The 64,259-nt window shown below is 40.5% G+C and overlaps 1 protein-coding gene and 1 long non-coding RNA gene across 2 annotated transcripts; both read left to right on the forward strand.

Annotated features, from left to right (window-relative positions):
- Positions 1-17,530: 17,530 nt before the first annotated feature.
- On the forward strand, positions 17,531-18,448 carry LOC148904420 (uncharacterized). Its single transcript, XR_016118875.1, has 3 exons — positions 17,531-17,642; positions 17,929-18,252; positions 18,361-18,448. It is a non-coding gene; the product is annotated as an uncharacterized LOC148904420 (long non-coding RNA).
- Positions 18,449-24,049: 5,601 nt separating this feature from the next.
- LOC116292075 (uncharacterized) lies at positions 24,050-60,094 on the forward strand. The gene is made up of 57 exons (XM_089024955.1): positions 24,050-24,271; positions 24,753-24,853; positions 25,204-25,308; positions 25,860-26,440; positions 27,070-27,288; positions 27,896-28,222; positions 28,451-28,705; positions 29,013-29,212; positions 29,580-29,904; positions 30,155-30,274; positions 30,963-31,085; positions 31,376-31,498; positions 32,028-32,144; positions 32,282-32,407; positions 32,633-32,917; positions 33,440-33,613; positions 34,634-34,747; positions 35,030-35,149; positions 35,586-35,737; positions 35,973-36,190; positions 36,490-36,724; positions 37,207-37,307; positions 37,666-37,770; positions 38,026-38,606; positions 39,077-39,295; positions 39,910-40,236; positions 40,465-40,719; positions 41,027-41,226; positions 41,593-41,917; positions 42,161-42,280; positions 42,994-43,116; positions 43,400-43,522; positions 44,027-44,143; positions 44,281-44,406; positions 44,665-44,805; positions 45,449-45,562; positions 45,842-45,961; positions 46,407-46,558; positions 46,771-46,988; positions 47,265-47,499; positions 47,989-48,089; positions 48,751-48,855; positions 49,673-50,250; positions 50,622-50,840; positions 51,463-51,789; positions 52,017-52,271; positions 52,964-53,163; positions 53,531-53,855; positions 54,108-54,227; positions 54,937-55,059; positions 55,340-55,462; positions 55,887-56,003; positions 56,139-56,264; positions 56,915-57,027; positions 57,219-57,334; positions 57,788-58,135; positions 58,901-60,094. The coding sequence occupies exons 1-57, from the start codon at positions 24,050-24,052 to the stop codon at positions 58,953-58,955; spliced, it is 11,295 nt and encodes a 3,764-aa protein (XP_088881081.1). The 3' UTR covers positions 58,956-60,094.
- Positions 60,095-64,259: the final 4,165 nt, after the last annotated feature.

A 64,259-nucleotide genomic window follows, 5' to 3' on the forward strand; every position in this document is an offset into this window, starting at 1 on the left:
AAAGGCGCATCACTGATCTGGAACCCGACTCTAACATTATGCGCATGTGAAAATGGGGCAAACTGCTCTCAACCAAACAATCTCAACGGTGATAAGTTCCTAGTGATGTCATGCAAATGTGAAAGTGGTTACACTGGCAAGTTTTGTGAAAGCGACCTCAACGCCTGTGATTTCAATAGTAGACCTTGCTATCCTGGAGCTATTTGTACTGATCATCCTCCTCCTAGCGGCAAGCAGGGCTATACATGCGGGCCTTGTCCCGCGGGACACTCGGGCGATGGTGCCAATTGCACAGGTAGACGAGGCACTCTTACTAGAATTAGGTCAAGCGTTGAACTACATGAGCCGAACCTAATGACATCAGAGAAGACCGCCTTGTTTTCCATTGATTTAATTAAGTTCGGCTCATGTGAAGTTCGACGTTTGACTTGATCCTAACGCAATTCTTAACCAAACTTCGATAATCAAAAAATCACTCCATTATTTCATTGCAATTTGTTATTTAGTTTTCCATTAAACTTTCTTATTGACATTCTTTTACCCAGATATCGATGAATGCCTCGATTCTATAACGTGTTCACAGCTGTGCATAAATACTCCGGGCTCATACTTATGTCAGTGCAATGATGGATACATACTCAACGAAGACGGGGAAAATTGTGGTGGTAAGTCTTCATCGGTTACGTCAGAACAAAATTATTCTAATTCGATTCTAATTATTCCTTGATTCTGTTAGAACCAATATGCACCTGGAAATAAAAATCTTATTTCTAAATTGTGTCGCCATGGCCGCTTTGTTGGTTGAGGTCGAAATGATTCTCTTTGGGAAGTCGGTTTTTATCTATGGTTTCAATAGAGGACTACCTCCCTTAAAACGAGCATTTTCGCCAAAATAAAAGAACAGAAATGAAAAGAGCATCTCGGCAATAGTAGGGAGGCGGAGTTGAAATTAAACGTTTCATAAGGATTTGTATGGTAAAATGCGCTGGATGGCAAACGCTTACCAGGCAACACTGTTCCCATTTGATTTTATATTTAATGTCATTTCTTCTATAGTCAACATTTCAAGCCGAGACTTCGCACTCTTTTCATTTCTGGAGCTCATTTTGACTCATTTGCTATTTTTATGGGGGATTGGGTCACGTGACCTGTTAGTACAAGTCGTCTATTTGACTACATTTTCCACACAAACTAAAATCCTTTTTTATCCTCCCATCCTTATCCCCAAAGTCTTCTGAGGTTCCCAAGCGAGAAGAATTACAAAAACTAAACGTAATGGTGCAATATTCTTTTTCCCTCCTATTTTAGACATCGACGAATGTCAAAGACCAGGGACATGCATGCAAAGATGTACCAATTCTCCTGGGAGTTATATCTGCACGTGTGACCCCGCCTTCAAGGTGGATCCAGCCGATCCAAGCAAATGTGTTCGTAAGTATCAAGAAATTGAATGGATGGATGAGAAATGAAATTCAAAATGCAAGAAAGAGAAGAATTGATTAACTGACTGAATGATGGAAAATGATTTAACTTTCTTCCAAACTAACATGTGTTTTTCCGAAAACCGGAGCCAGAATTACAACCTGGCTATAAAATGTTGTTCCTATGCATTCATGGGCTTATTATGTTTACACTCTGAAAAAACAAACATAAAGCGTAACACTGAAAAAAAAATTCTCACCTTTTTGGTTTTTTTCTTGATGTCCTTAGCGAAGTCTCCGTGTTCTCCAAGCGATAATGGCTGCCAGCATGTCTGTTACATGGAAAACAATCAAAAGAAATGCTCTTGTAATGAGGGATACAAACTACAGGACGACGGAAAGAGTTGCAAAGGTACTTTTTAAAGTCAATATCTAAATAGATATTAACATCATCACTAAGAATTGGCATTATTATCAGCATCACCACAATGAGCACCATTGCCATTGGATGGAACAACATCATCAGTACCATAATCATCATAATCTAATTACCATCATCATCTTCATGAACATCATCATTACCAAATTCATGACCACCACCACCATCATCATTATCAACATCTTCATCACCACCACCATCATCATTATCAACATTTTCATTACCAACAACATTTGATCATCATCATGATCATCTTCATCGTCGCCATCATTATCATCATGATCATCATCATCACCAACTCGATGACCAATAACATCTGATCATCATCATGATCATCTTCATCACCACCACCATCATCATTATCAACATCTTCATCACCAACAACATTTGATCATCATCACGATCATCTTCATCATCGCCATCATCATCAGCATCATCATCATCATCATCAGCACCATGAGCAGCAGAAACATCACCTTTATTAATCATCATCATCAATCATCGTTGTCATTATTTTTTTCCATTTTGTACCACTATCAACAAACAACATTTTTTGCAACACTAACTTCCTTCCTTCTCCCATGAACAGACATCGATGAATGCCTGGAGAAACCTTGTACTCAGAACTGTGAGAACACCGACGGCGGATTTAAGTGTATCTGCAAACAGGGATATAATCTCAAAGGAGACAACTATACTTGTGAAGGTAAAGTGAAATTTTTCCATTTTATTCTTTTTCTTTGATTTTTCTACCTTTAAGTAGCATAATTACACGCAACCCAAAAGTTGAGCTGTTTAATAAAGAGCATTTTGTGTGGTTTGTTTTAGATATCAACGAATGTGCTCAAGGCAATTACAACTGCAGTGACCCCTTCCAGCAATGTATCAATATCGACGGTGGATACAAGTGTGAATGTGAACAAGGTTCTTACTGGTCTGGTAGCTCTTGCAAAGGTAAAAACGAATTTCAGAAAAAAGAATTTCTATGAAATCTAGAACGAGAGCAAGGCCGTTTATCATGCGTCACCACGCTCATTCATATGAGAAATAAAATCGTTTGTCCTGAACACATGCAAACTCGGCCTGAAGCGCTTGAATGTGATTGAGTCACAGACTTAATGTCAATTTCCCAATACTAAAACCTCGAAAATATTTCCTTGTTTCTAAATTAAATATTCTCACACAACTTCCTTCTACAGCTCCTCAATCTCTAACATCAGAAATTCAAAAATTAATATACCACACTATTTTCACAGAAATTCCTACCGCAGGTTCTGGTTCTCAAACTACCACAAGTCCTGGTTCTCAAACTACCGCAGGTCCTGGTTCTCAAACTACAGCAAATCCTGGTTCTCAAACTACCGCAGGTCCAGGTTCTCAAACCACCGTACGTCCTGGTTCTCAAACTACCGCAGGTCCTGGTTCTCAAACTACCACAGGTCCTGGTTCTCAAACAACTGCAGGTGCTGGTTCTCAAACTACCGCAAGTTCTGGTTCTCAAACCACCTCAGGTCAACTTTCTCGAACAACTGCAGGTCTTGGTTCTCAAACTACCGCAGGTCCTGGTTCTCAAACTACCGCAGGTCCTGGTTCTCAAAGTACTGCAAGTCCTGGTTCTCAAACTACCGCAAGTCCTGGTTCTCAAACCACCGCACGTCCTCCTTCTCAAACTACAGCAGGTCCTGGTTCTCAAACTACCGCAGGTCCTGCTTCTCAAACCACCGCAAATTCTGGTTCTCAAACTACCGCAGGTCCTGGTTCTCAAACTACCGCAGGTCCTGGTTCTCAAACCACCGCAGGTCCTGCTTCTCAAACAACTGCAGGTCCTGGTCCTAGAACTACCACAAGTCCTGTATCTCAAACCACTGCGGGTCCTGGTTCTCAAACCACCGTACGTCCTGGTTCTCAAACAACTGCAGGTCCTGGTTCTCAAACTACCGCAGGTTCTGGTTCTCAAACTACTGCAGGTCCTGGTTCTCAAACTACTGCGGGTCATGGTTCTCAAACCACCGTACGTCCTGGTTCTCAAACTACCGCAGTTTATAGTTCTCAAACAACTGCAGGTCCTTGTTCTCAAACAACTGCAGGTCCTGGTTCTCAAACTACCGCAGGTCCTGGTTCTCAAACAACTGCAGGTGCTGGTTCTCAAACTACCGCAAGTTCTGGTTCTCAAACCACCTCAGGTCAACTTTCTCGAACAACTGCAGGTCTTGGTTCTCAAACTACCGCAGGTCCTGGTTCTCAAACTACCGCAGGTCCTGGTTCTCAAAGTACTGCAAGTCCTGGTTCTCAAACTACCGAAAGTCCTGGTTCTCAATCCACCGCACGTCCTCCTTCTCAAACTACAGCAGGTCCTGGTTCTCAAACTACCGCAGCTCCTGGTTCTCAAACCACCGCAAGTTCTGGTTGTCAAACTACCGCAGGTCCTGGTTCTCAAACTACCGCAGGTCCTGGTTCTCAAACCACCGCAGGCCCTGCTTCTCAAACAACTGCAGGTCCTGGTCCTAGAACTACCACAAGTCCTGTATCTCAAACCACTGCGGGTCCTGGTTTTCAAACCACCGTACGTCCTGGTTCTCAAACAACTGCAGGTCCTGGTTCTCAAACTACCACAGGTTCTGTTTCTCAAACCACTGCTGGTCCTGGTTCTCAAACCACTGCTGGTCCTGGTTCTCAAACCACCGCAGGTCCTGGTTCTCAAACTACCGCAGTTTATAGTTCTCAAACAACTGCAGGTCCTGGTTCTCAAACAACTGCAGGTCCAGGTTCTCAAACCACCGCAGGTCCTGGTTCTCAAACTACCGCAGGTTCTAGTTCTCAAAGTACTGCAGGTCCTGGTTCTCAAACAACTGCAGGTCCTGGTTCTCAAACTACGGCAAGTCCTGGATCTCAAACCACTGCGGGTCCTCGTTCTCAAACTACCGCAGGTCCTGGATCTCAAACAACTGCTGGTCCTGGTTCTCAAAACAGTGCAGGTCCTGGTTCTCAAACAACTGCTGGTCCTGGTTCTCAAACCACTGCGGGTCCTGGTTCTCAATCCACCGCACGTCCTGGTTCTCAAACTACCTTAGGTCCTGGATCTCAAACAACTGCAGGTCCTGGTTCTCAAACCACCGTATATCCTAGTTCTCAAACAACTGCAGGTCCTGCTTCTCAAACAACTGCAGGTCCTGGTTCTCAAACTACCGCAGGTCCAGGTTCTCAAACTACTACAAGTTCTGGTTCTCAATCCACCTTAGCTCAAGTTTCTCAAACAACTGCAGCTCCTGGTTCTCAAACTACCGCAAGTCCTGGATCTCAAACCACTGCGGGTCCTGGTTATCAAACCACCATACGTCCTCGTTCTCAAACAACTGCAGGTCCTGGTTATCAAACTACCGCAGGTTCTGGTTCTCAATCTACCGCAGGTCCTGGTTCTCAAACTACTGCGGGTCCTGGTTCTCAAACAACTACGGGTCCTGGTTCTCAAACTACCGCACGTCCTGGTTCTCAAACCACTGCAGGTCCTGGTTCTCAAACTACCGCAGGTTCTGTTTCTCAAACCACTGGAGGTCCTGGTTCTCAAACAACAGCAGGTCCTAGTTCTCAAACCACCGCAACTCCTAGATCTCAAACCACTGCGGGTCTTGGTTCTCAAACCACCGTACGTCCTGGTTCTCAAACAACTGCATCTCCTGGTTCTCAAACTACCGCAGGTTCTAGTTCTCAAACTACTGCAGGTCCTGGTTCTCAAACAACTGCAGGTCCTGGTTCTCAAACTACCGCAGGTTCTGGTTCTCAAACTACTGCAGGTCCTGGTTCTCAGACTACGGCAAGTCCTGGATCTCAAACCACTGCGGGTCCTGGTTCTCAAACCACCTCAGCTCATGTTTCTCAAAAAACTACGGGTCCTGGTTCTCAAACTACCGCAGTTCCGGGTTCTCAAACTACTGCAGTTCCTGGTTCTCAAACTACCGCAGGTCCTGGTTCTCAAACAAGAGCAGGTCCTGGTCCTCAAACAACTACAGGTCCTGGTTCTCAAACAACTGCAGGTCCTGGTCCTCAAAGACCTGCAGTTCCTGGTTCTCAAACAACTGCAGATCCTGGTTCTCAAACCACCTCAGCTCATGTTTCTCACACTACCGCAGGTCCTGGTCCTCAAACAACTGCTGGTCCTGGTTCTCAAACAACTGCAGGTCCTTATTCTGAAACCACTGCAGGTCCTGGTTCTCAAACTACCTTAGGTCCTGGATCTCAAACAACTGCAGGTCCTGGTTCTCAAACCACCGTATATCCTAGTTCTCAAACAACTGCAGGTCCTGGTTCTCAAACAACTGCAGGTCCTGGTTCTCAAACTACCGCAGGTCCAGGTTCTCAAACTACTACAAGTTCTGGTTCTCAATCCACCTTAGCTCAAGTTTCTCAAACAACTGCAGCTCCTGGTTCTCAAACTACCGCAGGTCCCGGTTCTCAAACTACTGCAGGTCCTGGTTATCAAACTACCGCAGGTTCTAGTTCACAAACCACCGTACGTCCTGGATCTCAAACTACTGCGGGTCATGGTTCTCAAACCACCGTACTTCCTGGTTCTCAAACAACTGCAGGTCCTGGTTCTCAAACTAGCGCAAGTCCTAGTTCTCAAACTACCACAGGTCCTGGTTCTCAAACCACCTCTGCTCATGTTTCTCAAACTACCGCAGATCCTGGTTCTCAAACTAAAGCAGGTCCTGGTTCTCAAACTACTGCAGTTCCTGGTTCTCAAACTACCGTAGGTCCTGGATCTCAAACCACTGCAGGTCCTGGTTCTCAAACAACTGCAGGTCCTGGTTCTCAAACTACCGCAAGTCCTGGATCTCAAACCACTGCGGGTCCTGGTTATCAAACCACCGTACGTCCTCGTTCTCAAACAACTGCAGGTCCTGGTTATCAAACTACCGCAGGTTCTGGTTCTCAATCTACCGCAGGTCCTGGTTCTCAAACTACTGCCGGTCCTGGTTCTCAAACAACTACGGGTCCTGGTTCTCAAACTACCGCAGGTCCTGGTTCTCAAACAACTGCAGGTCCTGGTTCTCAAACTACCGCAGGTTCTGTTTCTCAAACCACTGGAGGTCCTGGTTCTCAAACAACAGCAGGTCCTAGTTCTCAAACCACCGCAACTCCTGGATCTCAAACCACTGCGGGTCCTGGTTCTCAAACCACCGTACGTCCTGGTTCTCAAACAACTGCATCTCCTGGTTCTCAAACTACCGCAGGTTCTAGTTCTCAAACTACTGCAGGTCCTGGATCTCAAACAACTGCTGGTCCTGGTTCTCAAAACAGTGCAGGTCCTGGTCCTCAAACAACTGCTGGTCCTGGTTCTCAAACAACTGCAGGTCCTGGTTCTCAAACTACCGCAGGTTCTAGTTCTCAAACTACTGCAGGTCCTGGTTCTCAAACTACCGCAGGTTCTGTTTCTCAAACCACTGGAGGTCCTGGTTCTCAAACAACAGCAGGTCCTAGTTCTCAAACCACCGCAACTCCTGGATCTCAAACCACTGCGGGTCCTGGTTCTCAAACCACCGTACGTCCTGGTTCTCAAACAACTGCATCTCCTGGTTCTCAAACTACCGCAGGTTCTAGTTCTCAATCCACCGCACGTCCTGGTTTTCAAACTACTGCAGGTCCTGGTTCTCAGACTACGGCAAGTCCTGGATCTCAAACCACTGCGGGTCCTGGTTCTCAAACCACCTCAGCTCATGTTTCTCAAACAACTACGGGTCCTGGTTCTCAAACTACCGCAGTTCCGGGTTCTCAAACTACTGCAGTTCCTGGTTTTCAAACTACCGCAGGTCCTGGTTCTCAAACAACAGCTGGTCCTGATCCTCAAACAACTACAGGTCCTGGTTCTCAAACAACTGCAGGTCCTGGTCCTCAAACAACTGCAGTTCCTGGTTCTCAAACAACTGCAGATCCTCGTTCTCAAACCACCTCAGCTCATGTTTCTCACACTACCACAGGTCCTGGTCCTCAAACAACTGCTGGTCCTGGTTCTCAAACAACTGCAGGTCCTGGTTCTGAAACCACTGCAGGTCCTGGTTCTCAAACTACCTTAGGTCCTGGTTCTCAAACAACTGCAGGTCCTGGTTCTCAAACCACCGTATATCCTAGTTCTCAAACAACTGCAGGTCCTGGTTCTCAAACAACTGCAGGTCCTGGTTCTCAAACTACCGCAGGTCCAGGTTCTCAAACTACTACAAGTTCTGGTTCTCAATCCACCTTAGCTCAAGTTTCTCAAACAACTGCAGCTCCTGGTTCTCAAACTACCGCAGGTCCCGGTTCTCAAACTACTGCAGGTCCTGGTTATCAAACTACCGCAGGTTCTAGTTCACAAACCACCGTACGTCCTGGATCTCAAACTACTGCGGGTCATGGTTCTCAAACCACCGTACTTCCTGGTTCTCAAACAACTGCAGGTCCTGGTTCTCAAACTAGCGCAACTCCTAGTTCTCAAACTACCACAGGTCCTGGTTCTCAAACCACCTCTGCTCATGTTTCTCAAACTACCGCAGATCCTGGTTCTCAAACTAAAGCAGGTCCTGGTTCTCAAACTACTGCAGTTCCTGGTTCTCAAACTACCGCAGGTCCTGGATCTCAAACCACTGCAGGTCCTGGTTCTCAAACAACTGCAGGTCCTGGTCCTCAAGCTACCGCAAATCCTGGATCTCAAACCACTGCGGGTCCTGGTTATCAAACCACCGTACGTCCTCGTTCTCAAACAACTGCAAGTCCTGGTTATCAAACTACCGCAGGTTCTGGTTCTCAATCTACCGCAGGTCCTGGTTCTCAAACTACTGCGGGTCCTGGTTCTCAAACAACCGCAGGTCCTGGTTCTCAAACAACTGCGGGTCCTGGTTCTCAAACCACCTCAGCTCATGTTTCTCAAACAACTACGGGTCCTGGTTCTCAAACTACCGCAGTTCCGGGTTCTCAAACTACTGCAGTTCCTGGTTCTCAAACTACCGCAGGATCTGGTTCTCAAACAACAGCAGGTCCTGATCCTCAAACAACAACAGGTCCTGGTTCTCAAACAACTGCAGGTTCTAGTTCTCAAACTACTGCAGGTCCTGGTTCTCAGACTACGGCAAGTCCTGGTTCTCAAACTACAGCAGGTTCACAAACTACCACCACTGGTTCGCCAATTTTAACCTCTGGACCTCCTCTTGCAGGTAGGAGTAGGGATTGTTAACTTGGGGTTCTGCATGATATTTTAGAACATCGAGACCAAGGTCCGTGTCCTTACCATCACACATGTCTTGATAATTTCTGTTCAACCGATAAATCGTACTAAAGATACATGAGTACGGTACTTTCCGATGAAAACTGTAATTTATATCTGGAGGGAAGTTGAAACATATGTCTGCACTCTAACAATAGAACACATTACAATCAACTGAATGCACTTTACATTCATGACAAGTAGAGGACTTTCACGGGCTGGATATTAAGGCGCTGTTGACTGCCGTCCAGTTTACAATCATCACTAAATGATATCCTTACCTTTATCTTTTGCTCAGCTTGTTCAGAGAATGATCCCTGCCTCAATTACGGTACTTGTTTGAGCAATAATGGAACAAGCTTCTGTCAATGCCAACCAGGATTTACGGGCCGTCGCTGTGAAACAAGTAAGAAATATAATAATATTAGTAGAGACTTTCCACCATCACGTGATGGCAGCCATATTGGAAGGCAACAATAGACCCTAACCCTTAAAACGTTTCATATCTATTGTTCTCGTCAATCGAACATGGCATTTTGGGGGCCTAGGATCGAGAGGAGGGACTCTAGCACCAAAGATTGGGTAGTGCATTACAGCAAACGATTATTATTTAGGCCATAAACTTACTTGTTACTTCAGAATTAACTTTCTTTAAATATATCAAGATTTTTTAATACTCGTTCTTTTTCAAGAAATACCGGGGAACGTCGTTTGTGGCAATTACACAAAAACTCATTCTTCCCTGAGTGGGGAAACAGTGGAACCGCTGAAGATCATTACTTGTCACTACGATCAAAGATGCATCAATCTGACATACGAGGGAGTATCATCATCTCCAAGCTACAGCATTAACGTAGCTACACGAAGATGCGTCAACGTATCATATTGCAGTCAGCTGTGTGCTCACTGGAAAGAACAGGAACAGACACAGCATGGCGTGAATATAACTGCATGTGACGGTGCTTGCTGCGATGGTGATTTCTGCAACGTTGGGGATTTGTTGAACATTTCATTAGGTACGTCTACTTAGTGTTAACGTATTGATGCGCCATCAAGTTAAGCCCAAGTAAAAATTCGAAGTTTGTGCCCAAGTTCAACGCACTAACGACTTCGTTTTCTTGCAGTTGTGAACCCATGCGACTCCAATCCATGTCAAAACAATGGAGAGTGTAGCTACACCAACAGAAACTACGTCTGCTCCTGTACAGCACAATACACGGGAAGCAACTGTGAAACAAGTAAGTCACAGACCCATTGTCAATTTCCCAACATTAAAACCACGAAAATATTCCCTTCCTTCAGTCCTAAATATTCTCACACAACCTCCTTCTGCAGCTACTCAATCTCTAACACCACAAATTCAACTATTAGTATACGACATTATTTTCACAGACATTCCTACCGCAGCTCCTGGCTCTCAAACTACTGCACTTCCTGGTTCTCAAACTACCGTAGGTCCTGGATCTCAAACCACTGCAGGTCCTGCTTCTCAAACAACTGCAGGTCCTGGTCCTCACACTACCGCAAGTCCTGGATCTCAAACCACTGCGGGTCCTGGTACTCACACCACCGTACGTCCTGGTTCTCAAACAACTGCAGGTCCTGGTTCTCAAACTACCGCAGTTTCTGGTTCTCAAACTACCGCAGGTCCTGGTTCTCAAACTACTGCGGGTCCTGGTTCTCAAACAACTGACGGTCCTGGTTCTCAAACTACGGGAAGTCCTGTATCTCAAACCACTGCGGTTACTGGTTCTCAAACCACCGCACGTCCTGGTTCTCAAACTACCGAAGATCCTGGTTCTCAAACAACCGTACGTCCTGGTTCTCAAACTACCGCAGGTCCTGGATCTCAAACTACTGCGGGTCCTGGTTCTCAAACAACCGCAGGTCCTGGTTCTCAAACTACCGCAACTCCTGGATCTCAAACCACTGCGGGTCCTGGTTCTCAAACCACCGTACGTCCTGGTTCTCAAACAACTGCAAGTCCTGCATCTCAAACTACCGCAGGTTCTGTTTCTCAAACCACTGAAGGTCCTGGTTCTCAAACAACAGCAGGTCCTAGTTCTCAAACTACCGCAAGTCCTGGATCTCAAACCACTGCGGGTCCTGCTTCTCAAACCACCGTACGTCCTGTTTCTCAAACAACTGCATCTCCTGGTTCTCAAACTATCGCAGGTTCTAGTTCTCAAACTACTGCAGGTCCTGCATCTCTAACAACTGCAGGTCCTGGTCCTCAAACTACCGCAGGTTCTAGTTCTCAAACTACTGCAGGTCCTGGTTCTCAAACAACTGCGGGTCCTGGTTCTCAAACTACGGCAAGTCCTGGATCTCAAACCACTGCGGGTCCTGGTTCTCAAACCACCGCACGTCCTGGTTCTCAAACTACCGCAGGTCCTGGTTCTCAAACTACAGTAGGTTCACAAACTACCACCACTGGTTCGCCAATTTCAACCTCTGGACCTCCTCTTGCAGGTAGGAGTAGGGATTGTTAATTTGGGGTTCTGCATGATATTTTAGAACATCGAGACCAAGGTCCGTGTCCTTACCATCACACATGTCTTGATAATTTCTGTTCAACCGATAAATCGTACTAAAGCTACATGAGTACGGTTCTTTCAGATGAAAACTGTAATTTATATCTGGAGGGAAGTTGAAACATATGTCTGCACTCTAAACATAGAACACATTACAATCAACTGAATGCACTTTACATTCATGACAAGTAGAGGACTTTCACGGGCTGGATATTAAGGCGCTGTTGACTGCCGTCCAGTTTACAATCATCACTAAATGATATCCTTACCTTTATCTTTTGCTCAGCTTGTTCAGAGAATGATCCCTGCCTCAATTACGGTACTTGTTTGAGCAATAATGGAACAAGCTTCTGTCAATGCCAACCAGGATTTACAGGCCGTCGCTGTGAAACAAGTAAGAAATATAATAATATTAGTAGAGACTTTCCACCATCACGTGATGGCAGCCATATTGGAAGGCAACAATAGACCCTAACCCTTAAAACGTTTCATATCTATTGTTCTCGCCAATCAAACATGGCATTTTGGGGGCCTAGGATCGAGAGGAGGGACTCTAGCACCAAAGATTGGGTAGTGCATTACAGCAAACGATTATTATTTAGGCCATAAACTTACTTGTAACTTCAGAAATAACTTTCTTTAAATATATCAGGGTTTTTTAATACTCGTTCTTTTTCAAGAAATACCGGGGAACGTCGTTTGTGGCAATTACACAAAAACTCATTCTTCCCTGAGTGGGGAAACAGTGGAACCGCTGAAGATCATTACTTGTCACTACGATCAAAGATGCATCAATCTGACATACGAGGGAGTATCATCATCTCCAAGCTACAGCATTAACGTAGCTACACGACGATGCGTCAATGTATCATATTGCAGTCAGCTGTGTGCTCATTGGAAAGAACAGGAACAGACACAGCATGGCGTGAATATAACTGCATGTGACGGTGCTTGCTGCGATGGTGATTTCTGCAACATTGGGGATTTGTTGAACATTTCATTAGGTACGTCTACTTAGTAATAACGTATTGATGCGCCATCAAGTTAAGCCCAAGTAAAAATTCGAAGTTTGTGCCCAAGTTCAACGCACTAACGACTTCGTTTTCTTGCAGTTGTGAACCCATGCGACTCCAATCCATGTCAAAACAATGGAGCGTGTAGCTACACCAACAGAAACTACGTCTGCTCCTGTACAGCACAATACACGGGAAGCAACTGTGAAACAAGTAAGTCACAGACCCATTGTCAATTTCCCAACGTTAAAACCACGAAAATTTTCCCTTGCTTCCGTCCTAAATATTCTCACACAACCTCCTTCTGCAGCTACTCAATCTCTAACACCACAAATTCAACTATTAACATACGACATTATTTTCACAGACATTCCTACCGCAGCTCCTGGTTCTCAAACTACCGCGGGTCCTGGTTCTCAAACTACCGCAAGTCCTGGATCTCAAACCACTGCGGGTCCTGGTTCTCAAACCACCGTACGTCCTGGTTCTCAAACAACTGCAAGTCCTGCATCTCAAACTACCGCAGGTTCTGTTTCTCAAACCACTGAAGGTCCTGGTTCTCAAACAACAGCAGGTCCTAGTTCTCAAACTACCGCAAGTCCTGGATCTCAAACCACTGCGGGTCCTGCTTCTCAAACCACCGTACGTCCTGTTTCTCAAACAACTGCATCTCCTGGTTCTCAAACTATCGCAGGTTCTAGTTCTCAAACTACTGCAGGTCCTGCATCTCTAACAACTGCAGGTCCTGGTCCTCAAACTACCGCAGGTTCTAGTTCTCAAACTACTGCAGGTCCTGGTTCTCAAACAACTGCGGGTCCTGGTTCTCAAACTACGGCAAGTCCTGGATCTCAAACCACTGCGGGTCCTGGTTCTCAAACCACCGCACGTCCTGGTTCTCAAACTACCGCAGGTCCTGGTTCTCAAACAACAGTAGGTTCACAAACTACCACCACTGGTTCGCCAATTTCAACCTCTGGACCTCCTCTTGCAGGTAGGAGTAGGGATTGTTAATTTGGGGTTCTGCATGATATTTTAGAACATCGAGACCAAGGTCCGTGTCCTTACAATCACACATGTCTTGATAATTTCTGTTCAACCAATAAATCGTACTAAAGCTACATGAGTACGGTTCTTTCAGATGAAAACTGTAATTTATATCTGGAGGGAAGTTGAAACATATGTCTGCACTCTAAACATAGAACACATTACAATCAACTGAATGCACTTTACATTCATGACAAGTAGAGGACTTTCACGGGCTGGATATTAAGGCGCTGTTGACTGCCGTCCAGTTTACAATCATCACTAAATGATATCCTTACCTTTATCTTTTGCTCAGCTTGTTCAGAGAATGATCCCTGCCTCAATTACGGTACTTGTTTGAGCAATAATGGAACAAGCTTCTGTCAATGCCAACCAGGATTTACAGGCCGTCGCTGTGAAACAAGTAAGAAATATAATAATATTAGTAGAGACTTTCCACCATCACGTGATGGCAGCCATATTGGAAGGCAACAATAGACCCTAACCCTTAAAACGTTTCATATCTATTGTTCTCGCCAATCAAACATGGCATTTTGGGGGCCTAGGATCGAGAGGAGGGACTCTAGCACCAAAGATTGGGTAGTGCATTACAGCAAACGATTATTATTTAGGCCATAAACTTACTTGTAACTTCAGAAATAACTTTCTTTAAATATATCAGGGTTTTTTAATACTCGTTCTTTTTCAAGAAATACCGGGGAACGTCGTTTGTGGCAATTACACAAAAACTCATTCTTCCCTGAGTGGGGAAACAGTGGAACCGCTGAAGATCATTACTTGTCACTACGATCAAAGATGCATCAATCTGACATACGAGGGAGTATCATCATCTCCAAGCTACAGCATTAACGTAGCTACACGACGATGCGTCAATGTATCATATTGCAGTCAGCTGTGTGCTCATTGGAAAGAACAGGAACAGACACAGCATGGCGTGAATATAACTGCATGTGACGGTGCTTGCTGCGATGGTGATTTCTGCAACATTGGGGATTTGTTGAACATTTCATTAGGTACGTCTACTTAGTGTTAACGTATTGATGCGCCATCAAGTTAAGCCCAAGTAAAAATTCGAAGTTTGTGCCCAAGTTCAACGCACTAACGACTTCGTTTTCTTGCAGTTGTGAACCCATGCGACTCCAATCCATGTCAAAACAATGGAGCGTGTAGCTACACCAACAGAAACTACGTCTGCTCCTGTACAGCACAATACACGGGAAGCAACTGTGAAACAAGTAAGTCACAGACCCATTGTCAATTTCCCAACGTTAAAACCACGAAAATATTCCCTTGCTTCAGTCCTAAATATTCTCACACAACCTCCTTCTGCAGCTACTCAATCTCTAACACCACAAATTCAACTATTAATATACGACATTATTTTCACAGACATTCCTAGCGCAGCTCCTGGCTCTCAAACTACTGCAGTTCCTGGTTCTCAAACTACCGTAGGTCCTGGATCTCAAACCACTGCAGGTCCTGCTTCTCAAACAACTGCAGGTCCTGGTCCTCAAACCACAGCAAGTCCTGGATCTCAAACCACTGCGAGTCCCGGTTCTCACACCACCGTACGTCCTGGTCCTCAAACTACCGCAAGTCCTGGATCTCAAACCACTGCGAGTCCCGGTTCTCACACCACCATACGTCCTAGTTCTCAAACAACTGCAGGTTCTGTTTCTCAAACCACTGGAGGTCCTGGTTCTCAAACAACAGCACGTCCTAGTTCTCAAACTACCGCAAGTCCTGGATCTCAAACCACTGCGGGTCCTGGTTCTCAAACCACCGTACTTTCTGGTTCTCAAACAACTGCATCTCCTGGTTCTGAAACTACCGCAGGTTCTAGTTCTCAAACTACTACAGGTCTTGGTTCTCAAACAACTGCAGGTCCTGGTTCTCAAACTACCGCAAGTCCTGGATCTGAAACCACTGCGGGTCCTTGTTCTCAAACCACCGCACGTCCTGGTTCTCAAAATACTGCAGGTCCTGCTTCTCAAGCTACCGCAGCTTCTGTTTCTCAAACTACCGCAGGTCCTGGTTCTCAAACTACTGCGGGTCCTGGTTCTCAAACAACTGCAGGTCCTGGTTCTCAAACTACTGCGGTTCCTGGATCTCAAACCACTGCGGGTCCTGGTTCTCAAACAACTGCAGGTCCTGGTTCTCAAACAACCGCAGGTCCTGGTTCTCAAACTACCGCAAGTCCTGGATCTCAAACCACTGCGGGTCCTGGTTCTCAAACCACCGTACGTCCTGCTTCTCAAACAACTGCAGGTCCTGGTTCTCAAACCACCGCAGGTCCTGGTTCTCAAACCACCGCAGGTCCTGGATCTCAAACCACTGCGGGTCCTGGTTCTCAAACTACCGCAAGTCCTGTGTCTCAAACCACTGCGGGTCCTGGTTCTCAATCCACCGTACGTCCTGGTTCTCAAATAACTGCAGGTCCTGCTTCTCAAACCACTGCACCTCCTGCTTCTCAAACTACCGCAGGTCCTGGATCTCAAACTACTGCAGCTCCTGCTTCTCAAACTACCGCAAGTCCTGTGTCTCAAACCACTGCGGGTCCTAGTTCTCAATCCACCGTACGTCCTGGTTCTCAAACAACTGCAGGTCCTGGTTCTCAAACAACCGCAGGTCCTGGTTCTCAAACTACCGCAAGTCCTGGATCTCAAACCACTGCGGGTCCTGGTTCTCAAACCACCGTACGTCCTGGATCTCAAACCACTGCGGGTCCTGGTTCTCAAACCACCGTACGTCCTGATTCTCAAACAACTGCAGGTCCTGGTTCTCAAACTACAGCAGGTTCTGGTTCACAAACTACCGCAGTTCCTGGTTCTCAAACTACTGCGGGTCCTGGTTCTCAGACAACTGAGGGTCCTGGTTCTCAAACTACTGCAAGTCCAGGATCTCAAACCAGTGTGGGTCCTGGTTCTCAAACCACCGCAGGTCCTGGTTCTCAAACAACCGCAGGTCCTGGATCTCAAACCACTGCGGGTCCTGGTTCTCAAACCACCGTACGTCCTGGATCTCAAACCACTGCGGGTCCTGGTTCTCAAACCACCGTACGTCCTGATTCTCAAACAACTGCAGGTCCTGGTTCTCAAACTACAGCAGGTTCTGGTTCTCAAACTACCGCAGTTCCTGGTTCTCAAACTACTGCGGGTCCTGGTTCTCAGACAACTGAGGGTCCTGGTTCTCAAACTACTGCAAGTCCAGGATCTCAAACCACTGTGGGTCCTGGTTCTCAAACCACCGCAGGTCCTGGTTCTCAAACAACCGCAGGTCCTGGATCTCAAACCACTGCGGGTCCTGGTTCTCAAACTACCGCAGGTCCTGCTTCTCAAACTACAGCAAGTCCTGGTTCTCAATCCATTGCGGGTCCTGGTTTTCAAACCACCGCACGTCCTGGTTCTCAAATTACCGCAGGTTCTGGTTCCCAAACTGCAGCAGGTTTGCAAACTACCACCACTGGTTCGCCAATTTCAACCTCTGGACCTCCTCTTGCAGGTAGGAGTAGGGATTGTTAACTTGGGGTTCTGCATGATATTTTAGAACATCGAGACCATGGTCTGGGTCCTTACCATCACACATGTCTTGATAATTTCCGTTTAACCGATAAATCGTACTAAAGCTACATGAGTACGGTTCTTTCAGATGAAAACTGTAATTTATATCTGGAGGGAAGTTGAAACATATGTCTGCACTCTAACAATAGAACACATTACAATCAACTGAATGCACTTTACATTCATGACAAGTAGAGGACTTTCACGGGCTGGATATTAAGGCGCTGTTGACTGCCGTCCAGTTTACAATCATCACTAAATGATATCCTTACCTTTATCTTTTGCTCAGCTTGTTCAGAGAATGATCCCTGCCTCAATTACGGTACTTGTTTGAGCAATAATGGAACAAGCTTCTGTCAATGCCAACCAGGATTCACAGGCCGTCGCTGTGAAACAAGTAAGAAATATAATAATATTAGTAGAGACTTTCCACCATCACGTGATGGCAGCCATATTGGAAGGCAACAATAGACCCTAACCCTTAAAACGTTTCATATCTATTGTTCTCGCCAATCGAACATGGCATTTTGGGGGCCTAGGATCGAGAGGAGGGACTCTAGCACGAAAGATTGCGTAGTGCATTACAGCAAACGATTCTTATTTGGGCGATAAACGTACTTGTAACTTCAGAAATAAATTTCTTTAAATATATCAGGGTTTTTTAATACTCGTTCTTTTTCAAGAAATACCGGGGAACGTCGTTTGTGGCAATTACACAAAAACTCATTCCTCCCTGAGTGGGGAAACAGTGGAACCGCTGAAGATCATTACTTGTCACTACGATCAAAGATGCATCAATCTGACATACGAGGGAGTATCATCATCTCCAAGCTACAGCATTAACGTAGCTACACGACGATGCGTCAACGTATCATATTGCAGTCAGCTGTGTGCTCACTGGAAAGAACAGGAACAGACACAGCATGGCGTGAATATAACTACATGTGACGGTGCTTGCTGCGATGGTGATTTCTGCAACGCTGGGGATTTGTTGAACATTTCATTAGGTACGTCTACTTAGTGTTAACGTATTGATGCGCCATCAAGTTAAGCCCAAGTAAAAATTCGAAGTTTGTGCCCAAGTTCAACGCACTAACGACTTCGTTTTCTTGCAGTTGTGAACCCATGCGACTCCAATCCATGTCAAAACAATGGAGCGTGTAGCTACACCAACAGAAACTACGTCTGCTCCTGTACAGCACAATACACGGGAAGCAACTGTGAAACAAGTAAGTCACAGACCCACTGTCGATTTCCCAACATTAAAACCACGAAAATTTTCCCTTGCTTCCGTCCTAAATATTCTCACACAACCTCCTTCTGCAGCTACTCAATCTCTAACACCACAAATTCAACTATTAACATACGACATTATTTTCACAGACATTCCTAGCGCAGCTCCTGGTTCTCAAACTACCGCGGGTCCTGGTTCTCAAACTACCGCAAGTCCTGGATCTCAAACCACTGCGGGTCCTGGTTCTCAAACCACCGTACGTGCTGGTTCTCAATCAACTGCAGGTCCTGGTTCTAAAACTACCGCAGGTCCTGGTTCTCAAACTACCGCAGCTCCTGGTTCTCAAACTACCGCAGGTCCTGGTTCTCAAACTACCGTACGTCCTGGTTCTCAAACAACGGCAGGTCCTAGTTCTGAAAGTACCGCAGGTCCTGGTTCTCAAACTACCGCAAGTCCTGGATCTCAAACCACTGCGGGTCCTGGTTCTCAAACCACCGTACGTCCTGGTTCTCAAACAACTGCAGGTCCTGGTTCTCAAACTACCGCAGGTCCTGGTTTTCAAACTACCGCAAGTCCTGGATCTCAAACCACTGCGGGTCCTGGTTCTCAAACCACTGTACGTCCTGGTTCTCAAACAACTGCAGGTCCTGGTTCTCAAACCACCGTACGTCCTGGTTCTCAAACTACCGCAGGTCCTGGTTCTCAAACCACCGTACGTCCTGGTTCTCAAACAACTGCAGGTCCTGCTTCTCAAAGCACTACACCTCCTGCTTTTCAAACTACCGCAGGTCGTGGTTCTCAAACCACCGTACGTCCTGGTTCTCAAACTACTTCAGGTCCTGCTTCTGAAACCACCGTACGTCCTGGTTCTCAAACTACCGCAGTTCCTGGTTCTCAAACTACCGCAGGTCCTGGTTCTCAAACTACTCCAGGTCCTGGTTCTCAAACTACCGTACGTCCTGTTTCTCAAACAACTGCAGGCCCTGGTTCTCAAACTATCGCAAGTCCTGGTTCTCAAACTACTGCGGGTCCTGGTTCTCAAACCACCGCAAGTCCTGGTATGTTTATTGCTCATATTTGTCTTAACTTGATATATTTCTAATGTCACGTGTATTGATGTATTTGTTTTTAAAGTTGACATTAGAAATTGAATATGAAGTTTTTGATTGTTGTTATTGATAATTATTTTTAATTTTTTTTTTTCTGTCTTCTCGTTTGTACGTTCTGGGTGTTTTGTTTTTGGTTGTTTTCTCACTATAGTGTTTTTGTTGTATGTCCGTCTTGCAATTGCTTGTTTTCTTTCAGCTTTTATCTCACTATAGTGTTTGTTGCATGTCTGTCTTGCAATTGCTCGTTTTCCTTTTTTCCGAAATGGTTGTCGATTTGTGTGGAAAATATATTGCCTTTTTGGATCATCTCTAAATGTATAACAAAATGCTTAATATTTTATGAAAAAATGAAAAGCGTTCCATTCAAATCATTTCTGGTCTTTTTCAGAGGTCAACGAGTGCATCAGCAGCCCATGTGATAACGGAGGGACGTGTATTGATAGAGTGGTTGGTTTTTATTGTCAGTGTCATCAAGCTTTCTTTGGCAGCACATGTCAGCATAGTAAGTATCGATTATATCCTTAAGAAACATAATAAGTACTACATCAATCGTATTCTTAATAATAAGAAATCTCGGAAAACAATTTGGTAGCAGGACTGCCTCTCACTTCTGGGGTGAATCCGTGAACCCTGAGAAGAGTACACCGGTCCCAGAGGTTTCTCGTAGTTTTTCTTGTTTTTCTTTCTCCGAGTTCTTTTCTGGGTCCCAACACATGTTATTTGGGCAATAGGTTTATTTCTTAGCTCAGCTAGATCTTACTGGACTGAGGTGGCTGGACCCCCTCACGCTTGACCGCTACCTTCCACTTTTGGAACGCTGGTGCATTAACGTGTTTTATCCGATTGCAAATCTTTTTTGCACATAAGTCACATAAAAATTGAATTAATGTTTGATGCAGTTTTTAGTGAGATCGGACGTCATAACACGTGATTATGATGAAATATTTGTTTTCGTTTAGAAAATGTTTTTAGCCTTAATGCTTCATACCACATAATTATATACTGGATGCCTCCATTTGTGGGGATTTTTGAAAAAATGTATCTAGCTAATTATGAGATATTTGAGATTATTTAAATATAATGCATACTCTACTTCAAAACTAAACAATGGATTTCATACGGCCGAAATTAATATTTCAGAGCTATATATTCACAAAAGTCATTGCTCATTTAGTTTTACTCTGTATCTAGTTTTAAAAGGAACATTTTGAAGGTAATCGACTTATGCGATTTTGTGAAAACGTATAGTGCAGTAGACGGGGTAAACATTTGATGCGCACTTTTCATCGCAGTTTTCTAGTCAATCTTACTAGATCTTCCATTATTCTAAAATTCGCTGATCATTTCTCTCAAAACTACGTCAGTATACAAATTAGAACTTAAACTAATATTACACAAAATTGCAAGACTATTGAACTCATTTAAAGCTGTCTAAAGGGAACGAGAAATACAGAAAACATTGATCGTTTCCCAACGATTTGATGCTCTGGGAATTCTATTGTTTGCTAATGACCATAACACCAAATTCTTTCGCACCATGCACGGTCTGATCTCGCTTGGCCGCTTTCCGATTTACTCCCGAAGTTTGGTAATAAACAGTTGTTTTTTTTATTCAAACGTGGGACGTTTGTCATGATGTACTTTGTCAGTGTGAGTGAATAGAATCGGCGAACATGCCTCAAATAAAAACTTCAAGAAGGAAGCGAGCCAGACTTTTGAGTTTAATAAAGAACCAAACTTCGGGAGTTCTATATTTAAATAATCTTAAAAATCTCATAATCAGCTAGATAGATTTTTTCAAAAATCCCCACAAATGGAGGCATCTAGTATACAATTATGTGGTACGAAGCATTTTAGTGTTGAACGCTCTGCAAGGCTAAAATTGCTTTCTAAACGAAAACAAATATTTCATCATAATCATGTGTTATGAAGTCCGATTTCATTAAAAACTGCATCAAACACTAATTCAATCTTTATGTGACTTATGTGCAAAAAAGATTTGCAATCGGATAAAACACGTTTATGCGCCAGCGTTCCAAACGTGGAAGGTAGCGGTCAAGCGTGAGGGGGTCCAGCCACCTTAAAACAAGCGCAATCTATGTATTTCGAAATGGGGAACACACTTATTTTCATGGACCCATCATCGTATAGGCGGTTGCTTGTTAGTTGCTTTTTGTTTTTTTCCTGTGCTTAAAGAATTTGTATCGAAGAATCTTTCTGCTTTGTATTTTATATGTAACCATAGCATCGTACTATGACATTTTTTCTAGAAATAGCCCTGAAAAAAAAACAATGTGAAAGATGACTTACTCATTTTTGTTTTTTATTTTCTTTTCGAACCCCATTTAGTTTCTATGGGAATAACTGAAAAAAGTTTTTTGTTTGATTTACGTCTATATTAACTTAAGTTCTGAAGTTTTAAAGTTCAACAAAGAAAAAATGCTCAAGAGAATGTCAAATGATCTAAAATGCGGGGAAAACAAAGAGAAATAGGTCTGGACTTCAAAAAGAAGATAGAGTGGGGTTTCTTATGCCCCATAAAAACTCGTTGAAAAGTACGTTCTACTCGGTATAAATAACTCAGACTTTTCACACCCTCTTTTTCTAGTCAATCCTTGCTTTTTCAATCCTTGCGAAAACAACGCAAAATGTGAGCCAAATGTCAACCGCCCAGAGGAGTACAATTGTGCCTGTCTGCCTGGTTACAGAGGAGATCGATGCGAACAAGGTAGGTAAACATGACTAACAGAAGGATTTTCTTTTACCACGACACTAAACCTAACGAAACGGTTAAGGGATCTGTATAAAACTATTTCAAAAAAGCTACTACTCTTCCCAGTAGACCGAGGTAGTTGCGATTTTTTAATCGCCTTCGTAGCGTCTGTTTTGTTATCCGCAAGTACATTTCAAATCGACAACGTGATGCCAATGTCGTACCACGAGGACAAGTTTTTTACACCACGTGATCAAAATTCAGTCAAGTTTTAATCACGTGGTGTAAAAAACTTGTCCTCGTGGTACAACATTGGCATCACGTGGTCGATTTGAAAAAGTACTTGCGGATAACATAACAGACGCTACGAAGGCGATTTAAAAATCACAACTACCTCGGTCTACTGGGAAGAGTAGTAGCTTTTTTGAAATAGTTTTATACAGATCCCTTAACCGTTTCGTTAGGTTTAGTGTCGTGGTAAAAGAAAATCCTACTGGAAAGAGTAGTATTGGAGGCAAAGGAGATGGGGCAAACAAAGGGACAAGTGGCAGATAGGCATTGCAAGATCTAAAAACCTCCAAGAAGCCAATGGTTTTTTTTTGCCTCAGACGAATTGTCAAACGACGTTGAAAAATATATTGCTGTGATGGCGAAGACGGGGACTGAGGGCTCCCTCTTTAGGAGAGTGACATATTATTATAGTCTTAGTTAGAGTTCCGTTATGCAGAAAAACCAGAGCCCCTACTTTAAGAAACATCCTTCTTAGCCCCTCGCGGGTTTTCTAGTAAACTTAGTTACCTTTACGTAAAAGCTGTCAGTGAGACACAGGTTACCAATTATTATTTATTTCCGCAGACGCTTCCTTTATGAATAACATGTATCCATTCGGAACGGGTGCAGGCGATATGTTGATGCAGGAGGACTTGACGTACAGCTATAGATGTCTGGAGCTTGGCATGCCTGGACTAGGACTGGAATTCTTAGGAAAAAGATATGAAACATTTTGGGTTAGTCATATAGAACAATTTGATCTGGGATTGAAAAAGGGAATACCTTTGCATTCTGGGGTTAGTTGGCATTGCAGTGCATTATTGGACTGCTTTAGGGGACGCAATTGACGCCATCTTGGAAACTTGTCCCCCTAAGAGTCCTACAATGCATTGTGATGCGAACTCCAAGGTGGTTCAATCACAAAGGGCCACGCTTTAACCTCTTTATTCAACTATTTACTTCTGGTTTAGATTTGCAGGAATGGCATGATAGAGTTCAATAGAGACTACACGCGTTATTGGCCGCGCAAATTCGGTCTCCGCTACTGGGATCGTTTTCTGCCAACTATAGCACCGTACTGGTCTTTAGTTGAACACCAACTCTTTGACTCAACAACAGTGTTTCAATTCGAGGGGACTGTTATTGATGAAATAATAAATAATGGAAACAGAAGTTTGGCTCATTCAGGGTAAGTACTTCAAACATACGGGAAGCTTGGGTAGCGCGAGTGAATGAGTTCCCTCGCTCCCTTCTTACCATTGCGGCCTGACATCAATAGCGAAATTGGAGGTCGTATGTGAGTTGAGCTGCTTGTTCTTAGTTTCATCCGGGACATTGAAAAAACAACTTCTACATTTTAATAGACCCCTTCCTTGAGACACCGCAAGATTTGCTACAGATCCATGTCAGTTCTAGTATCTAGACGGGCGACACTCATGCAAATTTATTGTACTTTGATATTCAGAAAGAGATACAGCATGCGTATTGATCCTAAGAGACAGTCCAAGGTATATTACCAACTGTACAGCAGATGGAATTACACCAACGATGCTGCAGCTATGTTGAACAAGTCTTCTGATGACGTCAGAAAGTACACCAAAAACAGCTTGTACAACGATTTTAGAGCTAGCTTTGTCGCTGTGGTAACGTGGGTCAATGTTTATCCTGAACGCTTACGAAACTTTCCGTACTTTGGATTGGTAAGTTCTTACTTCTGAATTTTATTTATTTAAAGTATCCCTTCGGGTATCACATTGGCATAGGACAATTCAAGTCTCCTTTATATTTTTTATCGAGACTTTGAAACAGCCTCTGGGCTGATCAAAATCACAGCTAACTCAAAGATCAAATTAGAATCCGAAACACCATTCTATCGAGTGTTGAGATGATATCTTACGAGTGAGCACAGCAAGTATGATATTCTCAACACGATAAGATAGAATCCGTATCTCCAAGCGCCCATGTAATATTGTTTAATATATAATTATCGAAAAAAAACAATTTGAGTGGATTTTTACTGTTTCATTCGATTACCACCAATAATATTATCTTCATATGTGAAGTTAATTTTTTTTAGGAATAGAAAAAAATACATATTTCATCGATAATTATATATTAGTAAAAACATTTATTATCAATTATTTTTTGTTTATTTATATATTGTCCCTTTATTATCATTAGAGCAATACTTTCCAAACGGTCATCATTACGGATGGAGTCTATACATTCACCATGTTTAATTATCCCAGTGGAGGAATACAGTGGGCCGCACCAGTAGATAGGTAAGTTGGGTACTCATCATGGTTAATAGGTCATTATAACGTCATTTACTACCACTACCGACTCCCTTGCGCATTTTCTTTTCTTCAGTTTATTATCACCTATTATCTTACTATTCTCATGAGGAAATACAAATTAATAAGAAAACAAGGAGTCGAGGAAAAAACTGGGTCAAAACACAAATCCCACGTGACGAATTTAATGCAAATGAATTTCAACGATAGGTTTTGCTCATTTGCGTTAATTTTGACACGTGAAATTCGACGTTCAAAAACTCAAATAATTGTTCTTGCTCTATTTTTTATTCGTTCTGAAATTTGATATCCATTCTTTCTGCTAAATTACTTTACAGCTCTCAGTCATCGTGGGTTAACTATTGGTATCGTAAATATCGTTTGCCTGTGGCGGGATGGAACTCTGGCACCGATGACAAAAACCGCTACTTCAACATCAAGCAGTAAGTGCAATTGTCTTTTTGGTCTCTGTCAAGAAACGAATGCCTCAATACTATACTCAAAATCAATATTTTGGCGGCGTCTACGTTTCTTCGAAGATACCAAAAAGAGCGCGGTTCCGCCTGGGAACGAGAATGCGTATAACTTCAAAATATTGGACTGCGTATGCGTGCGAATTGTCTATCGATGCATTATCAGTGTTTAAATATTCACAAATACCAACAGAAAAGTAAAGAATGCACAACTTCAACAATACAAACATTTTGAAACTCGACGGACCTTGACTGGAACACGTGAAAATTCTGCACAAACTCGAGGCTAACCCTGTGCAAATGAGTCTATAATCAAGAAACACAGCGGTAATTTGGAACTCGAAAAGGGTCTATTGCTTTACAAGAGCAAGAGCAAAGGAATTTTATTGTTCTGCCATCTAACCACAGGCAACCCAAGCTGTATTATGGGTGCCTGCACGTTATGGTGCAAAACCTTTATTGCGCAGTTTGCATCGAACCAAATATAAAGTAGAGGCTAAATTACCTAACATTTTATTAAGGTCTTCAACATTGGTCATGGCGCAGCTGAGTCGGTTGCCAGGAAACACCCAAGAAACCGGCCGATGGTTCTTCCAAGTAGACGAGTCTACCATGGTGCGGAAAGCAGAGAGAAAGTGCTACACCTGGTATCTACAGCAACCCACATTACCCGTTTCATTTCTGCCACCATGTCCATGTTGGAGGGGCCAAGCGCTCTTTGACAGAAGATTCCGGCTCGACAGTACACTCGTGAATCGTCAATTCTCCGCATCATCTCGTGGGGTGTGCTACATATCGAGATGGAGTTCCCAAAGAATACAGTACAATATTATTGATGAGAACACCAACTTGAGAAGACCTGTTGACAGAAGATGGTCGGCACAGCGTTGTTGCTATGGCACTGACGTTTTGGACTTCGGTTCCCTATTAAAAGGCCCAGAGAGAGGTGGTTATGCACGGCAGCAATTTTTCCCTCCTATTCAGGGTTTTCTGAGCGATGAAGAGGCTTACAGAACCTGTTGCTTGGAATCCGAACTCTGTCGTCTTTTCTACGAAAAAAGATCTTCTGACGATTGCAGATCCTATCGTCCACCAAGAAGGAGTAGGTTGAATTCTTGTATAGATTTCTTAGGTTCCTTTTCCTTTTGGATCAGAGCTTTTAGCTTGCGAATGAGTGTTTTTTTAATAATGTTGTCTGCCATTAAGTCTATTATAACATTCATACAAACCTCTCTTGTTGATAGCGCATGACGGGCAGCGTTTCCCATGATATTCCTTAAGATGTTTAGTACCATACACATGACGAGCAGTGTTTACCCATGAAATTCATTAAGATGATTGATACCTTGCACATGACAGGCAGTGTTTACCCAAGAGATTCATTAAGATGATTGATACCATGCACATGACAGGCAGTGTTTACCCATGAGTTTCATTAAGAAGATTGATACCATGCACATGACGGGCAGTGTTTACCCATGAGATTCATTAAGATGATTGATACCATGCAAATGACGGGCAGTGTTTACCCATGAGATTCATTAAGATGATTGATACCATGCAAATGACGGGCAGTGTTTACCCATGAGATTCATTAAGATGATTGACACCAAGTAATAAAAAACTCTCTGGATGATAGCAGCACGACTCCCAGAAAATGTTTGCTTGTTATTGTGGGCTGTCATTGTAACGAAATTCATAACTCAAAATTTCTTGTCATTTTTCTTTCAGCATGGTTCTGGGGTTATTCTCACATTTTCACAATGGACAACAAGAACTACACTTTCAACGGTCTCGGTGAATATATTATGGCTGATGTTCAGAACGGGTTTTTCCAGCTGCAAGCCAGAACTGCAAAAGCATTAGGAGGCACAGCAACGGTCTATTCGGCAGCTGTTGCTCAGGAGCAGAGTACAAGTAAAATTGAAGCTCGATTGAAGAGTTCAGGAGGTAAAAGACTATGGTTGTATCAAAGGGGCCCAGAATATTTAGCCCATATCCGAAGGCCTTTTTCCGCGAAGATATCCGAGTGGATCCTACAACCTCTTTATAATTTATCTATACAAAACCTGATCGCTTCGACACTAGAGAAAAACGTTTGCGCATGCCTGCATTTCAGCACGTTTTCTAAGAATTTGAAGAGTTTGAGTGAGAAAATAAATATTTGTTTTCTCAAAGCATACAAAACATTTCACGGATATACATTTGCCAGACCACGATACTGTATTAACAAACAAAATATGAAAGAGTTAGCCTTAAGTTTCAAGCATAATCACTAAGTTTTAGCATTTTATGAAGTCCAATTTATCAGGCATGTTTGAAAGTCAAATTTACATATGATTTGACTAATTTGCATACGGATTCAGAGCATGCGCAGATTTTATTCACTCCTGTCGGTCGCTTTAGCATTAGAGGAACACTCCAGCACACATTTTATCATCATCATTATCATCATCATCCTCATTATTATTTTTATACAACACGACACGGATTTGAACTACATGCTTTCATAGTAATGAGAAGTTTGCCTTAATTCTGTACTTTATTATTCTTGTAGATGGTCTAGACTTTTTTATCGATGGTTCAGCCTTCGATTACAGCCGCATTACAAATGGCTCAATAGATATCGGGAATTTGTCCATCTCTCGCGACGAAAACGATGGAGTAACAGCCACCTTCCCATCAGGCATCTCTGTCTCGTTCAGCCAAGTTAAAGGGATGATGGCAATCGTATTCGCGGCACCTGAATCGTTTAAGAACAAGACGAGAGGACTTCTTGGGGTCTGGAATGATGATTCTAGTGATGACTTTACTCTTCCTAATGGCACGATTATTCCCGAGTCCTCTAGCGACAGAGACACCCATTATAAGTTTGGTCTTAAATGTATGTATCGATAAAACTGAAGGTTATCCAAACCTTTCGATGTGAATGAAACCAGAATTAAGCCCCTCATTTCGATTAGTTTTTTCTGACTGATTTCAGCACAACAATGTCACGCTATAACATTTTATTGTCTTGACAGTTTAAAAACTCTAACGCTCGGAAAAGACACTGAGTACTAGTAAATCTCGTACTTCATTGACGCCTTTTCATGTTGTATTTTAAAAATAGGGCAAATCACTGCTGCTCAGTCGTTATTTACCTACGCGGCTGGCCAAGGTGTAGACACGTTCAAGAACACTTCATACACACCCCTATTTGCTGATGAGCTCAAATTCAATGACTCGGCACTTGAAGCCAAAGCAAGAGAAACATGTGGTTCTAACCTGGCCTGTCTGTTCGATATTGCTGTTACGAAAGATCTCTCTGTTGGACAAGCCACCTTGAAGACATTCCAGAAGCTTGTTAATGAGTCAAATCAACTTGGTGAGTGCATGTCAATGTGCGGAATAGATCTTATTCGTCTTGGTGCAATGTTTTCCATTACTGAACACGTGTCATCCCCTAGAGTATCATTTCTTGTGCATGAAAAGGATAAATACCTATACCTGGATCTATAATTCAAAACCAAATGGAACTTTTAATCTTCAGGACATAATTATTTTTCAACGTTTCGAGTCATTTCACAGCTGATCTGGAGCTGACTGACCCTCGAGTTCGACTGTTTGATCGCCTTTTTCTTCTTTTATTCTCATGGACTCAATACATGAATTTTTTTTACAATCTCTTTCAGAAAATTTCCCTCCAACATTGGTGAATCCTAGCTCTACGATCATGCTGAAACTCGGAGAGACAAAGGAATTTGACCTGGTTGCTAATGACACAAATGGAGATCCAATTGTTTTCCTGCCGCCATCTTTTCCTGGATTACAAACCTCCTTAGTGTCTGAAAACACCTTGAATATCAAACTGAAATTATCCACTACAAATAAGGTACGGTGGATTTGGCTATGTTTGCGATTACCGAAAAAAACTATCTTCCATCATTTTGTCTTCGTTCATTGATTCTTGTCGATCATGTGTCCAAATAGACACAAGAGAAAACAATGGAATTAGGGAGTACCAATGTGCATTTATTTAGTCTAATGTATATTTCACGGGTTTAGTGACTTCACTCTATGACATTTTAATTAAACTATTTAATTTCTAACTACCTAAAAAACACAAACAATACAATGAAGAAGAAAGCTACACACGAATCAAACCTACTCGAGTCAGTGCTGTTTTAAAAGTACTCAAATAGGAGCTTCTATGTTATTTTACTCAATAATTTTTCCTCTCTACAATCCTGACTCCTTAGGTTAATTTCACCATCGTGGTCAGGGACTCGAAAGGCGCATCACTGATCTGGAACCCGACTCTAACATTATGCGCATGTGAAAATGGGGCAAACTGCTCTCAACCAAACAATCTCAACGGTGATAAGTTCCTAGTGATGTCATGCAAATGTGAAAGTGGTTACACTGGCAAGTTTTGTGAAAGCGACCTCAACGCCTGTGATTTCAATAGTGGACCTTGCTATCCTGGAGCTATTTGTACTGATCATCCTCCTCCTAGCGGCAAGCAGGGCTATACATGCGGGCCTTGTCCCACGGGACACTCGGGCGGTGGTGCCAATTGCACAGGTAGACGAGGCACTCTTACTAGAATTAGGTCAAGCGTTGAACCACATAAGCCGAACCTAATGACATCAGAGAAGACCGCCTTGCTATCCATTGATTTAATTAGGTTCGGCTCATGTGAAGTTCGACGTTTGACTTCATCCTAAAGCAATTCTTAATTAAACTTCGATAATCAAAGAATCACTCCATTTTATCATTGCAATTTGTTATTTAGTTTTCCATTAAACTTTCTTATTGACATTCTTTTACCCAGATATCGATGAATGTCTCGACTCTATAACGTGTTCACAACTGTGCATAAATACTCCGGGCTCATACTTATGTCAGTGCAATGATGGATACATACTCAACAAAGACGGGGAAAATTGTGATGGTAAGTCTTCATCTGTTACCTCAGAACAAAATTATTCTAATTCGATTCTAATTATTCCTTGATTCGGTAAGAACCAATAAGCACGTGGAATTAAAAATCTTATTTTTAAATTGTGTCGCCATGGCCACTATCTTAGCTGAGGTCGAAATGATTCCCTTTGGGATGTCGGTTTTTATCTATGGTTTCAATAGACGACTACCTCCCTTCAAACAAGAAGTTTAGCCAAAATAAGAACCAGAAATGAAAAGAGCATCTCGGCATTAGTAGGGAGGCGGAGTTTCCGCTCATAATAAGCGAAACGGGACAAATGGCATTAGATATGAAATTAAATGTTTCATAAGGATTTGTATGGTAAAATGCGATGGATGGCAAACGCTTACCACGCAACACTTTTATCCCATTTGATTTTATATTTGTCATTTCTTCTATAGTCAACATTTCGAGGTGAGACTAAATTTGAGGTTCTTTTCATTTCTGGAGTTCATTTTGATTCATTGGCTATTTTTATGGGGGATTGGGTCACGTGACCTGTTAGTACAAGTCGTCTATTTGACTACATTTTCCACACAAACTAAAATCCTTTTTTATCCTCCTATCCTTATCCCCAAAGTCTTCTGAGGTTCCCAAGCGAGAAGAATTACAAACACTAAACGTAATGGTGCAATATTCTTTTTCCCTCCTATTTTAGACATCGACGAATGTCAAAGACCAGGGACATGCATGCAAAGATGTACCAATTCTCCTGGGAGTTATATCTGCACTTGTGACCCTGCCTTCAAGGTGGATCCAGCCGATCCAAGCAAATGTGTTCGTGAGTATAAAAGAAATTGAATGGATGGATGAGAAATGAAATTCAAAAATGCAAGAAAGAAAAGAATTGATTAACTGACTAAATGATGGAAAATGATTTAACTTCCAAACTAACATGTGTTTTTCCAAAAATCGTAGCCAGAATTACAACCTGACTATACAATTGTGATTCCTATGCATTTGTGGGCTTATTATGTTTACACTCTGAAAGAACACACATAAAACGTACATATAAAGCGTAACACTGAAAAAACATTCTCACCTTTTTGTTTTTTTTCTTGATGTCCTTAGCGAAGTCTCCGTGTTCTGCAAGCAATAATGGCTGCCAGCATGTCTGTTACATGGAAAACAATCAAAAGAAATGCTCTTGTAATGAGGGATACAAACTACAGGACGACGGAAAGAGTTGCAAAGGTACTTTTTAAAGTCAATATCTAAATAGATATTAACATCATCACTAAGAATTGGCATTATTATCAGCATCACCACAATGAGCACCATTGCCATTGGATGGAACAACATCATCAGTACCATAATTATCATCATCTAATTACCATCATCATCTTCTTGAACATCATCATTACCAAATTCATGACCACCACCACCATCATCATTATCAACATCTTCATCACCACCACCATCATCATTATCAACATCTTCATCACCAACAACGTTTGATCATCATCACGATCATCTTCATCATCTCCATCATTATCATCATCATCATCATCACCAACTCGATGACCAATAACATCTGATCATCATCACGATCATCCTCATAATCGCCATCATCATCATCATTATCGCACCATGAGCAGCAGAAACATCATCACCTTTATTAATCATCATCAATTATCGTTGTCATCACCAATCTTTTTCACTTTGCACCACTATCAACAACCATCCTTTAGCAACACTAACATCCTTTCTTCTCCTATAACAGACATCGATGAATGCCTGGAGAAATCTTGTACTCAGAACTGTGAGAACACCGACGGCGGATTTAAGTGTATCTGCAAACAGGGATATAATCTCAAAGGAGACAACTATACTTGTGAAGGTAAGGTGAAATGGAAAAATTCCATTTCATTCTTTTTCTTTCATTTTTCACGAGTTTTCTACCTTTAAGTAGCATAATTACACACAACCCAAAAGTTGAGCTGTTTAATAAAGAGCATTTTGTGTGGTTTGTTTTAGATATTAACGAATGTGCTCAAGGCAATTACAATTGCAGTGACCCCTTCCAGCAATGTATCAATATCGACGGTGGATACAAGTGTGAATGTGAACAAGGTTCTTACTGGTCTGGTAGCTCTTGCAAAGGTAAAAACGAATTTCATTAGCACCTTATGAAATCTAGAACGAGGGCAAGGCCATGTAAATTCATCCTGAAACGCTGGAATGTGAGCAAGTCGCAGATCTCTTGTCAATTTCCCACCACTAAAACTACGAAAAGATTTCCTTGTTTCTGTCCTAAATATCCTTCTACACATACTCAATCTCTAACACCACCAATTCCAATATTAATATACGACATCATTTTTACAGAAAATTCTACCACAGCTCCTGGTCCTCAAACTACTGCAAGTCCTGGTTCTCAAACAACTGCAAGTCCTGGTTCTCATACAACTGCGGGTCCTGGTTCTCAAACAACTGCAAGTCCTGGTTCTCAAACAACTGCAGGTCCTGGATCTCAAACAACTACAGGTCCTGGTTCTCAAACAACTGCAGGTCCTGGTTCTAAAACAACTGCAAGTCCTGGCTCTCAAACATCTGCAAGTCCTGGTTCTCAAACAACTGCAAGTCCTGGCTCTCAAACAACTGCAAGTCCTGGTTCTCAAACTACCGCAAGTCCTGGTTCTCAAACAACCACAAGTCCTGGTTCTCAATCAACTGCAGGTCCTGGTTCTCAAACTACCGCAAGTCCTGGTTCTCAAACAACTGCAAGTCCTGGTTCTCAAACAACTGCAAGTCCTGGTTCTCAAACAACTGCAGGTCCTGGTTCTCAAACAACTGCAAGTCCTGGTTCTCAAACAACTGCAGGTCCTAGTTCTCAAATAACTGCAGGTCCTGGTTCTCAAACAACAGCAGGTCCTGGTTCTCAATCAACTGCAGGTCCTGGTTCTCAAACTACCGCAAGTCCTGGCTCTCAAACAACTGCAGGTCCTGGTTCTCAAACAACTGCAAGTCCTGGTTCTCAAACAACTGCAAGTCCTGGTTCTCAAACAACTGCAGGTCCTGGTTCTCAAACCACCGCAGGTCCTGGTTCTCAATCAACTGCAGGTCCTGGTTCTCAAACAACTGCAGGTCCTGGTTCTCAAACCACCGCAGGTCCTGGTTCTCAAACCACCGCAGGTCCTGGTTCTCAAACCACCGCAAGTCCTGGTTCTCAAACAACTGCAGGTCCTGGTTCTCAAACAACTGCAAGTCCTGGTTCTCAAACAACTGCAGGTTCTGGTTCTCAAACCACTGTTGGTCCTGGTTCTCAAACTACCGCAGGTCCTGGTTCTCATACAACTGCGGGTCCTGGTATGTTTATTGCTTATATATATCTTAATTTTATATATTTCTAATGGCAAGTGTTTTGATGTATTCTTTTTTTAAACTTTAGATTAGAAATTTAATATGGAATTTTGATTGTTGATATTGATGATTTTTAAATTTGTTGTTCTCGTTTGTGCGTTCTGAGTGTTCTGTTTTTCTTGTTTTCTTTTAGTTGTTTTCTCACTATAGTGTGTTTGTTGCATGTCCTTCCTGCAATAGCTTGTTTTCTTTTAGCTCTTTTCTCACTATAGTGTGTTTGTTGCATGTCTGTCTTGCAATTGCTTGTTTTCTTTTAGCTGTTTTCTCACTATAGTGTGTTTGTTGCATGTCTGTCTTGGAATTGCTTGTTTTCTTTTAGTTGTTTTCTCACTATAGTGTGTTTGTTGCATGTCTGTCCTGCAATAGCTTGTTTTCTTTTAGCTGTTTTCTCACTATAGTGTGTTTGTTGCATGTCTGTCTTGCAATTGCTTGTTTTCTTTTAGCTGTTTTCTCACTATAGTGTGTTTGTTGCATGTCTGTCTTGCAATTGCTTGTTTTCTTTTAGCTGTTTTCTCACTATAGTGTGTTTGTTGCATGTCTGTCTTGAAATTGCTTGTTTTCTTTTAGTTGTTTTCTCACTATAGTGTGTTTGTTGCATGTCTGTCCTGCAATAGCTTGTTTTCTTTTAGCTGTTTTCTCACTATAGTGTGTTTGTTGCATGTCTGTCTTGCAATTGCTTGTTTTCTTTTAGCTGTTTTCTCACTATAGTGTGTTTGTTGCATGTCTGTCTTGGAATTGCTTGTTTTCTTTTAGTTGTTTTCTCACTATAGTGTGTTTGTTGCATGTCTGTCTTGCAATTGCTTGTTTTCCTTTTTTCCGAAATGGTTGTCGATTTGTGTGGAAAAATTATTGACTTCTTGGATCATCTCTAAATGTATAACAAAATACTTTTAAGTATTTTAATATTAAAATATTTTATGAAAAAATGAAAAGCGTTCCATTCAAATCATTTCTGGTCTTTTTCAGAGGTCAAAGAGTGCATCAGCAGCCCATGTGATAACGGAGGGACGTGTATTGATAGAGTGGTTGGTTTTTATTGTCAATGTCATCAAGCTTTCTTTGGCAGCACATGTCAGCATAGTAAGTATCGATTATATCCTTAATAAGCATAGTAAGTACTACATCAATTGTATTCTTAATAAGAAGAAATCTCGGAAAACATTTTGGTAGCAAGAGTGCCTCTCACTGCTGAGGTGAATCAGTGAACCCTGAGAAGAGTACCCTGCTCCCACACGACTTACCGCCTCATCTCTCCTGAAAAGAGAAGATAGAAAGAAGTTTCTCCTGCTCCATAAAAACTCGTTGAAAAGTACGTTCTACTCGGTATAAATAACTCAGACTTTTCACGTACTCTTTTTCTAGTCAATCCTTGCTTTTTCAATCCATGCGAAAACAACGCAAAATGTGAGCCAAATGTCAACCGTCCAGAGGAGTACAATTGTGCCTGTCTGCCTGGTTACATAGGAGATCGATGCGAACAAGGTATGTAAACATGACTAACAGAAGGATTTTCCTTTACCACGATACTAAACCTAACGATACGGTTAAGGGATCTGTATAAAACTATTTCAAAAAAAGCTATTGGAGGCAAAGGAGATGGAGCAAACAAAGGGACAATTGGCAGATAGGTATTGCAAGATCTAAAAACCTCCAGGAAGCCAATGGTCTTTTTTGCCTCAGACGAATTGTCAAACGACGTTGAAAAATGTTGCTGTGATGGCGAAGACGAGGACTGAGGGCTCCCTCTTTAGGAGAGTGACATATTATTATAGTCTTAGTTAGAGTTCCGTTATGAAGAAAAACCAGACTTTAAGAAAAATTCTTCTTAGCCCCTCGCGGGTTTTCTAGAAAACTTAGTTACCTTTACGTAAAAGCTGTCAGTGAGGCACAGGTTACCAATTGTCATTTATTTCCGCAGACGCTTCCTTTATGAACAACATGTATCCATTCGGAACGGGTGCAGGGGATGTGTTGATGCAGGAGGACTTGACGTACAGCTATAGATGTCTGGAGCTTGGCATGCCTGGACTAGGACTGGAATTCTTAGGAAAAAGACATGAAACATTTTGGGTTAGTCATATAGAACAATTTGGTCTGGGATTGAAAAAGGGAATACCTTCGCATTCTGGGATTAGTTGGCATTGCAGTGCATTATTGGACTGTTTTAGGGGACGCAATTGACGCCATCTTGGAAACTTGGCCCCTAAGAGTCCCACAGTGCACTGTGATGCGAACCTTCAAAATGGTTCGGTCACAAGGAGCCAACGCCTTAACTTCTTTATTCAACTATTTACTTCTGGTTTAGATTTGCAGGAATGGCATGATAGAGTTCAATAGAGACTACACGCGTTATTGGCCGCGCAAATTCGGTCTCCGCTACTGGGATCGTTTTCTGCCAACTATAGCACCGTACTGGTCTTTAGTTGAACACCAACTCTTTGACTCAACGACAGTGTTTCAATTCGAGGGAACTGTTATTGATGAAATGATGAACAACGGAAACAGAAGTTTAGCTCATTCAGGGTAAGTACTTCAAACATACGGGAAGCTTGGGTAGCGTGAGTGAATGAGTTCGCTCGCTACCTTCCTTCTTACCATTGCGACCTGGCATCAATAGCGAAATTGGAGGTCGTATGCGAGTTGAGCTGCTTGTTCTTAGTTTCATCCGGGACATCGAAAAATAACCTTCCGCGCAAAAAAAAAAAAAACTTCTACATTTTAATAGACCCCTTCCTTGAGACACCAAAAGATTTACTAGAGATCCCGGTCAGTTCTAGTCTCTACACGGGCGACGCTCATGCAAATTGTACTTTGATATTCAGAAAGAGATACAGCATGCGTATTGATCCTAAGAGACAGTCCAAGGTATATTATCAACTGTACAGCAGATGGAATTACACCAACGCTGCTGCAGCTATGTTGAACAAGTCTTCTGATGACGTCAGAAAGTACACCAAAAACAGCTTGTACAACGATTTTAGAGCTAGCTTTGTCGCTGTGGTAACGTGGGTCAATGTTTATCCTGAACGCTTACGAAACTTTCCGTACTTCGGATTGGTAAGTTCTTACTTCTGAATTTTATTTATTTAAAGTATCCCTTTGGTAACACATCGGCATAGGACAATTCAGATCTCCTTTATATTTTTTATCGAGACTCTGAAACAGCCTCTGAGCTGATCAAAATTACAGCTAATTCAAAGATCAAATTAGAATCTGAGACACCATTCTATCGAGAGTTGAGGTGATATCTTACGAGTGAGCACAGCGAGTAAGATATTCTCAGCACGATAAGATAGAATCCTTATCTCCAATCGCACATGTAATATTCTGTTTAAAATATAATTATCGATGAAATACAATTTTAGTGGATTTGTACTACTTCATTCGATTACTACCAATAATGTTATCTTCATATGTGAAGTTAACTTTTTTTAGGAATAGAAAAAAATACATATTTCATCGATAATTATATATTAATAATAACATTTATTATCACTTATTTTTTGTTTATTTATATATTGTCCCTTTATTATTATTAGAGCAATACTTTCCAAACGGTCATCATTACGGATGGAGTCTATACATTCACCATGTTTAATTATCCCAGTGGAGGAATACAGTGGGCCGCACCAGTAGATAGGTAAGTTGGGTACTCATCATGGTTAATAGGTCATTATAACGTCATTTACTACCACTACCGACTCCCTTGCGCACTTTCTTTTCTTCAGTTTATTATCACCTATTATCTTACTATTCTCATAAGGAAATACAAATTAATAAGAAAAAAAAGAGTCGAGGAAAAAACTGGGTCAAAACACAAATCCCACGTGACGAATTTAATGCAAATGAATTTCAACGATGGGTTTTGCTCATTTGCGTTAATTTTGGCACATGTGAAATTCGACGTTCAAAAACTGGGCCTCAAATAATTGTTCTTGCTCTATTTTTTATTCGTTCTAACATTTCATATCCATTCTTTCTGCTAAATTACTTTACAGCTCTCAGCCATCGTGGGTTAACTATTGGTATCGTAAATATCGTTTGCCTGTGGCGGGATGGAACTCTGGCACCGATGACAAAAACCGCTACTTCAACATCAAGCAGTAAGTGCAATTGTCTTTTTGGTCTCTGTCAAGAAACGAATGCCTCAGGACCAATACTATACTCAAAATCAATATTTTAGCGGCGTCTACGTTTCTTCGAAGATACCAAAAGGGATTTTATTGTTCTGCCATCTAACCACAGGCAGCCCAAGCTGTATTATGGGTGCCTACACGTGATGGTGCAAAACCTTTATTGCACAGTTTGCATCGAACCAAATATAAAGTAGAGGCTAAATTACCTAACATTTTATTAAGGTCTTCAACATTGGTCATGGCGCAGCTGAGTCGGTTGCCAGGAAACACCCAAGAAACCGGCCGATGGTTCTTCCAATTAGACAAGTCTAACATGGTGCGGAAAGCAGAGACAAAGTGCTACACCTGGTATATACAGCAACCCACATCACCCGTTTCATTTCTGCCACCATGTCCATGTTGGAGGGGCCAAGCGCTCTTCGACAGAAGATTCCGGCTCGACAGTACACTCGTGAATCGTCAATTCTCTGCATCATCTCGTGGGGTGTGCTACATATCGAGATGGAGTTTCCAAAGAATACAGTACAATATTATTGATGAGAACACCAACTTGAGAAGACCTGTTGACAGAAGATGGTCGACACAGCGTTGTTGCTATGGCACTGACCTTTTGGACTTCGGTTCCCTATTAAAAGGCCCAGAGAGAAGTGGTTATGCACGGCAGCAATTTTCCACTCCTATTCAAGGTTTTCTGAGAGATGAAGAGGCTTACAGAGCCTGTTGCGTGGAATCCGAACTCTGTCGTCTTTTCTACGAAAAAAGACCTTCTGACGATTGCGGATCCTACCGTCCACCAAGAAGGAGTAGGTTGAATTCTTGTATAGATTTCTTAGGTTCCTTTTCCTTTTGGATCAGAGCTTTAAGCTTGCGAATGAGTGTTTTTTAAATGATGTTGTCTGCCATTAAGTCTATTATAACATTCATACAAACCTCTCTTGTTGATAGCGCATGACGGGCAGCGTTTCCCATGATATTCCTTAAGATGTTTAGTACCATACACATGGCGAGCAGAGTTTACCCATGAAATTCATTAAGATGATTGATACCTTGCACATGTCGGGCAGTGTTTACCCATGAGTTTCATTAAGATGATTGATACCATGCACATGACGGGCAGTGTTTACCCATGAGTTTCATTAAGATGATTAATACCAAGTAATATAATACTCTATGGTTGATAGCACCACGACTCACAGAAAATGTTTGCCTGTTATTGTGGGCTGTCATTGTAACGAAATTCATAACTCAAAATTTCTTGTCATTTTTCTTTCAGCATGGTTCTGGGGTTATTCTCACATTTTCACAATGGACAACAAGAACTACACTTTCAACGGACTCGGCGAATACATTATGGCTGATGTTCAGAACGGGTTTTTCCAGCTGCAAGCCAGAACTGCAAAAGCATTAGGAGGCACAACAACGGTCTATTCTGCAGCTGTTGCTCAAGAGCAGAGTACAAGTAAAATTGAAGCTCGATTGAAGAGTTCAGGAGGTAAAAGACTATGGTTGTATCAAAGGGGCCCAGAATATTTAGCCCATATCCGAAGGCCTTTTTCCGCGAAGATATCTGAGTGGATCCTACAACCTCTTTATAATTTATCATTTATTTATGCAAAACCTGATCGCTTTGAAACTAGAGAAAAACGTTTGCGCATGCCTGCATTTCAGCACGTTTTCTAAGAATTTGAAGAGTTTGAGTGAGAAAATAAATATTTGTTTTCTCAAAGCATACAAAACATTTCACGGATATACATTTGCCAGACCACGATACTGTATTAACAAACAAAATATGAAAGAGTTAGCCTTAAGTTTCAAGCATAATCACTAAGTTTTAGCATTTTATGAAGTCCAATTTATCAGGCATGTTTGAAAGTCAAATTTACATATGATTTGACTAATTTGCATACGGATTCAGAGCATGCGCAGATTTTATTCACTCCTGTCGGTCGCTTTAGCATTAGAGGAACACTCCAGCACACATTTTATCATCATCATTATCATCATCATCCTCATTATTATTTTTATACAACACGACACGGATTTGAACTACATGCTTTCATAGTAATGAGAAGTTTGCCTTAATTCTGTACTTTATTTTTCTTGTAGATGGTCTAGACTTTTTAATAAATGGCTCAGCCTTCGATTACAGCAGCATTACAAATGGCTCAATAGATATTGGGAATTTGTCCATCTCTCGCGACGAGAACGATGGAGTAACAGCCACCTTCCCATCAGGCATCTCTGTCTCGTTCAGCCAAGTTAAAGGGATGATGGCAATCGTATTCGCGGCACCTGAATCCTTTAAGAACAAGACGAGAGGACTTCTAGGGGTCTGGAATGATGATTCTAGTGATGACTTTACTCTTCCTAATGGCACGATTATTCCCGAGTTCTCTAGCGACAGAGACATCCATTATAAGTTTGGTCTTAAATGTATGTATCGATAAAACTGAAGGTTATCTAAACCTTTCGATGTGAATGAAACCAGAATTAAGCCCCTCATTTTGATTAGTTTTTTCTGACTGATTTCAGCACAACAATGTCACGCTATAACATTTTATTGCCTTGACAGTTTAAAAACTCTAACGCTCGGAAAAGACACTGAGTACTAGTAAATCTCGTACTTTATTGACGCCTTTTCATGTTGTATTTAAAAAATAGGGCAAATCACTGCTGCTCAGTCGTTATTTACCTACGCGGCTGGCCAAGGCGTACACACGTTCAAGAACACTTCATACACACCCCTATTTGCTGATGAGCTCAAATTCACTGACTCGGCACTTGAAGCCAAAGCAAGAGAAACATGTGGTTCTAACCTGGCCTGTCTGTTCGATATTGCTGTTACGAAAGATCTCTCTGTTGGACAAGCCACCTTGAAGACATTCCAGAAGCTTGTTAATGAGTCAAATCAACTTGGTGAGTGCATGTCAATGTGCGGAATAGATCTTATTCGTCTTGGTGCAATGTTTTCCATTACTGAACACGTGTCATCCCCTAGAGTATCATTTCTTGTGCATGAAAAGGATAAATACCTATACCTGGATCTATAATTCAAAACCAAATGGAACTTTTAATCTTCAGGACATGATTATTTTTCAACGTTTCGAATCATTTCACAGCTGATCTCGAGCTGGCTGACCCTCGAGTTCGACTGTTTGATCGCCTTTTTCTTCTTTTAAACTCATGGACTCATTTCATGAATTTTTTTTACAATCTCTTTCAGAAAATTTCCCTCCAACATTGGTGAATCCTAGCTCTACGATCATGCTGAAACTCGGAGAGATGAAGGAATTTGACCTGGTTGCTAATGACACAAATGGAGATCCAATTGTTTTCCTGCCGCCATCTTTTCCTGGATTACTAACCTCCTTAGTGTCTGAAAACACCTTGAATATCAAACTGAAATTATCCACTACAAATAAGGTACGGTGGATTTGGCTATGTTTGCGATTACCGAAAAAAACTATCTTCCGTCAATTTGTCTTCCTTCAATTACTCTTGTCGATCATGTGTCCAAATAGACACAAGAGTAAACAATGGAATTAGGGAGTACCAATGTGCATTTATTTAGTCTAATGTATATTTCACGGGTTTAGTGACTTCACTCTATGACATTTTAATTAAACTATTTAATTTCTAACTACCTAAAAACACAAACAATACAATGAAGAAGAAAGCTACACACGAATCAAACCTACTCGAGTCAGTGCTGTTTTAAAAGTACTCAAATAGGAGCTTCTATGTTATTTTACTCAATAATTTTTCCTCTCTACAATCCTGACTCCTTAGGTTAATTTCACCATCGTGGTAAGGGACTCGAAAGGCGCATCACTGATCTGGAACCCGACTCTAACATTATGCGCATGTGAAAATGGGGCAAACTGCTCTCAACCAAACAATCTCAACGGTGATAAGTTCCTAGTGATGTCATGCAAATGTGCAAGTGGTTACACTGGCAAGTTTTGTGAAAGCGACCTCAACGCCTGTGATTTCAATAGTGGACCTTGCTATCCTGGAGTTAGCTGTACCGATCTTCCTCCCCCTAGCGGCGTGCAGGGATATACATGCGGGCCTTGTCCCGCGGGAAACTCAGGCAATGGTGCCAATTGTATAGGTAGACGGGGCACTAGACTAAGGTCAAGCGTCGAACTTCACATGAGCCGAACCTAATGGCATCATAGAAGACCGCCTTGTTATCCATTGATTTAATTAGGTTCGGCTGATGTGAAGTTCAAAGTTTGACGTGAGCAATTCTTAACGCAATTCTTAACCAAACTTCGATAATCAAAGAATCACTCCATTTTATCCGTGCAATTTGGTATTTAGTTTACTTTCTTATTGACATTCTTTTACCCAGATATCGATGAATGCCTCGACTCTATAACGTGTTCACAGCTGTGCATAAATACTCCGGGCTCATACTTATGTCAGTGCAATGATGGATACATACTCAACAAAGACGGGAAAATTTGTGATGGTAAGTCTTCATCGGTTACGTCAGAACAAAATTATTCTAATTCGATTCTAATTATTCCTTGATTCTGTTAAAACCAATAAGCACGTGGAATTAAAAATCTCATTTCTAAATTTTTGGTGTGAATGTCGCTATGGCCGCTTTCTTGGCTGAGGTCAAAATGATTCCTTTTGGGATGTCGGTTTTTATCTATGGTTTCAATAGACGACTACCTCCCTTAAAACAAGCAGTTTAGCCAAAATAAAAAACAGAAATGAAAAGAGCATCTCGGCATTAGTAGGGAGGCGGAGTTTCCGCTCATAATAAGCGAAACAGGAGAAATGGCACTAGATATGAAATTGAATGTTTCATAAGGATTTGTATGGTAAAATGCGCTGGATGGCAAACGCTTACCACGCAACACTGTTCCCATTTGATTTTATATTTAATGTCATTTCTTGTATAGTCAACATTTCGAGCCGAGACTTCGCCCTCGTACTAAATTGGAGGTGCTCTTAACATTTCTGGAGTTCATTTTGACTCATTTGCTATTTTTATGGGGGATTGGGTCACGTGACCTGTTAGTACAAGTCGTCTATTTGACTACATTTTCCACACAAACAAAATCCTTTTTTCTCCTCCTATCCTTATCCCAAAGTCTTCTGAGGTTCCCAAGCTAGAAGAATTACAAAAAACTAAACGTAATGGTGCAATCTTCTTTTTCCCTCCTATTTTAGACATCGACGAATGTCAAAGACCAGGGACATGCATGCAAAGATGTACCAATTCTCCTGGGAGTTATATCTGCACGTGTGACCCTGCCTTCAAGGTGGATCCAGCCGATCCAAGCAAATGTGTTCGTAAGTATCACAAAAGAAATTGAATGGATGGATGAGAAATGAAATCCAAAAATGCGAGAAAGAAAAGAATTGATCAACTGACTGAATGATGGAAATGATTTAACTTTCTTCCAAACTAACATGTGTTTTTCCGAAAATCGGAGCCAGAATTACAACCTGACTATAAAATGTTGTTCCTATGCATTCGTGGGCTTATTATGTCTACACTCTGAAAAAACAAACATAAAGCGTAACACTGAAAAACAAATTCTCACCTTTTTGGTTTTTTTCTTGATTTCCTTAGCGAAGTCTCCGTGTTCTGCAAGCGATAATGGCTGCCAGCATGTCTGTTACATGGAAAACAATCAAAAGAAATGCTCTTGTAACGAGGGATACAAACTACAGGACGACGGAAAGAGTTGCAAAGGTACTTTTTAAAGTCAATATCCAAATATATATTGACATCATCACTAAGAATTGGCATCATTATCAATATCACCACAATGAGCACCATTTCAATTGGTTGGAACAACATCATCAGTACCATAATCATCATTATCTGATTACCATCATCATCATCTTGCACACTATCATCATTATCAACATCTTCATCACCACCACCATCATCATTATCAACATCTTCATCACCAACAACATTTGATCATCATCACGATCATCTTCATCATCGCCATCATTATCGTCGTCATGATCATCATCACCAACTCGATGACCAATAACATCTGATCATCATCACGATCATCCTCATCATCGCCATCACCATCATCATCATCAGCACCATGAGCAGCAGAAACATCATCACCTTTATTAATCATCATCAATTATCGTTGTCATCACCAATCTTTTTCACTTTGCATCACTATCAACAACCATCCCTTAGCAACACTAACATCCTTCCTTCTCCCATGAACAGACATCGATGAATGCCTGGAGAAATCTTGTACTCAGAACTGTGAGAACACCGACGGCGGATTTAAGTGTATCTGCAAACAGGGATATAATCTCAAAGGAGACAACTATACTTGTGAAGGTAAGGTGAAATGGAAAAATTCCATTTCATTCTTTTTCTTTCATTTTTCACGAGTTTTCTACCTTTAAGTAGCATAATTACACACAACCCAAAAGTTGAGCTGTTTAATAAAGAGCATTTTGTGTGGTTTGTTTTAGATATCAACGAATGTGCTCAAGGCAATTACAATTGCAGTGACCCCTTCCAGCAATGTATCAATATCGACGGTGGATACAAGTGTGAATGTGAACAAGGTTCTTACTGGTCTGGTAGCTCTTGCAAAGGTAAATACGAATTTCATCAGCACCTTATGAAATCTAGAACGAGGGCAAGGCCGTTTATCATGAGTCACCACGCTCATTCAAATGAACACATTGAACACATGTAAATTCATCCTGAAGCGCTTGAATGTGAGTAAGTCACAGATCTATTGTCAATTTCCCATCACTAAAACCACGAAGAGATTTCCTTGTTTCTGTCCTAAATATCCTTCTACATCTACTCATTCTCTAACACCACCAATTCCAATATTATTTTTACAGAAAATTCTACCGCAGCTCCTGGTTCTCAAACAACTGCAGGTCCTGGTTCTCAAACAACTGCAGGTCCTGGTTCTCAAACTACCGCAGGTCCTGGTTCTCAAACTACCGCAGGCCCTGGTTCTCAAACTACCGCTGGTCCTGGTATGTTTATTGCTTATATATATCTTAATTTTACATATTTCTAATGGCACGTGTTTTGATGTATTCTTTTTTTAAACTTTTAGATTAGAAATTTAATATGGAATTTTTGATTGTTGTTATTGATGATTTTTAAATTTGTTTTTCTCTGTCTTCTCGTTTGTGCGTTGTGAGTGTTCTGTTTTCGCTTGTTTTCTTTTAGTTGTTTTCTCACTATAGTGTATTTGTTGCATGTCTGTCTTGGAATTGCTTGTTTTCTTTTAGTTGTTTTCTCACTATAGTGCGTTTGTTGTATGTCCTTCTTGCAATAGCTTGTTTTCTTTTAGTTTTCTTCTCACTATAGTGTGTTTGTTGCATGCCTGTCTTGCAATTGCTTGTTTTCTTTTAGTCGTTTTCTCACTATTGTGTTTGTTTTTTGTATGTCCTTCTTACAATACCCATTTTTCTTTTAGCTGTTTTCTCACTATAGTGTGCTTGTTGCATGTCTGTCTTGCAATTGCTTGTTTTCCTTTTTTCCGAAATGGTTATCCATTTGTGTGGAAAAATTATTGACTTCTCGGATCATCTCTAAATGTATAACAAAATACTTAATATTTTATGAAAAAATGAAAAGCGTTCCATGCAAATCATTTCTGGTCTTTTTCAGAGGTCAAAGAGTGCATCAGCAGCTCATGTGATAACGGAGGGACGTGTATTGATCGAGTGGTTGGTTTTTATTGTCAATGTCATCAAGCTTTCTTTGGCAGCACATGTCAGCATAGTAAGTATCGATTATATCCTTAATAAGCATAGTAAGTACTACCTCAATTGTATTCTTAATAAGAAGAAATCTCGGAAAACATTTTGGTAGCAAGAGTGCCTCTCACTGCTGAGGTGAATCAGTGAACCCTGAGAAGAGTACCCTGGTCCCACACGACTTACCGCCTCATCTCTCCTGAGAAGAGAAGATAGAAAGAAGTTTCTCATGTTCCATAAAAACTCGCTAAAAAATATGTTCCAAACGGAATAAATAACAGACTTTTCACGTCCTCTTTTTTAGTCAATCCTTGCTTTTTCAATCCATGCGAAAACAACGCAAAATGTGAGCCAAATATCAACCGTCCAGAGGAGTACAATTGTGCCTGTCTGCCTGGTTACAGAGGAGATCGATGCGAACAAGGTATGTAAACATGACTAACAGAAGGATTTTCTTTTACCACGATACTAAACCTAATGAAACGGTTAAGGGATCTGTATAAAACTAATTCAAAAAAAGCTATTGGAGGCAAAGGAGATGGGGCAAACAAAGGGACAATTTGCAGATAGGCATTGCAAGATCTAAAAACCTCCAGGAAGCCAATGGTCTTTTTTGCCTCAGACGAATTGTCAAACGACGTTGAAAAATATGTTGCTGTGATGGCGAAGACGGGGACTGAGGGCTCACTCTTTAGGAGAGTGACATATTATTATAGTCTTAGTTAGAGTTCCGTTATGAAGAAAAACCAGAGCCCCTACTTTAAGAAAAATTCTTCTTAGCCTCTCGCGGGTTTTCTAGAAAAATTAGTTACCTTTACGTAAAAGCTGTCAGTGAGACACAGGTTACCAATTGTCATTTATTTCCGCAGACGCTTCCTTTATGAACAACATGTATCCATTTGGAACGGGTGCAGGGGATGTGTTGATGCCGGAGGACTTTATGTACAGCTATAGATGTCTGGAGCTTGGCATCCCTGGAGTAGGACTGGAATTCTTAGGAAAAAGACATGAAACATTTTGGGTTAGTTATATAGAACTGATCTGGGATTGCATTCTGGGGTTAGTTGGCATTGCAGTGCATTATTGGACTGTTTTAGGGGACGCAATTGACGCCATCTTGGAAACTCGTCCCCCTAAGAGTCCCACAAAACACTTCGATGCCAACTCCAAAGTGGTTGGGTCACAAGGAGCCACGCCTTAACCTCTTTATTCATCTATTTAATTCTGGTTTAGATTTGCAGGAATGGCATGATAGAGTTCAATAGAGACTACACGCGTTATTGGCCGCGCAAATTCGGTCTCCGCTACTGGGATCGTTTTCTGCCAACTATAGCACCGTACTGGTCTTTAGTTGAACACCAACTCTTTGACTCAACAACAGTGTTTCAATTCGAGGGGACTGTTATTGATGAAATAATGAACAACGGAAACAGACGTTTGGCTCATTCAGGGTAAGTACTTCAAACATACGGGAAGCTTGGGTAGCGCGAGTGAATGAGTTCCCTCGCTCCCTTCCTTCTTACCATTGCGACCTGGCATCAATAGCGAAATTGGAAGTCGTATGTGAGTTGAGCTGCTTGTTCTTAGTTTCATCCGGGACAAAAAACAACTTCTACATTTTAATAGACCCCTTCCTTGAGACACCAAAAGATTTACTAGAGATCCAGGTCAGTTCTAGTCACTAGACGGGCGACGCTCATGCAAATTTATTGTACTTTGATATTCAGAAAGAGATACAGCATGCGTATTGATCCTAAGAGACAGTCCAAGGTATATTACCAACTGTACAGCAGATGGAATTACACCAACGCTGCTGCAGCTATGTTGAACAAGTCTTCTGATGACGTCAGAAAGTACACCAAAAACAGCTTGTACAACGATTTTAGAGCTAGCTTTGTCGCTGTGGTAACGTGGGTCAATGTTTATCCTGAACGCTTACGAAACTTTCCGTACTTCGGATTGGTAAGTTCTTACTTCTGAATTTCGTTTATTTAAAGTATCCCTTTGGTATCACATTGGCATAGGACAATTCAGATCTCCTTTACATTTTTTATCGAGACTTTGAAACAGCCTCTGGGCTGATCGAAATCACAGCTAACTCAAAGATCAAATTAGAATCCGAAACACCATTCTATCGAGTGTTGAGATGATATCTTACGAGTGAGCACAGTAGGTAAGATATTCTCAACACGATAAGATAAAATTCGTATCTCCAAGCGCCCATGTAATATTAATTATCGATGAAGTACAATTTGAATGAATTTTTACCATTTAATGCGATTCATAAAAATTCTTACCAATTATGTTATCTTCACATTATCACACATGTAAAGTTAATTTTTTTAGGAATAGAAGGGGGGGAAAAATAATTCATCGATGATTATATATTGTTAAAAACATTTAGTATCATTTATTTTATTTATTTATATATCGTCCCTTTATTATTATTAGAGCAATACTTTCCAAACGGTCATCATTACGGATGGAGTCTATACATTCACCATATTTAATTATCCCAGTGGAGGAATACAGTGGGCCGCACCAGTAGATAGGTAAGTTGGGTACTCATCATGGTTAATAGGTCATTATAGCGTCATTTACTACCACTACCGACTCCCTTGCGCACTTTCTTTTGTTCAGTTTATTAGCACCTATTATCTTACTATTCTCATGAGGAAATACAAATTTGAATAAGAAAAAAGGAGTCGAGGAAAAAACTGGTTCAAAATGGCAATACAGTGCATTGTGGGACTGTGTTAGGGGACGAAATCAGACGCCATCTTGGAAATATGTCCCCAAAACAGTCTCACAATGAACTGTAATACTAACTAGACCCAGTTTTTTCCTCAACCCCGGAACAGTTAATGGGTCTGTAAATCGATTATATCTGCAAGACTGAAGTTATTTACATTCGTTTGAACTAAGTAAATTCTAATGTAATTCGTACTAAATAACACTCGGTGAAACAATACTTAGACAATGCAATATTTTGTACTATTCAGTGCAAACACACTTAGGCTCAGTTAAAACACAAATCCCACGTGACGAATCTAATGCAAATTAATTTCAACGATAGGTTTTGCTCATTCGCATTATTTTTGGCACATGTGAAATTCGACGTTCAAAAACTGGGCCTCAAATAATTGTTCTTGCTCTATTTTTTATTTCCTCTCACATTTCATATTCATTCTTTCTGTTTAAATTACTTTGCAGCTCTCAGTCTTCTAGGGTTAACTATTGGTATCGTAATTATCGTTTGCCTGTGGCGGGATGGAACTCTGGCACCGATGACAAACACCGCTACTTCAACATCAAGCAGTAAGTGCAATAGACCCCTTTCGAATTCCAAATTACCGCTGTGTTTCTTGATCACAGACTCATTTGCACAGGGTTAGCCTCGAGTTTGTGCAGAATATTCACGTGTTCCAGTCTAGGTCCGTCGAGTTTCAAAATGTTTGTATTGTTGAAGTTGTGCATTCTTTACTTTTCTGTTGGTATTTGTGAATATTTAAACACTGATACGAGGCTAACCCTGTGCAAATGAGCCTGTCATCAAGGAACGCAGCGGTAATTTGGAATTCGATACTGGTCTATTGTCATTTTGATCTCTGTCAAGAAGCGAATGGTTCGGTACCAATACTATACTCGATATCAATAATTTGGCGGCGTCCACGTTTCTTCGAAGACAACAAAAGGAGCGCGGGGCTGCCTGGGAACGAGAATGCGGATAACTTCAAAAAATTCGACTGCCCATGCGTGCGAATTGTCTATCGATTAGTATAGGCCTTTTTTTAATAAATCTCACAATGCATTATATTCCGCGCTTAACGTCTCATTTAATCTTCAAACTTCGTTTTTTAAAAATTCAAAATTATAAATTTGATGTCAAACATGAAACTACTCTATTGCAATTCTTCGTTTGCACGTTACGTCGAATATTGTTTCCCGAGATTACCTGGCTCTTCGGAATGGCTGTATGCGCCATGTTTGGGGTATATTAATACCCCCAGCATGGCCACCATGACTTTGCCTTTTGTCTCTCCTCAATGCATTGAATGACTGCAAATTATCAATTGCACAGTTCGCATCTAACCAAATATATACTAGGGGCTAAATAACCTAATATTCTATTAAGGTCTTCAACATTGGTCATGGCGCAGCTGAGTCGGTTGCCAGGAAACACCCAAGAAACCGGCCGATGGTTCTTCCAATTAGACAAGTCTAACATGGTGCGGAAAGCAGAGAGAAAGTGCTACACCTGGTATCTACAGCAACCTACATCACCCGTTTCATTTCTGCCACCATGTCCATGTTGGAGGCGCCAAGCATTCTTCGACAGAAGATTCAGGTACGACAGAACACTCCATCGTGAATTCTCTGTATCATCTCGTGGGGTGTGCTACATATCGAGATGGAGATTCCAAAGAATGCCTTACAATATTATTGACGAGAACACCAACTTGAGAAGACCTGTTGACAGAAGATTGTCGGCACAGCGTTGCTGCTATGGCACTGACGTTCTGGACTTCGGTTCCCTATTAGAAGGCCCAGAGAGAGGTGGTCATGAACGGCAGCAATTTTCCCCTCCTATTCAAGGTTTTCTGAGCGATGAAGAAGCTTACAGCGCCTGTTGCGTGGAATCCGAACTCTGTCGTCTTTTCTACGAAAAAAGACCTTCTGACGATTGCAGATCCTACCGTCCACCAAGAAGGAGTATGTTGAATTCTTGTATAAATTTCTTAGGTCTTATTCCTTTAAACAAATAGACATCAGTTTTTTATGTGTCTGTCCTCTTATTGACGATAAATTGCGTCATCACATTGTCAAAGTAGTGTGGATCCACGAGGCGGTTTTGTTAAATAACATTCATTCAGCTGATTGAAACAAAGCAATAGAAACCTCTCTGGTTGATAGCACATGACGGGCTGTGTTTACCAATGAGATTCATTCAGCTGATTGATACTAAGCAATATAATACTCTCTGGTTGATAGCAACATGACTTCTAGACAATGTCTGCTTTTCATTGTGAGCTGTCACTGTAACGAAATTCATAACTCAAAATTTATTGTTATTTTTCTTTCAGGATGGTTCTGGGGTGATCCTCACATTGTCACAATGGACAACAAGAACTACACTTTCAACGGTCTCGGCGAATACATCATGGCTGATGTTCAGAACGGGTTTTTCCAGCTGCAAGCCAGAACTGCAAAAGCATTAGGAGACATAGCAACGGTCTTTTCTGCAGCGGTTGCTCAGGAGCAGAGTACAAGTAAAATTGAAGCTCGATTGAAGAGTTCAGGAGGTAAAAGTAATAATAATAATAATAATAATCATTTAATCATTTCTATAGCGCAAAGACTATGGTTGTATCAAATGCATGGGCCAACAATATTTGGCCGATTGCCGAAGGCCTTTTCCACGAAGAGATCCGAGTGCATCCTACGGACTCTGTATAATTTATCATTTATTTTTGCAAAACCTGGTCGCTTTGACACTAGAGAAAAGCGTTTGCGCATGCGTTCATTTCAGCACGTTTTCTAAGAATGTTGAAGAGTTTGAGTGAGAAAATAAATGTTTGTTTTCTCAAAGTATACAAAACATTTCGCGAATATACATTTGTCAGACTACGATACTGTATTAACAAACATAATATGAAAGAACTAGCTTTGAGTTTCAAGCATGAACGCTAAGTCATTTTATAAAGTTCAATTTATCAGGCATGTTTGAAAATCAAATTTACATATGATTTGAATAATTTCCATACGGATTCAGAACATGCGCAGATCTTTTTCACTCGTGTCGGTCGCTTTAGCATTAGAGGCACACTCCAACACAAATTATATCATCATTGTCATCATCATCCTCATCATCCTTTCATAGTAATGAGAAATTTGCCTTAATTCTGTACTTTATCTTTCTTGTAGATGGTCTAGACTTTTTTATCGATGGGTCAGCCTTTGATTACAGCAGCATTACAAATGGCTCAATAGATATCGGGAATTTGTCCATCTCTCGCGACGAGAACGATGGAGTAACAGCCACCTTCCCATCAGGCATCTCTGTCTCGTTCAGCCAAGTTAAAGGGATGATGGCAATCGTATTCGCGGCACCTGAATCGTTTAAGAACAAGACGAGAGGACTTCTTGGGGTCTGGAATGATGATTCTAACGATGACTTTACTCTTCCTAATGGCACGATTATTCCTGTGTCCTCTAGCGACAGAGACATCCATTATAAGTTTGGTCTTAAATGTATGTATCGATAAAACCGTAGGTTATCTAAACCTTTCGATCTAAATGAAACAATTATAAGGCCTCTCATTTCGATTAGTTTTTTTCTGACTGATTTCAGCACAACAATGTCACGCTTTAACATTTTATTGCCTTGACAGTTTAAAAACTCTAACGCTCGGAAAAGACACTGAGTACTAGTAAATCTCGTACTTTATTGATACCTTTTTACCTTATATTATTAATAGGGCAAATCACTGCTAATCAGTCGTTATTTACCTACGCGGCTGGTCAAGGTGTAGACACGTTCAAGAACACTTCATACACACCCCTATTTGCTGATGAGCTCAAATTCAATGACTCGGCACTTGAAGCCAAAGCAAGAGAAACATGTGGTTCTAACCTGGCCTGTCTATTCGATATTGCTGCTACGAAAGATACCTCTGTTGGACAAGCCACCTTGAAGACATCCCAGAAGCTTGTTAATGAGTCAAATCAACTTGGTGAGTGCATGTCAATGTGCGAAATAGATCTCATTCATCTTGGTGCAATGTTTTCCATTACTGAACACGTGTCATCCCCTACATGGAGTTTCATTTCTTGTGCATGAGAAGACATGTGAATATGGATACAACTCAAACAAAGAATCCTATTCTCAAGAGAATGGCACGTAATCTGAAATGAGAAAACAATGCACAAAGACGAATAAGGTCAAATACTTGCCATAGGCTTTCGTTGGATTCAACAATAAAAGTGCATTGTGGTCTAGCTTGTGTGCAAACAACAACCCATAAGGCAATACCACAAAGCACCATGTTCGGTATCTCAGAAAAACCTACAAACAAGATTCCACAACAATGCACCCTTCTTAAATCTGTCTTGGAAGCGAGGTTAACATGGAAATACGAAATAAATGCCACAAATTCAATCGAGAAAAATTGTGATTTCTTTCGTATTTTCATGTTCGAAGAAAATTCCATTTCAGACATGAATAAGGGTGTATCCCTATACCTGGATCTATAATTCAAAACCAAATGGAACTTTTAATCTTCAGGACATGATTATTTTTCAACGTTTCGAGTCATTTCACAGCTGATCTTGAGCTGACTGACCCTCGACTTCGACTGTTTGATTGCCTTTTTCTTCTTTTTACTCATGTACTCATTCCATAAATGTTTCTGACAATTTCTTCCAGAAAATTTCCCTCCAACATTGGTGAATCCTAGCTCTACGATCATGCTGAAACTCGGTGAGATGAAGGAATTTGACCTGGTTGCTAATGACACAAATGGAGATCCAGTTGTTTTCCTGCCGCCATCTTTTCCTGGATTACAAACCTCCTTAGCGTCTGAAAACACCTTGAATATCAAACTGAAATTATCCACTACAAATAAGGTACGGTGGATTTGGCTATGTTTGCGATAACCGAAAAAAACTATCTTCCGTCAATTTGTCTTCCTTCAATTACTCTTGTCGATCATGTGTCCAAATAGACACAAGAGAAAACAATGGAATTAGGGAGTACCAATGTGCATTTATTTAGTCTAATGTATATTTCACGGGTTTAGTGACTTCACTCTATGACATTTTAATTAAACTATTTAATTTCTAACTATCTAAAAAACACAAACAATACAATGAAGAAGAAAGCTACACACGAATCAAACCTACTCGAGTCAGTGCTGTTTTAAAAGTACTCAAATAGGAGTTTCTATGTTATTTTACTCAATAATTTTTCCTCTCTACAATCCTGACTCCTTAGGTTAATTTCACCATCGTGGTAAGGGACTCGAAAGGCGCATCACTGATCTGGAACCCGACTCTAACATTATGCGCATGCCAAAATGGGGCAAACTGCTCTCAACCAAACAATCTCAACGGTGATAAGTTCCTAGTGATGTTATGCAAATGTGCAAGTGGTTACTCTGGCAAGTTTTGTGAAAGCGAACTCAACGCCTGTGATTTCAATAGTGGACCTTGCTATCCTGGAGTTGTTTGTACCGATCTTCCTCCCCCTAGCGGCAAGCAGGGCTATACATGCGGGCCTTGTCCCGCGGGACACTCGGGCAATGGTGCCAATTGCACAGGTAGACGGGGCACTCTTAGTAGAATAAGGTCAAGCGTTGAACTTCACATGAGCCGAACCTAATGACATCAAAGACGACCGTCTTGTTATCCATTGATTTAATTAGGTTCGGCTGATGTGAAGTTCGACGTTTCACTTGAGCCTAACGCAATTCTTAACCAAACTTCGATAATCAAAGAATCACTCCATTTTATCCGTGCAATTTGGTATTTAGTTTTCCATTAAACTTTCTTATTGACATTCTTTTACCCAGATATCGATGAATGCCTCGACTCTATAACGTGTTCACAGCTGTGCATAAATACTCCGGGCTCATACTTATGTCAGTGCAATGATGGATACATACTCAACAAAGACGGGAAAAATTGTGATGGTAAGTCTTCATCGGTTACGTCAGAACAAAATTATTCTAATTCGATTCTAATTATTCCTTGATTCTGTTGGAACCAATAAGCACGTGGAATTAAAAATCTCATTTCTAAATTTTAGGCCGCTATCTTGGCTGAGGTCAAAATTATTCCTATTGGGATGTCAGTTTTTATCTATGGTTTCAATAGACGACTACCTCCCTTAAAACGAGCAGTTTTGCCAAAATAATAGAACAAAAATGAAAAGAACATCCCGTCATTAGTAGGGAGGCGGAGTTTCCGCTCATAATAAGCGAATGGGGAGAAATGGCACTAGATATGAAATTAAATGTTTCATAAGGATTTGTATGGTAAAATGTGCTGGATGGCAAACGCTTACGAGGCAACACTGTGCCCATTTTATTTTATATTTAATGTCATTTCTTCTATAGTCAACATTTCGAGCTGAGACTTCACCTTCAGCTCTTACTAAATTTGAGGTCCTCTTTTCATTTGTGGAGTTCATTTTGACTCATTTGCTATTTTTATGGGGAAGGGGTCACGTGACCTGTTAGTACAAGTCGTCTATTTGACTACATTTTCCACACAAACTAAAATCCTTTTTTCTCCTCCCTATCCTTATCCCCAAAGTCTTCTGAGGTTCCCAAGCGAGAAGAGGAAGAATTACAAACACTAAACGTAATGGTGCAATATTCAATTTTCTTCCTATTTTAGACATCGACGAATGTCAAAGACCAGGGACATGCATGCAAAGATGTACCAATTCTCCTGGGAGTTATATCTGCACGTGTGACCCCGCCTTCAAGGTGGATCCAGCCGATCCAAGCAAATGTGTTCGTGAGTATAAAAGAAATTGAATGGATGGATGAGAAATGAAATTCAAAAATGCAAGAAAGAGAAGAATTGATTAACTGACTAAATGATGGAAAATGATTTAACTTCCAAACTAACATGTGTTTTTCCAAAAATCGTAGCCAGAATTACAACCTGACTATACAATTGTGATTCCTATGCATTTGTGGGCTTATTATGTTTACACTCTGAAAGAACACACATAAAACGTACCACTGAAAAAAAAACTTTCTCACCTTTTTGGTATTTTTCTTGATGTCCTTAGCGAAGTCTCCGTGTTCTCCAAGCGATAATGGCTGCCAGCATGTCTGTTATATGGAAAACAATCAAAAGAAATGCTCTTGTAATGAGGGATACAAACTACAGGACGACGGAAAGAGTTGCAAAGGTACTTTTTAAAGTCAATATCTAAATAGTTATTAACATCATCACTAAGAATTGGCATCATTATCAGCATCACCACCATGAGCACCATTGCTGTCAGTTGAAACATCATCAGTACCATAATCATAATCATCTGATTACCATCACCATCATCTTGAACACCATCATCACCAACTTCTTGACCAACACCACCATCATCATTATCACCATCTTCATCATCAACAACATCTGACCATCATTATCACCATCTTCATCATCGCCATCATCATCATCATCAGCACCATAAGCAGCAGGAACATTATCACCTTCATTTCAAAAAATCATCATCATCATCAATCATCGTTATCATCACCAATCTTTTTCGCTTCGCTCCACTATCAATAACCACCCTTTAGCAACACTAACATCCTTCCTTCTACTATGAACAGACATCGATGAATGCCTGGAGAAACCTTGCACTCAGAACTGTGAGAACACTGACGGCGGATTTAAGTGTATCTGCAAACAGGGATATAATCTCAAAGGAGACAACTATACTTGTGAAGGTAAGGTGAAATGGAAGACTTCCATTTCATTCTTTTTCTTTCATTTTTCACAAGTTTTCTACCTTTAAGTAGCATAATTACACACAACCCAAAAGTTGAGCTGTTTAATAAAGAGCATTGTGTGGTTTGTTTTAGATATCAACGAATGTGCTCAAGGCAATTACAATTGCAGTGACCCCTTCCAGCAATGTATCAATATCGACGGTGGATACAAGTGTGAATGTGAACAAGGTTCTTACTGGTCTGGTAGCTCTTGCAAAGGTAAAAACGAATTTCATCAGCACCTTATGAAATCTAGAACAAGGGCAAGGCCGTTTATCATGCGTCACCATGCTCATTCCCACGAGAAGTAAAAGAATTTGTCTTGATACATGTAAACTCATCCTGAAGCGCTTGAATGTGGGGCTACGCGGGAAAATCCAATGCTCCAGTTGATATGTCTGATCGTGAGAAAGGTCCATTGAACCTTAAGTTTCAAAATTGCATTTTAATGAGAGGAGAGAGATCTGGAAACTGGTATTACTTCTTGTCCTCTTGATCAACGTGAATAGCGTGAAATTAATGAATATCCCGTCTTTATGGGAAGACATCATCTTTCGTTATCCAGACATTGAGGATCCCGTTATACATTTCTAGTTACCTAATGTCCGTATTAAAGGAAGAAAGGACGTTCTTAAATAGCAATCGCAATGAGCCGAACCTAATAACATAAAAGAAGACCGCCTTATTATCCATTGTTTTAATTAGATTTGGCTCATGTGAAGGTTGGCATTTGACCTGAGCCAAAATCTGTCTCAATCTTGAGATTAAACTGAAATAGGAGCTGTTTAGCCTCCTTAACAAGAGTTCACTCCAGCCGAATAAAATGCATAGATATTAGGGCAATTAATAATCAATATTGTTGCTCTTAGATATTGGAAACCAAACGGAAGTGGAGTCTGAAGCACCAACGCCACGAAATGCAAGCCTAGAAGAAGAGGACCAAAGTGTGGAGATTCGAATCAAGAACATGCCAAAGAATAAGGTAAGACAACTCTTAGTAATATTTTCAATGGACCCAACTTTTGCAATTCATGATTCCAACTCCCCTTAGTTCCTGTTGCTATAGAGCCAGGTTGACCTGGTTGAGCGCCATCATGGCTACTTATGCAACATACTCTCCCCGTGTTATTGGTTCCACCACTCTTAATTGCCATCGATCTAATTGCATTGCAGTGGAAAGCTACAAGAGATAAAGAATTCAAGAGAACTGTTGCTTCATTAGTCTCTGCATACTGCAAGATAAATCGAGAAAAATGCGGACTTCCAAAGGAAACCCAAGAAAGAACAAGGTAATGCTATATTATAGTACACTTGTTTAGCCACTTTGTCTGAGGGAAATTTTGAAGACATGAGAAAAATCGGTAGATTCACAACATTCATAGAAGGGGCTTAGTATATCGTAATGAAGTTGAATTAATTAATTATCTTCTTACCTATATGATTGGATTGGTTGTGAGCTTAAAGTTCATGATTGGTCTAGGGTGGAAACCATTTGAGAGTCACTGATGTAAGATGTTGCGAAGCATTCTATCACTGGATTGGATCATACGTGCGCTTAAAGTTTATGAATGCTCTAGAGTGGAAACCATTTGAGAGTCACTGACGTGGATGCTGTGTAAACTAAACTATATATCATAAAAATCCCATAGTACAAAACGCTATAGAATTGCGACTTTAAACAATATTATCGTTATTTTTCATTATATCTTTGTATAATTTCAATATATTATTATTTTTTGCAGAGGTGTGGGTGAAGACGATTTGTACACTGAGTACACTGAAAACCTAGTTCACCTGTTGCCTGGATATCCAAAACAAGATGGCGCAGATTTGATCATTGTATTCTATGTTCAAAACCCTCCTGGTGTCATTGAGGCTACAGTGGCAGTACCAGTTAACGTCGCGGTAGAAATCCTCAAGGATAACAAAGGAAAGGTTGAGGATTCTTTGGAGGGCAGAACAGTGGCTTACATAAGGCCCTATAAGCAAACTGAAGCTCCTAAGACCACAAAGACCTGGGTCTGGATTGTGGTTGGTGTCTGTTGTGGTGTATTCATTATCTTGGCTATTATCTTGGTTTTCATTCTTATGTAAGTTATAAGTACTTTTATGTTATAGGTCTGTTCAGCTTTGGCGTACTGTTTTACCAGTTTTAGACCATGTGCAAAGCCCTATCCCTGAACCAAACTTAATATTGATTTATGGCTTAGTGAGAATCTGGGAATAAAGTGGAAGGGGGAGCAGCAAGAGCAATTTGGCAGGACCATAACCCCACCAAATTGACAGGAATTCAAGAGAAAAGAGAAAACCATGAGAAAACCATTAGAGAACCACTAAGTACACCAGAACTTCTCTGTTTTCCTGACATGAAACAATATGGAATACCTAAAACTTTTTGATTTTTCTTGGTAATACATAAAATGGAAACCTAATTTTAAGAAGAGAGTCAGATTCAAGAAACAAAACCTATTCCAATAAAAAAAAACTGAAAAAGCTGGAATTTAAATGGGATAAATGGTAGTCACACTAGTCAAAGGACAACACTAGCAATAGGAAAAGTGGCACAAGGGGGCTTGTACCCCCCAAAAAAATTGCTTCCAGCACCAAAATGTAATTAATTCATGCAGGATTCCTGTGTATTTGGTGGGAAAATGTTACATAACCCTGCTATAATGGAGACCTTGCTACACCCCTGGAGGACAACATTCTCACTATTCATCACATGCAGACACTTTGTATTCCCTTAGGTTTCTATGATAAGGGAGGTAGGGAAGGAGCTCAATGTAACTGTAACAATGTTTGAATGGCTGTCTTATTTTTCAAAAAATAAAAGAACATTTGTTTTGGTTTTACAGAAAAAGGAAACGCAGAAAGACCAGGAAAATAAGTATATACGGAATGATGAAATAGGTTTGGTTAAAGATCATGACAGACATATGGAACAGAAATCAAGACTACTAAGTACAGAAGAGATTGAAATGAAAAAATAATCAAAATGGTAAATAAGGCTTTTAAAACACAATAGCAAAAGGCTTCCCACTTGTTAACCTCAGTTAATTTAAAAAGTATTATAATCTTGTCTAGTTTTTCTTACCAAATTGGGTAGTTATTCTATTCATCCCCCATATTGGTTGCAAGATTTATATTCATTAGTATCTTTTGTTCAGGCCTGAATCTCAGAATGGGCCATTGTTGCCTAGACTACAAAATCATATACATGTAAGGCACGAGGAACAAAAGATGTTTGCAACAATACTAAACCAGAATGCACCACATTAAATGCATCCAAAAACCTCTCAATAAAAGTAGATCAAGCAAAAAAAGGGAGACATTTTGTCCCACAAGCACGACAAATCAGCTAGAATATCTCAGAATTTAAAACTCTAATCAATATATTATCAATTGTTTTAATTGTTTACTGTCGTTTGAAAATGAAAATTTGGCTTGAACATAGAAAAGATATGATATGTTGGACAACGTTCGACTTCATTTAAATATGAGGTCTTATCATATTGACAAAATGCTTTCACCTATAATGCCTAATAAATCCATGACCAAAGTTACTTTTATTTATACCAATCAATAGAGCAGAGCATTTATCTATAATCATATAGTTAAAAAAAAAACATTAATATACACTGCACTTATATTGCATTCAGATGTTAATTAAATTTCATGATATTTAACTTAATGAAAAACTTGAAATTTGAAGTCTACAGTATATCTGTAAGTTTTTGGAAAAACACATGAAATTCAAAAGAGATTTTTTTATTGTGAGTCTTAACTTTAAACAGTTTTGCAATGGTCAAGTGTTCTAAACTTTACCAGACCAAATCAATAATTGCTCCTGCACTAATATCACACAGTTCAAAAAGGTGTTGTTGATCGACACAAAATATTATAACTTTCTGCTGGTCTTAATCGCTGCAAAACATTATCATAAAATGTATGCAATATTCTGAAACCAATTTCATATTTCAGTAAAACATTTAACTTATTGAACTGTAATGAATTGGTTCTACAGAATCAATTATCTATAAATTAATCTAATAAACACTATAAATAAATGAAAAGTGTTTTGATTTTTTCTAATTTGTTATGGTCTTTTTGAATTTTCTTATGATTGTCCTAACTCATTATCAATATCATTCTTATTTACATTCCTCCATTCATTCCTATTTTTATTCTCATACCTTTATTTCACAGTAATATCCTCATTTTCAGTCTCATTCACAATCCCTTTCCTTTTTATACATATTCTAATTCTCTTTCTCATTCACATTCTCATGTTATCCCTTTATTTTCTCAGTGCTATTTTCAATCTCATTCCTACTCGCATCCTTATTCTTATTTTCTATATTTGAATTTGATCAATCTTAGACTTAGTCTGTATGAATACCTCTACTTCCAAGTACTTGGTTCAATTTATCTCAAGCTGCAGAGTTAGAAGGGGCTGAAGTACTTTAGCCAATGAGAGAGCTACAAGTCCTCTTGACTCCCCCTGCACACTTCATTTCCCTGGTATCTCCAAACAAGTGTAGCAACCCCCACCCCCCACTTCCAGTTTAATACCCTCCATTAACTGCGTATATATTCATCTGTGTGGTCAAGGAGACATGTCGAAAAAAATTATGTTAGAGTTAAATACTGAGAACCTAGGCCCAAGGGTTTTATTAGTCTCCTACACAGCCATTATTAGTGCCGTCACGCAACGCTCACTCCCCTAAGTAGGAGTGAGCGTTGCGTGACGACATAGAATAGGATATAAAGCAAAACAAAGGCATGAGCAAAAAAAATATTCTAGCGACTTGTTATGGATTTTTTCACTCGCTCGTTTTATGGAGGACATTATCTTTACCTTGAATTTAAAAAAAGGCGATTTTCACTCGATTTTAATTGAACCTTTTAGTTAGCTCCATATATGATTTACGTGTATATTATAAGCTTACATATTTATTTAGAATTTTCCCATAGTCTGTATAAATTTCATTTTCTTCCAATATCATGCATGTTTACTCGAGACTTAGGTCGTAAAGCTAATAAATAAATTAAATAAATAAACTAAAGTAACCTGAACTGAACTGAAAAGATTATGTCATTCACAAGAACTCTCTTCAAATCGGAGCTGCACTCGATCTACTGAAATAACGTAAGGATGATTTCTGGACTTTTTATGCCATAAATTACATGGAATATATAATAAAGTGGTTGAAAAACAAAACTAATAAGGTTTCTCGTTGAAGGCGTAATGGTTTTAAGTCTTACCTGGACTTAAACGTCGTGTTTTGAAGAGTTTTTGAAAACAGCTTCGTCCATCTTGTCATCATTCAAAATGTGCAAGCGCGGCGATGATGACGTCACTAAGGCGCGAAATTCCTTGCCACAAAGTCTTTTAAAATGTTGTCCAAAACACAGGGAACCCGACTATATTTTTTTTTGCTTCTTTTAGAAAAGTAACTTTGCTATTTGTGGGTTTCCTGTGTTGTGATCGGTTTCCAATTACAAAAAATATATATAGCCGGGTTCCCTGTGTCCAAAAGAGCGTTTACGTGATATACACAATAAGACTGGAGGCAAGAGAATATATTTGCTTAAAAAATTACAGTGTAAAGCGGAGTTTTGAAAAAGAGAAAATATGTCAACCTTTATTATCAGCTGTAGCAATAACTTTTTTTGAGTTCCAAATCAATACCGCTGTGTTTCTTGATTGCAAACTCGTTTACTAAAGCTTATCCTCGTAATAAAGAATGCACAAGGCATCAATACACAAGGCATCAATACAAACACTTGAAATTCCACAGACTTTCACTGGAACACATGAATATTCTGCGCAAAGTCGAGTCTAACGTTAACCCTGAGCAACAGAGAACTCGAAACTGGAATATTAGAAATGTCTTTTATCGTTTTGTCTTCACCCCTGGCCACCCCTAGATCCCTCATCCCGCCCGATTAGTTTATCTACTACCCCTCCCCTGCACGTCCTCCTCCGGCTATTATCAATTTCGATAAATTCAACATCTTTAATTCAGCCGATCGTAAAACTTTATTTAAGATAAGGTAGGTAAACACTTATATTTACAATATATACATGGATAATCCTCTTGTGCATTTACTGGAAATGCTCAAAATTAATGTTAGTATAATTTTAGTCTTGAAATAGAGTTTCTCGAGCTGTGATTGGTCGAGCGAACGGTGATTATGAGGGTTTTCAAATTTTCCCGGAACGGAAGTAATACTAAAACGTTTTTCTTTTTAATCCTGAATTTCGACTTTTCTCTGATATTATTCAAGTCTAAAATTATACTAAAACAATTATTCCCCTCAGACCTTATTCGTTTTCTTACTTTCCAACCATACACATTTGGTCCTACTAGAGTTTTCCGATTTACCGGTATAAACGCGGTTTTGGCACTAATAGTACCAGACGATAATACCAACTTTAAAAGTTCCAAATTATAGCACCTTAAATTATCTGTTTGTTGGTCGTTTTTAAAACAGAGATAAAAAGGGATAATCTAAAGGTCTGGGGAATAAAATTTTGCTTTTTGGACTAACTATTTCGGGATGGATCTGGAGGAAAAATATCCTCTCTCATGCATGTGTTGGCATAAATGACATTTATTTTCCCTTTTAACAAACATTTTTTTAGTCACAAGTATCAACATAACATATTCTTATCAACACAAGTACATTTGTTATCAGCACCAAGCACACCTACTGCGTAGCTAGATATATATTTATTTAATATAGCCGTTAGCATATGATATGATAACGATATAGCGGCGTCAATTTTATTTACCGTCCAAATTCATTGAAGAGCATATTCAGTAAAAAGTTATGACTTTATATCATTTGAAGTGTAAGCATGGACGTAAAAGCTAACAAGAAAGCTATACTGGCAATGAAGATTTAATAAGAATGAACATTAACAATATTTATATTTAATCTGCATGTGCGGGTAAACTCGCCAAGTTACAATGAACAAAATAAACTAAAACCCAGGACGTCGGTTACATTGTAACTTACTGGTAGTTAAAGGACGACTGACCCCAAAAATTGCCGTTTTTCATATAAAACTACAACGTACATAGATCACATAAATTCAACTTTGAACTCTGATACAGCTTCTATGTCGCCGAAAAGAAATAATCAATTCGCGAAAAATAGCAATAGAAGAGCGCCATATTTGAGCCCGCAATAAATTACCGCATTAATGCCGTGACGTCACAACGTGAAGCTTGCATTCCAAACTTGTTGAGTTTGTATATTTCGAGTGCTAGTCGATCTTTTAATAGTCTAAGTTAGAGTAAGTTTCTTAATCCAGATGGTCCATTGTTGTGTGCCAGAATGCACCAACCATTCTTCCAAAACTGAGTCTGTTAGCTACCACAAAATTCCTAACAAAATAGCTCTTCAGAAGGCATGGATAGCGCGGATAAAGAGAGAGAACCTGCCGCCTTTGAAGAACTGCTACGTTTGCAGCGATCACTTCGAGGATTCATGCTTTGAAGTGGATCTGATGGAGCAGTTAACCGGGATAAAAAGGAAGAGGAGATTAAAGAGCGATGCTGTTCCGTCAGTATTCAATTTTTGCAAGCCAGCTAAAAGAAGAGCTACATCAGAGAACCGGCTCAAACGCAAACAAAACGAAGAGGTGAGATAACATGTCATTTATACATAACATAGTTTACATTGTTTTTCGAAATAATCACTCATGAAAAAGACTTATTAATGCATACCGAAGCGAGTCATCAATCATTAGCTATTTATGCTTTCATAGATGAAATGTTGCTTAAAATCATAAGTATAGCTAGTACACCTTTTGCTGTTCATTAACAGAAAATGTACATTCATTTGTGCCAATAGTTGTATCAATAACGTGTAATGTACTTTCATCAACACTACAAGTAACATCATTAGCGCGGATCAACTTTCAATAACGATATTTGAATATGCGTGTACATTCATAGGCATCAATGGACAATCAATAGCGCGTTTGTACATTCATATGCGCGGATTGTATTTTCTTGTGCGCGAAATTCAACTTCAATAACACCAAATGACAAACAATTGCATTTATGGACAATCATTTACCCAAAAGTGAAAATTCATTAGTGCTATTAGCATAATCATTGACAATCTATAATGCGTTTGGACAATCATGAGGGTCAATGTTATATTCTATAGCGTGGTTCGACAAACATTTGCATGGTT

Source organism: Actinia tenebrosa, unplaced genomic scaffold, assembly GCF_029948245.1.
Source record: "Actinia tenebrosa isolate PJP-AT-01 unplaced genomic scaffold, QUT_ActTen_1.0 PGA_scaffold9__36_contigs__length_13948895, whole genome shotgun sequence".
NCBI lineage: Eukaryota > Metazoa > Cnidaria > Anthozoa > Actiniaria > Actiniidae > Actinia > Actinia tenebrosa.

Excerpts from the sequence above, each read along its gene's own strand:
- LOC116292075 (XM_089024955.1), top strand. The coding sequence starts at position 24,050 with ATGCGTATTGATCCTAAGAGACAGTCCAAGGTATATTACCAACTGTAC. Across the intron at positions 46,559-46,770 it reads AAAGACATGAAACATTTTGG|ATTTGCAGGAATGGCATGAT; the intron begins GTTAGTTATATA and ends ATTCTGGTTTAG. Across the intron at positions 55,060-55,339 it reads CGATCCAAGCAAATGTGTTC|CGAAGTCTCCGTGTTCTCCA; the intron begins GTGAGTATAAAA and ends TGATGTCCTTAG.